At 40.5% G+C, this 72,089-nt stretch overlaps 1 protein-coding gene and 2 long non-coding RNA genes across 3 annotated transcripts; all 3 read right to left on the bottom strand.

Moving 5' to 3' along the window:
• Window positions 1-35,476: 35,476 nt before the first annotated feature.
• On the bottom strand, window positions 35,477-36,204 carry LOC147950172 (uncharacterized). The gene is made up of 2 exons (XR_015596257.1): window positions 36,060-36,204; window positions 35,477-35,763 (listed from the first exon to the last, which is right to left on the bottom strand). It is a non-coding gene; the product is annotated as an uncharacterized LOC147950172 (long non-coding RNA).
• LOC147950171 (uncharacterized) lies at window positions 36,205-51,576 on the bottom strand (the record flags this gene model as incomplete). Its single annotated transcript, XM_087512362.1, has 3 exons — window positions 51,541-51,576; window positions 50,792-51,385; window positions 36,205-37,149 (listed from the first exon to the last, which is right to left on the bottom strand). Coding segments are annotated over exons 1-3 (1,575 nt in total), but the record flags the coding sequence as incomplete, so codon positions are not given.
• A 461-nt stretch (window positions 51,577-52,037) lies between these two features.
• On the bottom strand, window positions 52,038-52,765 carry LOC147950170 (uncharacterized). The gene is made up of 2 exons (XR_015596256.1): window positions 52,621-52,765; window positions 52,038-52,324 (listed from the first exon to the last, which is right to left on the bottom strand). It is a non-coding gene; the product is annotated as an uncharacterized LOC147950170 (long non-coding RNA).
• Window positions 52,766-72,089: the final 19,324 nt, after the last annotated feature.

Below are 72,089 nucleotides of genomic sequence, written 5' to 3'. Positions count from 1 at the left end.
TGTTGTGATACTAGAAGAGGATAAGTCTCAAACTAGTGCTTCTCCTTGATAGGATCCGCTTACTCTCTAGTATTTGGGTTCTATCTAGCTGTTCTATGGGGAGTTCATCACAAGTTGATGTTCTCTCCTCCCCCTTGAGAATGAGTTAGTTTGTTGTGGGTAAAGGGGGATTCATTCACCAAGTGTTTGTCTACCCTCTCTTGTGAGCTTTGTCTCATAAATCCCAACACTTTCTAGGGTCAAAATATGTAACAATCCAATGCATTTGACTAATTATAAGAGTTCGGGTTGAATTTGGAGTGTTTAGACAACACTTAAACCCATTTTATCCCAAACAGGCTAAAACCATGAAAATAGGCTAAAACCGAGAGAAAACATAGATTCAAAGCATTAAAAAGCTATGTCACTCTTTCTAGGGTCACAATATGTAACAATACAATGCATTTTACTAATTATAAGAGTTTGGGTTGAATTTGGAGTGTTTAGACAACACTTAAACCCGTTTTGATCCAAAACAGGCTAAAACCGAGAAAACAGGCTAAAACCGAGAGAAAACATAGTTTCGAAGCAGTAAACAGCTAGGTCACTCTCTCTAGGGTCAAAATATGTAACAATACAATGCATTTTACTAATTACAAGAGTTTGGGTTGAATTTGGAGTGTTTAGACACCACTTTTACCCTTTTTTCCCAAAAGAGGCTAAAACCGAGAAAACATTGATTCGAAGCAGTAAATTGATTGGTTACTGTTTCTAGGGTCAGAATGTGTGACAGCCCAATGCAATTGACTAATTGTAAGAGTTCGGGATGAATTTGGAGTGTTTAGACAACACTTAAACCCCTTTTATCCCAAAATAGGCTTAACCCGAGAATACAGGCTAAGACGGAGAGAAACATTGATTTAATGCAGTAAACAGCTATGTTACTCTTTCTATGGTCAAAATATGAAAACAATCCAATGCATTTGACTAATTATAAGAGTTCGGGTTAAATTTGGAGTGTTTAGACAACACTTAAACCCGTTCTATCCCAAAACAGGCTAAAACCGATAAAACATGCTAAAACCAAGAGAAAACATAGTTTCGAAGCAGTAAACAGCTAGTTCACTCTTTTTAGGGTCAAAATATGTAACAATACGATGCATTTTACTAATTACAAGAGTTTGGGTTGAATTTGGAGTGTTTAGACACGACTTTTACCCTTTTTCCTAAAAAAGGCTAAAACCGAGAAAACATTGATTCGAAGCAGTAAATTGATTTGTTACTGTTTCTAGGGTCAGAATGTGTGACAGCCCAATGCAGTTGACTAATTGTAAGAGTTCAGGATGAATTTGGAGTGTTTAGACAACACTTAAACCCGTGTTATCCCAAAATAGGCTTAAAACGAGAAAACAGGCTAAAACCAAGAGAAACATTGATTTGAAGCAATAAACATCTATGTTACTCTTTCTAGGGTCAAAATATGTAACAATCCAATGCATTTGACTAATTATAAGAGTTCGGGTTAAATTTGGAGTGTTTAGACAACACTTAAACCCGTTTTATCCCAAAACAGGCTAAAACCGAGAAAACATGCTAAAACCAAGAGAAAACATAGTTTCGAAGCAGTAAATAGCTAGTTCACTCTTTCTAGGGTCAAAATATGTAACAATACAATGCATTTTACTAATGACAAGAGTTTGGGTTGAATTTGGAGTGTTTACACACGACTTTTACCCTTTTTCCTAAAAAAGGCTAAAACCGAGAAAACATTGATTCGAAGCAGTAAATTGATTTGTTACTGTTTCTAGGGTCAGAATGTGTGACAGCCCAATGCAGTTGACTAATTGTAAGAGTTCAGGATGAATTTGGAGTGTTTAGACAACACTTAAACCCCTTTTATCCCAAAATAGGCTTAAACCAAGAAAACTGGCTAAAACGGAGAGAAACATTGATTTAAAGCAGTAAACAGCTATGTTACTCTTTCTAGGGTAAAAATATGTAACAACCCAATGCATTTGACTAATTATAAGAGTTTGGGTTGAATTTGGAGAGTTTAGACACCACTTTGATCCTTTTTTCCCAAAACAGGCTAAAACCAAGAAAACATTGGTTTGAAGCAGTAAATTGCTTTGTTACTGTTTCTAAGGTCAGAATGTGTGACAACCAAATGCATTTGACTAATTGTAAGAGTTCGGGATGAATTGGGAGTGTTTAGACAACACTTAAACCTGTTTTATCCCAAAATAGGCTTAAACCAAGAAAACAGGCTAAAACCGAGAGAAACATTGATTTGAAGCAATAAACAGCTATGTTACTCTTTCTAGGGTCAAAATATGTAACAATCGAATGCATTTGACTAATATAAGAGTTCGGGTTAAATTTGGAGTGTTTAGACAACACTTAAACCCGTTTTATCCCAAAACATGCTAAATCGAGAAAACAGGCTAAAACCGAGAGAAAACATAGATTCGAAGCAGTAAATTGCTTTGTTACTCTTTCTAGGGTCAAAATATGTAACAATACAATGTATTTTACTAATTATAAGAGTTTGGGTTGAGTTTGGAGTGTTTAGACAATACTTAAACCCGTTTTAATCCAAAACAGGCTAAAACCGAGAAAACAGGCTAAAACCGAGAGAAAACATAGATTTGAAGCAGTAAACAGCTATGTTACTCTTTCTAGGGTCAAAATATGTAACAATCGAATGCATTTGACTAATTATAACAGTTTGGGTTGAATTTGGAGTGTTTAGACACACCACTTTTACCCATTTTTTGCCCAAAAAAGGCTAAAACCGAGAAAACATTGATTTAAAGCTGTAAATTGATTTGTTACTGTTTCTAGGGTCAGAATGTGTGACAACCCAATGTATTTTACTAATTGTAAAATTTCGGGATGAATTTGGTGTTAGACTTTGTAGAATAAAGAAGAGAATCAAGAGAGTGATGAGAGATGTCGGTAGACAAAGAGAATGAGGAAGAAGAGAAGATTAGGTTATTGTTCCATAAGAATATCCGTTACAATGTAGGCTAATGCCTATTTATATCATGAGAAACTCTAGGGCTACACCCTTTACAAACCGCACAGCTAAGTGATAGGGACAGGAAGAGAGAAGAGACTAATCCCAAGGTTGATAGCGACCCGTCTTAGTCTCCTTAAACCAAACATCACCCGTGACTCTTCTTGCTCCACTTGCGCTTTCCCTCCAACGGCTATCTTGGGAATTCTAGAGTCTTCTAATGGGCTTAGGATGAGCAGGCCTCCTCTCCATTCCTTATCACTAGAAGACTCGGCCATTTCACCACACTTGTACGGACAGCCCATATTCAATACTCGTACGGACGGCCATGGCTGCCTTAGGCTTATTCTTTTGATCAATACTCCCCCTCAAGCTTAGCCTAATGAAATGGCTAAGCTTGGAACCCGTGAAGCAGCACCTCATTAAAAACCTTGACTTAGAAAACCTCATGGGACAAAACCAAGTCGAGGGAAAAAGAGTGTGCTGTCCACGGATTAGAGAAGCTTGATCATGGCCGTGTAATGTCTACAAGTCCAAGTTTGCTATAGATGTGATCACAAACCTTGGAGCTTGCAGACTTGGTGAAGATGTCAGCTAGCTGATCTTGACTCCTTGTGTGGCATGGTAACACCACTCCTTCTTCAATCTTCTCTCTCACCTTGTGGCAATCGCTTTCTATGTGCTTGGTCCTCTCATGAAAGACTGAGTTTGTGGCAATGTGGATGGCCGCTTCATTGTCGCAGTGCATGGTCATGGGCTGCTTTGTCTCGATGCCTAAATCCTTGAGTAGGCCCTTCAGCCATGTCATCTCGTTAGTGAGCTTCCTCATAGCTCTATACTCGGCCTCGGCGCTAGAGCATGAAACCACCTTTTGTTTCTTAGACCTCCATGTAACCAAGTTGCCTCCAACAAACGTGCAGTACCCAGTGGTGGATCTCCTATCCAGCGTGTCGCCATTGTAATCCGCATCACAATAGCCAACGATTTCGGTGTTGTCATTCTTGCCCATCCAAATACCTTGACCCGGACTGCCCTTGAGATAGCTTAGGATCCTCTCGACTTGACTCCATTGGTACTTGCTTGGTGCCTTCATATGTTGGCTAACCTGATTCACAGCATAAGATATGTCAGGTCGTGTGATAGTAAGGTATATCAGCTTACCTACAAGCCGGCGATAGCGTGTGACGTCTAAGAATGGCTCGTCCATTGGTTCCTTAGGTCGGCCTTCCATTGCCCGTAAGCTCTCCCCCTTTCGCTTGAGCTGGTAATCTTCATCAAGGGGCGTAGCAACCGGAGACACACCAAGCTTGCCAGTCTCCTCTAACAAGTCAAGAGTATACTTGCGTTGTGAGAGGAAGAGTCCTTCCGGTGAGCGACAAATCTCAATACCAAGAAAGTATTTGAGTTCCCCAAGGTCCTTGATGTCAAATACCGACTTGAGAGAGTCCTTGGTGTCCTGAATGGCCGCCTTATCATCACCAGTCACGATGATGTCGTCGACGTATATGAGCACCACCACCCAACCAATAGAGGTGCGACGCGTGAAGAGAGTATGATCAGCCTCCGATCGCGTAAAACCATCAGTCTTGAGAGTGGCGCTTAGTTTGTGGTACCACGCTCGTGGGGACTGCTTAAGGCCATAGATGGCCTTACGTAGCCTCAAGACTTTTCCGGGTGTAACCATGTCTTCAAGGCCGGGAGGAGGCGTCATGTACACTTCTTCATCAAGTTCACCTTGAAGGAAGGCGTTCTTCACATCCATCTGCCATAAGTCCCATGAGAGGTTGACAGCAAGTGACAGCACAACCCGAACCGTATGGAGCTTGGCCACGGGTGCAAAGGTGTCCGTGTAGTCCGCGCCATAGGTTTGGGTGAAGCCACGGGCCACTAACCTGGCTTTATGCCGTTCAATGTCACCATTGCTCAAATATTTTATGGTAAACACCCATTTGGAGCTAACTGCCCGCTTGCCTTGAGGAAGATCCGATTCGTCCCACGTATGATTCCGGATCATGGCGCCAGTTTCATCCTTGACCGCATCTAACCAAACTTGATGTGCCTTGGCTTCATCATATGTCTGCGGGATCCAATTGGCGTCCACTTGGCCGAAGAAAGCTTGGTGATCCGCAGGTAACAGCTCAAGGGAACAAACGGACTGAATGGGATGAGCGACAGCTTGGCTATTGTAATAGACACGCTTGTTCTTCCAAGTGGAGGGATCCGACCGAGGTCTGGTGCTCCGACGCAGGACTGGTGCCGGAAGTGGATCCACGCTAGGCAACACGGTGGACGTACCGTCCGTAGGAGCCGTCTCCGTGTTTTCCTCGGTAGAGGCCGCCGCCGGAGCATGCGTGTCCGTTGTAGGGCCAGGGACGGGAACGCCGGTTATGGGTAGGCCAGACTCGAGAGATTCACCATCTTGGGCTGAACCATTGTCATTTGCATCTCCTTGGTCAGACCCACCATCGATAGAAATTTGACTTAGTGTTGGCCGCACGGCACCCGTTGGTGGAGATGGGTTGCCAAGGTGATCAAGAAGGAACCGTAGACTCGAAGCTCGGTCATTAGGTGAGTGAGCGAGATCTTTAAGGCTGTTCCAATCCCTCTTGTCATGGTAGCCCACATGTTCTAGAAACCGGACATCTCGAGAGACATATAGTCGACTTGTGGCCGGATCATAACATTTGTACCCCTTTTGTGTGGTGGAGTAGCCAATGAACATACACTTTGTACTTTTGGCATCCAGCTTACTCCTTTGTTCTCCTGGTACTAACACAAAACAAACACAGCCGAAAACTCGTAAGTGATCAAGAGATGGTTTAAATTTGTTTAGTACTTCAAATGGAGATAAGTCATGAAGAACTCTAGTTGGTGTTCGGTTGATTAGGTAGCATGCAGTCATCACGGCATCACCCCAATATCGTTTAGGAACACTCGAATGGAACATGATTGCCCGCGCCACTTCCATGAGGTGCCGGTTCTTCCTCTCGGCCACACCATTTTGTTGTGGCGTGTAGGGACAACTAGTTTGATGGAGAATGCCATGCTTGGAGAGATGTTCTTTGAACTTGCAACTTGTGTATTCCCCCCCATTATCAGACCTAAGTACCTTAAGTTTAGCATTGAAGTGATTAGTCACATAGTTTTGAAAATTGATAAAGGCATCAAATACTCTATCTTTAGATGGCAACAAGGTAATCCAAGTGTATTTTGATTTTTCATCAATAAAGGTCACAAAATACTTGTTATTATCTCTAGATAGGCATGGTGATGTCCAAACATCTGAGTGAACTAAATCAAAACAATCCTCATAAATAGTAGTTGACTTAGGAAAGATAGACTTGCAATGTTTTCCAAGAATACAAGGTTCACAAGTAGAATTATCAAAAGAAATATTAGGAAACATCAACCCTAAAGCACGTGAATGTGGGTGGCCTAGCCTAGCATGCCACACCATATTCGAATCAACAACAAAACAAGACTTAGTAGAGGATAAATTTGGATCGGTTTTCTCTAGGACATAGAGATCTCCACTCCCTTGCCCTTCTCCAAGAACCTTTCCAGTCTCAATATCCTGAAAATAAACATTGTTAGGACCAAAGATTGCATAACAGTTCAAATCATTTGTGGCCCTCTTAACCGATAGTAAATTGGAGGTAAAGGTAGGCATAAAGAAAGCTTTTGAGGTTTTATCAAATAGTTTCAAGTCCCCTATTCCCTTTACTGGTATTTGTTCTCCATTTGCAATAACAACATTTCCTAAGGCCGGTTTTATGTTGTCAATTAAACTAGGGTTACTAATCATATGATGTGAGGCTCCCGAGTCAATAACAAGCGATTTGCTAGGCCTAGAAGTAAAGAAAGAGATACCAGACTCCTTGAGTGAAGCAATGGAGCGGATGAGAGCCTCAAGGTCTGACTTCCTCACCACATCTCCGTAGGCTGCGGTCATGGCCACCTCATCTCCCTGCTTTGATGATCCGGCTCCTTTATCGCTAACCGCTTCCTTTGAGAGGTTGGCTTTGAACTTGGCCGGCTTGAGGTGAGGATGGAGAACCCAGCACTTGTCTTTCAGATGACCCCGCTTCTTGCAGTGGTCGCACACCAACCACTTCCTCTCCTCTTGCTTGTACGTTCCTTTGTTGGCCGAAGCAAGCTCCCCCTTACCGCTAAACAAATCAAGGGATCCTTGCTCTTTCTGAATTTGGGAGCAAATATCTTCAAAGGAGGGGAGCTTCTCGGCCCTTAGGATGTGCTTCAAGAGATCGTTGAAGGACGGGTTCAAGGTAAGTAGGAGTCCGAAGACTTTGTCTTGCTCCTTTCGTTCGTTTAGCACACTTGCCTCAAGTGTACTTGGCCGCAACATGTCAAGCTCGGACCATAGTGCACGGAACTTACCAAGATGCTTAGTGAACTCCACATCATCTTGGTTAAGATCATTTATGGCCTTCTTGACCTCAAAGACTCTAGTCATGTTAGAGACATTACCATACACGCCTTTAAGTGTTTCCCACAGTTCCTTGGCCGTCTCGCAATATGAGTAGGCCTCAAGGATAGGCGTGTCCAGAGAGTTTTGGAGAACAGATAGGACAACTTGGTCTTCTTGGAACCATTTGGCCTTCCTCTCGCTCTCTTCCTCCGCTTCCGCCTCGGAAGCGTCCTCTCCTTTGGGGTTTTTCTTTGGGACATAGTCGGACTCGACATGACTCCAAAGGCCACGACCTCCAAGGGCGGTTCTTGTGGTTCTTGTCCACAGCAAGTAGTTTGTCCCCTTTAGGACAACCGGTGAAACAATGGGCTTGGTGTTTTCCATGGTCGGATTTCTATGGACCGATGGGTAAAGCTTTTACCCGGAGAATAAAAGAGATGCGAGTGAGAAGAAACGAAGATAAGGAGACTAGAGTGTAGAACTGAGTAGGAGAATGAGATTAGACTGTAGAGAATCGAAGAACTTGCTCTGATACCATGTTAGACTTTGTAGAATAAAGAAGAGAATCAAGAGAGTGATGAGAGATGTCGGTAGACAAAGAGAATGAGGAAGAAGAGAAGATTAGGTTATTGTTCCATAAGAATATCCGTTACAATGTAGGCTAATGCCTATTTATATCATGAGAAACTCTAGGGCTACACCCTTTACAAACCGCACAGCTAAGTGATAGGGACAGGAAGAGAGAAGAGACTAATCCCAAGGTTGATAGCGACCCGTCTTAGTCTCCTTAAACCAAACATCACCCGTGACTCTTCTTGCTCCACTTGCGCTTTCCCTCCAACGGCTATCTTGGGAATTCTAGAGTCTTCTAATGGGCTTAGGATGAGCAGGCCTCCTCTCCATTCCTTATCACTAGAAGACTCGGCCATTTCACCACACTTGTACGGACAGCCCATATTCAATACTCGTACGGACGGCCATGGCTGCCTTAGGCTTATTCTTTTGATCAATATTTGGTGTGTTTAAACAACACTTAAACCCGTTTTATCCCGAAATAGACTTAAACCGAGAAAACAGGCTAAAACCGAGAGAAACATTGATTTGAAGCAGTAAACAACAATGTTACTCTTTCTAGGGTCAAAATATGTAACAATCCAATGCATTTGACTAATTATAAGAGTTCGGGTTGAATTTGGAGTGTTTAGACAACACTTAAACCCATTTTATCCCAAACAGGCTAAAACCATGAAAATAGGCTAAAACCGAGAGAAAACATAGATTCAAAGCATTAAAAAGCTATGTCACTCTTTCTAGGGTCACAATATGTAACAATACAATGCATTTTACTAATTATAAGAGTTTGGGTTGAATTTGGAGTGTTTAGACAACACTTAAACCCGTTTTGATCCAAAACAGGCTAAAACCGAGAAAACAGGCTAAAACCGAGAGAAAACATAGTTTCGAAGCAGTAAACAGCTAGGTCACTCTCTCTGGGGTCAAAATATGTAAGAATACAATGCATTTTACTAATTACAAGAGTTTGGGTTGAATTTGGAGTGTTTAGACACCACTTTTACCCTTTTTTCCCAAAAGAGGCTAAAACCGAGAAAACATTGATTCGAAGCAGTAAAATTATTGGTTACTGTTTCTAGGGTCAGAATGTGTGACAGCCCAATGCAATTGACTAATTGTAAGAGTTCGGGATGAATTTGGAGTGTTTAGACAACACTTAAACCCCTTTTATCCCAAAATAGGCTTAACCCGAGAATACAGGCTAAGACGGAGAGAAACATTGATTTAATGCAGTAAACAGCTATGTTACTCTTTCTATGGTCAAAATATGAAAACAATCCAATGCATTTGACTAATTATAAGAGTTCGGGTTAAATTTGGAGTGTTTAGACAACACTTAAACCCGTTTTATCCCAAAACAGGCTAAAACCGAGAAAACAGGCTAAAACCGAGAGAAAACATAGTTTCGAAGCAGTAAACAGCTAGTTCACTCTTTTTAGGGTCAAAATATGTAACAATACGATGCATTTTACTAATTACAAGAGTTCGGGTTGAATTTGGAGTGTTTAGACACCACTTTTACCCTTTTTCCTAAAAAAGGCTAAAACCGAGAAAACATTGATTCGAAGCAGTAAATTGATTTGTTACTGTTTCTAGGGTCAGAATGTGTGACAGCCCAATGCAATTTACTAATTGTAAGAGTTCGGGATGAATTTGGAGTGTTTAGACAACACTTAAACCCGTGTTATCCCAAAATAGGCTTAAAACGAGAAAACAGGCTAAAACCGAGAGAAACATTGATTTGAAGCAATAAACATCTATGTTACTCTTTCTAGGGTCAAAATATGTAACAATCCAATGCATTTGACTAATTATAAGAGTTTGGGTTAAATTTGGAGTGTTTAGACAACACTTAATCCCGTTTTATCCCAAAACAGGCTAAAACCGAGAAAACATGCTAAAACCAAGAGAAAACATAGTTTCGAAGCAGTAAACAGCTAGTTCACTCTTTCTAGGGTCAAAATATGTAACAATACAATGCATTTTACTAATTACAAGAGTTTGGGTTGAATTTGGAGTGTTTACATACGACTTTTACCCTTTTCCCCAAAAAAGGCTAAAACCGAGAAAACATTGATTCGAAGCAGTAAATTGATTTGTTACTGTTTCTAGGGTCAGAATGTGTGACAGCCCAATGCAGTTGACTAATTGTAAGAGTTCAGGATGAATTTGGAGTGTTTAGACAACACTTAAACCCGTTTTATCCCAAAATAGGCTTAAAACGAGAAAACAGGCTAAAACCGAGAGAAACATTGATTTGAAGCAATAAACATCTATGTTACTCTTTCTAGGGTCAAATATGTAACAATCCAATGCATTTGACTAATTATAAGAGTTTGGCTTAAATTTGGAGTGTTTAGACAACACTTAAACCCGTTTTATCCCAAAACAGGCTAAAACCGAGAAAACATGCTAAAACCAAGAGAAAACATAGTTTCGAAGCAGTAAACAGCTAGTTCACTCTTTCTAGGGTCAAAATATGTAACAATACAATGCATTTTACTAATTACAAGAGTTTGGGTTGAATTTGGAGTGTTTACATACGACTTTTACCCTTTTCCCCAAAAAAGGCTAAAACCGAGAAAACATTGATTCGAAGCAGTAAATTGATTTGTTACTGTTTCTAGGGTCAGAATGTGTGACAGCCCAATGCAGTTGACTAATTGTAAGAGTTCAGGATGAATTTGGAGTGTTTAGACAACACTTAAACCCCTTTTATCCCAAAATAGGCTTAAACCAAGAAAACTGGCTAAAACGGAGAGAAACATTGATTTAAAGCAGTAAACAGCTATGTTACTCTTTCTAGGGTAAAAATATGTAACAACCCAATGCATTTGACTAATTATAAGAGTTTGGGTTGAATTTGGAGTGTTTAGACACCACTTTGATCCTTTTTTCCCAAAACAGGCTAAAACCGAGATAAACATTGATTTGAAGCAGTAAACAGCTATGTTACTCTTTCTAGGGTAAAAATGTGTAACAATAAAATGCATTTGACTAATTATAAGAGTTCGTGTTAAATTTGGAGTGTTTAGACAACACTTAAACCCGTTTTATCCCAAAACAGGCTAAAACCGAGAAAACATGCTAAAACCAAGAGAAAACATAGTTTCGAAGCAGTAAATAGCTAGTTCACTCTTTCTAGGGTCAAAATATGTAACAATACAATGCATTTTACTAATTACAAGAGTTTGGGTTGAATTTGGAGTGTTTACACACGACTTTTACCCTTTTTCCCAAAAAAGGCTAAAACCGAGAAAACATTGATTTGAAGCAGTAAATTGATTTGTTACTCTTTCTAGGGTCAGAATGTGTGACAGCCCAATGCAATTGACTAATTGTAAGAGTTTGGGATGAATTTGGAGTGTTTAGACAACACTTAAACCCCTTTTATCCCATAATAGGCTTAACCCGAGAATACAGGCTAAGACGGAGAGAAACATTGATTTAATGCAGTAAACAGCTATGTTACTCTTTCTATGGTCAAAATATGAAAACAATCCAATGCATTTGACTAATTATAAGAGTTCGGGTTAAATTTGGAGTGTTTAGACAACACTTAAACCCGTTCTATCCCAAAACAGGCTAAAACCGATAAAACATGTTAAAACCAAGAGAAAACATAGTTTCGAAGCAGTAAACAGCTAGTTCACTCTTTTTAGGGTCAAAATATGTAACAATACGATGCATTTTACTAATTACAAGAGTTTGGGTTGAATTTGGAGTGTTTAGACACGACTTTTACCCTTTTTCCTAAAAAAGGCTAAAACCGAGAAAACATTGATTCGAAGCAGTAAATTGATTTGTTACTGTTTCTAGGGTCAGAATGTGTGACAGCCCAATGCAGTTGACTAATTGTAAGAGTTCAGGATGAATTTGGAGTGTTTAGACAACACTTAAACCCGTGTTATCCCAAAATAGGCTTAAAACGAGAAAACAGGCTAAAACCAAGAGAAACATTGATTTGAAGCAATAAACATATATGTTACTCTTTCTAGGGTCAAAATATGTAACAATCCAATGCATTTGACTAATTATAAGAGTTCGGGTTAAATTTGGAGTGTTTAGACAACACTTAAACCCGTTTTATCCCAAAACAGGCTAAAACCGAGAAAACATGCTAAAACCAAGAGAAAACATAGTTTCGAAGCAGTAAATAGCTAGTTCACTCTTTCTAGGGTCAAAATATGTAACAATACAATGCATTTTACTAATTACAAGAGTTTGGGTTGAATTTGGAGTGTTTACACCCGACTTTTACCCTTTTTCCCAAAAAAGGCTAAAACCGAGAAAACATTGATTTGAAGCAGTAAATTGATTTGTTACTGTTTCTAGGGTCAGAATGTGTGACAGCCCAATGCAGTTGACTAATTGTAAGAGTTCAGGATGAATTTGGAGTGTTTAGACAACACTTAAACCCCTTTTATCCCAAAATAGACTTAAACCGAGAAAACAGGCTAAAACGGAGAGAAACATTGATTTAAAGCAGTAAACAGCTATGTTACTCTTTCTAGGGTAAAAATATGTAACAACCCAATGCATTTGACTAATTATAAGAGTTTGGGTTGAATTTGGAGTGTTTAGACACCACTTTGATCCTTTTTTCCCAAAACAGGCTAAAACCGAGAGAAACATTGATTTGAAGCAGTAAACAGCTATGTTACTCTTTCTAGGGTAAAAATGTGTAACAATAAAATGCATTTGACTAATTATAAGAGTTCGTGTTAAATTTGGAGTGTTTAGACAACACTTAAACCCGTTTTATCCCAAAACAGGCTAAAACCGAGAAAACAGGCTAAAACCGAAAGAAAACATAGTTTCGAAGCAGTAAACAGCTAGGTCACTCTTTCTAGGGTCAAAATATGTAACAATCGAATGCATTTGACTAATTACAAGAGTTCGGGTTGAATTTGGAGTGTTTAGACACCACTTTTACCCTTTTTTCCCAAAAGTGGCTAAAACCGAGAAAACATTGATTCGAAGCAGTAAATTGATTTGTTACTGTTTCTAGGGTCAGAATGTGTGACAGCCCAATGCAATTTACTAATTGTAAGAGTTCGGGATGAATTTGGAGTGTTTAGACAACACTTAAACCCCTTTTATCCCAAAATAGGCTTAAAACGAGAAAACAGGCTAAAACCGAGAGAAACATTGATTTGAAGCAATAAACATCTATGTTACTCTTTCTAGGGTCAAAATATGTAACAATCCAATGCATTTGACTAATTATAAGAGTTTGGGTTAAATTTGGAGTGTTTAGACAACACTTAATCCCGTTTTATCCCAAAACAGGCTAAAACCGAGAAAACATGCTAAAACCAAGAGAAAACATAGTTTCGAAGCAGTAAACAGCTAGTTCACTCTTTCTAGGGTCAAAATATGTAACAATACAATGCATTTTACTAATTACAAGAGTTTGGGTTGAATTTGGAGTGTTTACATACGACTTTTACCCTTTTCCCCAAAAAAGGCTAAAACCGAGAAAACATTGATTCGAAGCAGTAAATTGATTTGTTACTGTTTCTAGGGTCAGAATGTGTGACAGCCCAATGCAGTTGACTAATTGTAAGAGTTCAGGATGAATTTGGAGTGTTTAGACAACACTTAAACCCGTGTTATCCCAAAATAGGCTTAAAACGAGAAAACAGGCTAAAACCAAGAGAAACATTGATTTGAAGCAATAAACATCTATGTTACTCTTTCTAGGGTCAAAATATGTAACAATCCAATGCATTTGACTAATTATAAGAGTTCGGGTTAAATTTGGAGTGTTTAGACAACACTTAAACCCGTTTTATCCCAAAACAGGCTAAAACCGAGAAAACATGCTAAAACCAAGAGAAAACATAGTTTCGAAGCAGTAAATAGCTAGTTCACTCTTTCTAGGGTCAAAATATGTAACAATACAATGCATTTTACTAATTACAAGAGTTTGGGTTGAATTTGGAGTGTTTACACACGACTTTTACCCTTTTTCCCAAAAAAGGCTAAAACCGAGAAAACATTGATTTGAAGCAGTAAATTGATTTGTTATTGTTTCTAGGGTCAGAATGTGTGACAGCCCAATGCAGTTGACTAATTGTAAGAGTTCAGGATGAATTTGGAGTGTTTAGACAACACTTAAACCCCTTTTATCCCAAAATAGACTTAAACCGAGAAAACAGGCTAAAACGGAGAGAAACATTGATTTAAAGCAGTAAACAGCTATGTTACTCTTTCTAGGGTAAAAATATGTAACAACCCAATGCATTTGACTAATTATAAGAGTTTGGGTTGAATTTGGAGTGTTTAGACACCACTTTGATCCTTTTTTCCCAAAACAGGCTAAAACCGAGAGAAACATTAATTTGAAGCAGTAAACAGCTATGTTACTCTTTCTAGGGTAAAAATGTGTAACAATAAAATGCATTTGACTAATTATAAGAGTTCGTGTTAAATTTGGAGTGTTTAGACAACACTTAAACCCGTTTTATCCCAAAACAGGCTAAAACCGAGAAAACAGGCTAAAACCGAGAGAAAACATAGTTTCGAAGCAGTAAACAGCTAGGTCACTCTTTCTAGGGTCAAAATATGTAACAATCGAATGCATTTGACTAATTACAAGAGTTCGGGTTGAATTTGGAGTGTTTAGACACCACTTTTACCCTTTTTCCCAAAAGAGGCTAAAACCGAGAAAACATTGATTCGAAGCATTAAATTGATTTGTTACTGTTTCTAGGGTCAGAATAAGTGACAGCCCAATGCAATTTACTAATTGTAAGAGTTCGGGATGAATTTGGAGTGTTTAGACAACACTTAAACCCCTTTTATCCCAAAATAGGCTTAAAACGAGAAAACAGGCTAAAACCGAGAGAAACATTGATTTGAAGCAATAAACATCTATGTTACTCTTTCTAGGGTCAAAATATGTAACAATCCAATGCATTTGACTAATTATAAGAGTTTGGGTTAAATTTGGAGTGTTTAGACAACACTTAATCCCGTTTTATCCCAAAACAGGCTAAAACCGAGAAAACATGCTAAAACCAAGAGAAAACATAGTTTCGAAGCAGTAAACAGCTAGTTCACTCTTTCTAGGGTCAAAATATGTAACAATACAATGCATTTTACTAATTACAAGAGTTTGGGTTGAATTTGGAGTGTTTACATACGACTTTTACCCTTTTCCCCAAAAAAGGCTAAAACCGAGAAAACATTGATTCGAAGCAGTAAATTGATTTGTTACTGTTTCTAGGGTCAGAATGTGTGACAGCCCAATGCAGTTGACTAATTGTAAGAGTTCAGGATGAATTTGGAGTGTTTAGACAACACTTAAACCCGTTTTATCCCAAAATAGGCTTAAAACGAGAAAACAGGCTAAAACCGAGAGAAACATTGATTTGAAGCAATAAACATCTATGTTACTCTTTCTAGGGTCAAATATGTAACAATCCAATGCATCTGACTAATTATAAGAGTTTGGCTTAAATTTGGAGTGTTTAGACAACACTTAAACCCGTTTTATCCCAAAACAGGCTAAAACCGAGAAAACATGCTAAAACCAAGAGAAAACATAGTTTCGAAGCAGTAAACAGCTAGTTCACTCTTTCTAGGGTCAAAATATGTAACAATACAATGCATTTTACTAATTACAAGAGTTTGGGTTGAATTTGGAGTGTTTACATACGACTTTTACCCTTTTCCCCAAAAAAGGCTAAAACCAAGAAAACATTGATTCGAAGCAGTAAATTGATTTGTTACTGTTTCTAGGGTCAGAATGTGTGACAGCCCAATGCAGTTGACTAATTGTAAGAGTTCAGGATGAATTTGGAGTGTTTAGACAACACTTAAACCCCTTTTATCCCAAAATAGACTTAAACCGAGAAAACAGGCTAAAACGGAGAGAAACATTGATTTAAAGCAGTAAACAGCTATGTTACTCTTTCTAGGGTAAAAATATGTAACAACCCAATGCATTTGACTAATTATAAGAGTTTGGGTTGAATTTGGAGTGTTTAGACACCACTTTGATCCTTTTTTCCCAAAACAGGCTAAAACCGAGAGAAACATTGATTTGAAGCAGTAAACAGCTATGTTACTCTTTCTAGGGTAAAAATGTGTAACAATAAAATGCATTTGACTAATTATAAGAGTTCGTGTTAAATTTGGAGTGTTTAGACAACACTTAAACCTGTTTTATCCCAAAACAGGCTAAAACCGAGAAAACAGGCTAAAACCGAGAGAAAACATAGTTTCGAAGCAGTAAACAGCTAGGTCACTCTTTCTAGGGTCAAAATATGTAACAATCGAATGCATTTGACTAATTACAAGAGTTTGTAAGTTTGAGAGTAGAGTAATCAAGAGATTATGGAAGAGAGTGAAATCGTGTAAAGAGTGAGGAGAGTGAACGATTGAGAGAGAGAGTGTTGGAGAAAGAGAATAAACTCTTTTCTTACTTCTATTAGTATGATACTTACAAACTATTTAAAGACATATACAAATAGGATATTCTCTTAGGATCCTATGCACACTAATATGAGGAGAAAGCGACATCTCCTTATTCTAACATGTGATCTCCTCTTCTCTCTTACAACTTGCTCCAACGGCTACAAAGGAAGGATCGAGATGAATGGCGACCGTTGGAGGATCTCTTTGGTGGATTGGGCTCATGAAGACTTCTATTTGAGGATGGCCCGTTGGTTGGTCGTACGGACGTCCGTACGGTCGTACGGACAAGTGTGTGTGCCGGTTCATACTCCCCCTCAAGCTTGACTTGGGGAACTAGTCAAGCTTGACAACATAGGCACCCACGTCATTAAAAACCTTAGTATAGAAAAACCTCTTGGGAAAACTATACTTAAGGGAAAAAGAGTGTAGGCGCCAAAACAAAGCAAGTCATGGCCGAGTGAGGTTTAGGAGGCCAAGCTTAGGATGGATGTATTCACACACTTGGGGGCTCGCAGCTTTAGTCAGGACGTCTGCAAGTTGTTCTTTGCTTTCGGTATGGCAAGGTAAGACAACTCCAAGCTTGATTTGTTCTCGGACCTTATGGCAATCCACTTCAATGTGCTTGGTCCGCTCATGGAACACTGAATTGGTTGCTATATGAATGGCTGCTTCGTTATCACAGTGCATGGTGATCGGCTTTGTTGATTCTATTCCAAGATCCTTGAGTAACATCTTCAGCCACATTAGCTCCGTCGTTAGCTTCCTCATAGCTCTATACTCGGATTCGGCACTTGAGAGTGAGACGACCTTTTGCTTCTTGCTCTTCCATGTGACCAGGTTCCCTCCAAGGAACGTGCAATAGCCTGTGGTTGAGCGTCGGTCCCCACGATCTCCGGCATAGTCAGCGTCGCAGTAGCCTACCAACTCAGTGCTCTTGTTGCGTCCCATCCATATGCCTTGGCCGGGTGAGCCCTTGATGTACTTGAGGATCCGTGTCAGCATGTTCCAATGGTGCACGGTGGGGTTCTTCATATGCTGGCTTACCTGGTTCACGGCAAAGCAAATGTCAGGCCGTGTGATAGTCAAATAAATGAGCTTACCGACTAGCCGCCGGTAGAGGCTAACGTCCTCGAATGGAGCGGTGTCAAGCTCCCCCTGTCCTCCATCCTTGTAATTCTCTTCTAGGGGCGTTGTTACTGCCTTAGCTCCTAGTTTTCCTGTTTCACTCAATAAGTCTAGTGCATACTTTCTTTGAGACAACAATAACCCTTCATTTGATCTATAAACTTCTATTCCAAGAAAGTATTTCAACTCTCCAAGATCTTTAATATCAAAAACTGATTTCAAGAATGTTTTAGAGTCTTGAATACCTACCGAGTCACTTCCAGTGATGATGATATCATCAACATACACTAGAATGACTACTATACCTTTGGCGCTTGGTAAGGTGAACAAGGTGTGGTCAGCTTCGGATTTGCGAAAGCCTTTGTCAAGGAGTGTGGTGCTAAGCTTGTGATACCAAGCCCTTGGTGACTGCTTCAAGCCATAGATAGCTTTGTTGAGTTTCAAGACCTTTCCCGGACCAATAGTATCCTCCAAACCCGGTGGTGGTCGCATATACACTTCATCCTCCAGTTCTCCTTGCAAGAAGGCGTTCTTCACGTCCATTTGCCAAAGTTCCCAGTCGAGGTTGGTGGCGAGAGAGAGTACAACTCGAACCGTGTGAAGCTTAGCCACCGGAGCAAACGTATCAAGATAGTCCTCCCCATACGTTTGCGTGAACCCTCGTGCGACTAGGCGGGCTTTGTGGCGTTCAATCTCCCCATTGCTCTTATATTTGATTGTGAAGATATACCGAGAGGTGACAGCCTTCTTGCCCTTGGGTAAGTCAGCCTCGTCCCATGTATGATTTTGCACCATGGCCGTATTCTCGGCATCCACTGCATCTCTCCATACTTTGTGCTGCTTAGCCTCATCATAGGTCTTGGGGATCCAATCCTCATCAATATGGCCAAGAAACACTTGATGCTCTATCGGAAAATGAGCCAAGGTGCACACGGCCTGAATCGGATGAGCAACGGCCATGTTGTTGTAGTACACACGGGTGTTCTTCCAATGAGCCAACGGATACCTAATACGTTGGCTGCGCCGAAGAGGAACTATAGCCCCAGCTTCGGAGTTGGCTCGTCCTGGAGTAATGATCTCCTCAAGCTGTTCAGCCGTCTCCTCGGTTGTTTCGGCCGTGTTGTCCGCGAGTGACTCGGGTGCTTCCTCATGCTGCTCAGTATGGTCATCGGCATGTGTAGCAGGCTCAGGCTCAGTAAATGGCTCAGGTTGCTCTGGTGATGCTGGTCTGGCTGACTCGGTAGTGATCCGATCGTTTTCAAGACCTAGTCGCTCAAGGATTACTCGGAGGTTGCGCGTCCGATCAGATGGTGAATCAGAGAGGTTACGGAGCTCATCCCAATTCTTCTCATCGTAAAAACCTTGTGTCTCCATGAACTTGACATCACGAGATACTAGAACCCTCCTTGTTGTAGGTTCATAGCACTTATACCCCTTTTGTGTGGTAGAGTAGCCAAGAAACATAGCCTTTGTACTCTTTGCATCAAGCTTGTCTCTTAGCTCACCTGGTCGCAACACATAGCACACACAACCAAACACTCGTAAGTGATCAAATGTAGGTTTGTCATTCGTTAATACCTCAAATGGAGACACATCCTTTAGGATCTTTGTTGGTGTGCGGTTAATAAGATAACAAGCGGCTAGCACAGCATCTCCCCAAAACCTCTTTGGAACCCTTGTGTGAAACATCATAGACCTTGCTACTTCCATGAGATGCCTATTCTTTCTCTCAGCCACTCCATTTTGTTGTGGTGTGTAAGGACAGCTAGTTTGATGAAGAATTCCATGTTTGGCTAGATATTGCTTAAAGGCATGGCTTGTGTACTCTCCACCATTATCTGATCTCAAAATTTTAATCTTGGCATGAAAGTGGTTAGTGACATAATTTTGAAAATTAGTAAAGGCCTCAAGGACTCTATCCTTAGAGGGAAGTAAAGTTATCCAAGTATATTTTGATTTTTCATCAATAAAAGTCACAAAATACTTTTGATTATCTCTAGATAAGCAAGGAGATGTCCAAACATCAGAATGAATTAAATCAAAACATTTTTCATAAATAGTAATAGATTTAGGAAAAACAGCCTTGCAATGTTTACCAAGAATACAAGCCTCACACTCATCATTTTGAAAAGAAACATTAGGAAATATTAAAGATAAAGCTCTTGTGTGAGGGTGTCCTAGCCTAGCATGTAAAATAGAATCACTAGGTTTCATAATAACCGAATTAAAACAAGATGCATTAGAAGATAAGTTCAAGTCCTCAAGCACATAGAGGTCATCCTTGGATCCTCCTTGACCAAGAACCTTACTTGTCTCAATATCCTGAAAATGAACATTGTTAGGACCAAATATAGCATAACAATTTAAATCAGTAGTGGCTCTCTTAACTGATAGCAAGTTAGAAGTAAAGTTTGGCATATAAAATGCCTTAGTCTCCTTATCAAATAGTTTCAAGTTTCCAATGCCTTTAACTGGTACTTTCTCACCATTTGCTATTATCACATTACCATTAGCAGGTTTAATATCACTAATTAGCCTAGAATCACTAATCATGTGATGGGATGCACCAGAATCAACTATGAGGGGTTTAATTTTGTTTGAGGCAAGAAACGCCTTACCGGTGGCCTCTTTGATGGCTTTGATGAGCGCATCAAGGTCGGACCGCCTTACCAGCTCGGACGATGCTGCAGCAAGAGCAGTTCTATTAGTATATAAGAAGGAGAAGAGGGAGTGAGGCCGGTGAGGCCGAGCCGTGGAAGAAGAGAAGAAAGGCCGGAAAGGCCATGTAAAGGCCGGTAAGGCCATGTCCGTGTCCGTGAGTGACCATGTACCGTGTCCGTGAACGGACCCATGTCCGGTGAGCGGCCAGTTAGGCCGGGAGCACATTGAAGAGAAGGCCCGTCCGTACAGGCCCGTCCGTACAGGCCCTGAGACTATGAGAGCCTCAAAGGAATTCTAAAGGAACAAGGATGGAGATCATAAGGAATGTGCTAAAGGCAAGGAGGGCTAAGGAAGTGTAGCGGTTCAAAGGCTTAAAGAGAAGAGAGCTGGTTCTTGACAAACCAAGATCATTGCGACATCAAGGAACGTGGAGACTACACTCTTTTTACTTAACAAAGTTTTCTCCCAAGTGGTTTTCTTTGTTAAGGTTTTTAATGAGGTAGTCCTCACGTGTCCACGCTTGATCTTTGGTCCTCATGGTGTCCCGCCGATCAAGCGTGCGGGGGAGTATTAGTATATAAGAAGGAGAAGAGGGAGTGAGGCCGGTGAGGCCGAGCCGTGGAAGAAGAGAAGAAAGGCCGGAAAGGCCATGTAAAGGCCGGTAAGGCCATGTCCGTGTCCGTGAGTGACCATGTACCGTGTCCGTGAACGGACCCATGTCCGGTGAGCGGCCAGTTAGGCCGGGAGCACATTGAAGAGAAGGCCCGTCCGTACAGGCCCGTCCGTACAGGCCCGTCCGTACGATGAAGAGAAGGCCCGTCCGTACGGTCTCGGCCCTTAGGCCTGTGCTCTTGGTCCATGAGATAGAAAGGCCGAGTTTGAGAGGCTTGGGAGAAAGGAAAACGAGGCCTTACAAGGGAGAGAGGCCCATAAAGAAGAAGAAAGGAAAACCCACAAGGAAAAGGAAGGAAGGGAGAAGATTCACGTGAGCGTTTGGTGAAGGAAGGAAGTCGCTTTCACCAAGTTGAATTGAGAACGTCCCTATCACCTTCTTCTTCTCTCTTTGTGTCTAACGGTCATATGACCTCCTTCTCCTATATTAATGTATAATCTCTCATATGTAAAATATCACAACACATTATTCAATAGAAGAGAAACCGATTTCCTCTCTATACTTGTGTTCTTGTTTCATATTAACAATGTAGAGAGTTTAGGATTAGCGGTTAGGGGCTGCCCTTAAGGCAGCCTATTCTCTTCTCAAATCCACCTAAACTCTTCTTATTTACTGCTTTACTTAGCCTAGATTACTGATTCTTAATCCTCCTTCTCCTAAGTACACAAACTCTAAGTGTTGTGATACTAGAAGAGGATAAGTCTCAAACTAGTGCTTCTCCTAGTTAGGATCCGCTTACTCTCTAGTATTTGGGTTCTATCTAGCTTGTTTATGGGGAGTTCATCACAAGTTGATGTTCTCTCCTCCCCCTTGAGAATGAGTTAGTTTGTTGTGGGTAAAGGGGGATTCATTCACCAAGTGTTTGTCTACCCTCTCTTGTGAGCTTTGTCTCATAAATCCCAACATGGTAGCAGAGCCAGGTTCTGTTCTTGGTGTTTTAAACTCATTCTCAAAGTCGTTTTCTTAGGAGTTAGCTTAGTTAAAGTTTTAGACTTTGCTTAGGTGTTAAATCGCTTAGCTTAGTTTCTTTAAAGCTTTAATTTTGCTTTTGTTGATTAAATCGATTCTCTAGCAGCTCATTGTTGAGTAAGCTTGGTCTCTTGTCTTGTTAGAATCTGTAGACCAAGTGTGTGGAAAGAAATCGATTTTACAAGCCCCATCCTTAAGCTTTACCGATTTGGTAATAGCTTTGTTTATTTTGGGATGTGTGGGAAGTGATGAACCATTGAGCAAATTGTGTTGTTCATGGTGAGGATTCACGGTTCTTGTGTGCTTGTATGAGCCACGAAATTCTTAGGATTTAGTTCTCTTAGGATTTAGTTAATTTTCCTCTAAAGGTTTAATTTTGCTTTTGTTAAATTTCCTTTAAAGGCTTAATTACTAAATCGCTTCTTCTTCTTCTCAAGGTTGAGAAAGCTTTGTTTCTGGCCATATGGTGTGTCCAGATTCGAGTTTGAGGAAGAGAGAGACTTTATTTTAGCATGTATAGCCCGCTTGGTCAAATAGATTCAAGTTGGTCCAAGATGCATTCTTTTAACCGATGGACAAAAGGTTGTTCCAAAGGCTTTTGTTTCTTCTTTGCTTGGGACCACGAAAAACATCTTCTATATGTTATCTTCGTGGATCTAAAGCCTGAATCTCTTGGAGAACACTCTGTTTTAGGTGATTCTACCATGAGTTTTGTTGTTAAACCGTGGGAAAATCAAAATCCCATGGTCCTTAGAAGTTGCAGCCGCTAAACTCCCATGTTCTTGAGTAAACAAACACCATAGTGTGATACTCCCTAAAGTTCTGGGTTGTTCAAGGCTGTTTTCAAAGCTTGTTTCAACTCAAGAAAACAGAGTATAACTCTGTCCATAGGAACTCTTGAGCTCTATTCTACCCACCATTCTCTTATACTTCCGCCATTATTCTCTTTAATTCTCTAATTCTTGGTTACTTATTCTCTAAATTCTATTTTATTTTCAGTAATATTCTATATTCTCTATTCTCTAATCTCTAACAATCTCTTGTTTAGAATCTGTTCCATTGAATTTGGTTTCAGCTTCAGCCTTGAAGATTGTGTGGAGCTCGCCTACTATCTCAAGAAGAAGAAGTGGCGAGGTTGAAGGCTACAAGATAGCCATGAGGAGAGCGCAGCACAATGCCTGGAGTTAGAACCAAGGGCCACCAAGTCTTTGTTAAGCTGGTGGAATGTGATGAATCAGTCCAAGAGCATGTGTGTTAGTGCCAAGTTGTTGATCGGATGTGCACAATGGTCTTTAAGAAAGGTGATGCACAAGGTTTCAACTGTTGATCGGATGTGCACAAGAACGGTGATGCACAAGGTTTCAACTGAGGTGATGAGGTTTCAGCCCATCATCAAGTAAAGGTTACGGGGGAGATCAACTATCAAGTGACTTCAGACCGTACCTCACAGATTCTGCTCGGCCACAAGCAAAAGTTTTTACTTAAAGCTCAGCCGAAGCGTCTCAAAGATCGACTCGGACGAAACCCTTCCACTGCGATTCAGCTTCCACGTTCTTCAACAAAGTTCGAGACCATGGAGTCATCTTGCCAGTGGAAGTGGAATCATACCAATCCGAGCAGCCGTTCAAAAGTTATGTCCGATTCAGTGGGCATATGTCAGTCTGACGATAAAACTGGCCGGGTTTAAAAACCATGGTTAGAGAAGCGGTCTCAAGGAGGAATTCCAAACCGCATCAGTGATCAACTCTCTCCTTCCTATCCATCAAAACACCATAAAGGCTGTGCTCTAAACCCTTCTCTATTTTAATTCATAAATTCATTACCTTAGCTTCATTACTAGTCTTTAGTCTTTAATATGATTCTTCTTAAATTGTCACACTTTTAGAATTTTTCTTTGATATTCCTCATAGCAAACACTTATTCTTTTCTTCTTAATCACTTGTTTAAGGGTAAAGGAGACTATGAGAGCCTCAAAGGAATTCTAAAGGAACAAGGATGGAGATCATAAGGAATGTGCTAAAGGCAAGGAGGGCTAAGGAAGTGTAGCGGTTCAAAGGCTTAAAGAGAAGAGAGCTGGTTCTTGACAAACCAAGATCATTGCGACATCAAGGAACGTGGAGACTACACTCTTTTTACTTAACAAAGTTTTCTCCCAAGTGGTTTTCTTTGTTAAGGTTTTTAATGAGGTAGTCCTCACGTGTCCACGCTTGATCTTTGGTCCTCATGGTGTCCCGCCGATCAAGCGTGCGGGGGAGTATTAGTATATAAGAAGGAGAAGAGGGAGTGAGGCCGGTGAGGCCGAGCCGTGGAAGAAGAGAAGAAAGGCCGGTAAGGCCATGTCCGTGTCCGTGAGTGACCATGTACCGTGTCCGTGAACGGACCCATGTCCGGTGAGCGGCCAGTTAGGCCGGGAGCACATTGAAGAGAAGGCCCGTCCGTACAGGCCCGTCCGTACAGGCCCGTCCGTACAGGCCCGTCCGTACGATGAAGAGAAGGCCCGTCCGTACGGTCTCGGCCCTTAGGCCTGTGCTCTTGGTCCATGAGATAGAAAGGCCGAGTTTGAGAGGCTTGGGAGAAAGGAAAACGAGGCCTTACAAGGGAGAGAGGCCCATAAAGAAGAAGAAAGGAAAACCCACAAGGAAAAGGAAGGAAGGGAGAAGATTCACGTGAGCGTTTGGTGAAGGAAGGAAGTCGCTTTCACCAAGTTGAATTGAGAACGTCCCTATCACCTTCTTCTTCTCTCTTTGTGTCTAACGGTCATATGACCTCCTTCTCCTATATTAATGTATAATCTCTCATATGTAAAATATCACAACACATTATTCAATAGAAGAGAAACCGATTTCCTCTCTATACTTGTGTTCTTGTTTCATATTAACAATGTAGAGAGTTTAGGATTAGCGGTTAGGGGCTGCCCTTAAGGCAGCCTATTCTCTTCTCAAATCCACCTAAACTCTTCTTATTTACTGCTTTACTTAGCCTAGATTACTGATTCTTAATCCTCCTTCTCCTAAGTACACAAACTCTAAGTGTTGTGATACTAGAAGAGGATAAGTCTCAAACTAGTGCTTCTCCTAGTTAGGATCCGCTTACTCTCTAGTATTTGGGTTCTATCTAGCTTGTTTATGGGGAGTTCATCACAAGTTGATGTTCTCTCCTCCCCCTTGAGAATGAGTTAGTTTGTTGTGGGTAAAGGGGGATTCATTCACCAAGTGTTTGTCTACCCTCTCTTGTGAGCTTTGTCTCATAAATCCCAACAAGTTCCACTGGTCACTTGTTGAGGTTGCTCAGAGATTGATGACTCCCCCATGGCTACTGCTTGATGAGCTCTCGGTGGTCCTCCGCGGTTTGGTCGTCCACCTCGGATGGTACCCGGCGGTGGTGCTAGATGAGGGTGTAGAATCCAGCAGCGGCTCTTGAAGTGACCAAGCTTCTTACAATGCTCACAAAATGGCGGGTTGTTCTTGTCCTCCGGCTTGTAGTAGCCCTTGTTTGCTGATGCCGTCTCAGCTTTGTTAGCGGTCACAAGTTCTCCCTTGCCGCCAAACAATCCCATGGAGCCATGCTCCTTTTGAATTTGGTTACAGACATCATCAAGGCTAGGGAGCTTGTCCGACCGTAGAATATGCTTGATAAGGTCATTGTAGGAGGGGTTCAAGGTCAAGAGAAGGCCGAACACCTTATCTTGTTCACGCCTCTCATTCAGAATGGCCGGATCTATAGTCACCGGCCGGAGCATCTCTAGTTCAGCCCAAAGGGACCTAAACTTCCCAAAGTGCTTGGTGAACTCCATGTCTTCTTGGTTGAGGTTGTTGATGGCCCTCTTAATCTCAAAAATTCGGTTTACATTTGTAACATTCCCAAAAACATTCTTGAGAGTGTCCCACAAGTCTTTTGCTGTCTCGCAATAAGAGTAAGCTTCAAGTATAGGTGCATCTAGGGAGTTTTGAATGATAGCTAGGACTCCCTGATCTTCTTGAAACCACTTGTTCTTCTCATCGACAAGATCCTTGCCGTCTTTGGTGGTCTCGCCACTAGGAGCTTCGCTCGTCTCAACATGGGACCAAAGTCCTCGGCCGCATAGGGCTGTCTTTGTGGTTCTAGCCCACAGTAAGTAATTCTCTCCCTTGAGAGTAACTGGAACAATGAGAGTTTTGGTAGTTTCCATGGAAAAAGATGAAGAGACCGTTGGTTAAAGCTATTGTCCAACGGTTAAAGAAAGAAGATTCAAGAACAAGAAATTTCAAGAACAAGAAAGAGAATGCGGAAGGGAGTGATGGAGATTTGAGGCAAGAACAGAATCAAATCTGCTCTGATACCATGTAAGTTTGAGAGTAGAGTAATCAAGAGATTATGGAAGAGAGTGAAATCGTGTAAAGAGTGAGGAGAGTGAACGATTGAGAGAGAGAGTGTTGGAGAAAGAGAATAAACTCTTTTCTTACTTCTATTAGTATGATACTTACAAACTATTTAAAGACATATACAAATAGGATATTCTCTTAGGATCCTATGCACACTAATATGAGGAGAAAGCGACATCTCCTTATTCTAACATGTGATCTCCTCTTCTCTCTTACAACTTGCTCCAACGGCTACAAAGGAAGGATCGAGATGAATGGCGACCGTTGGAGGATCTCTTTGGTGGATTGGGCTCATGAAGACTTCTATTTGAGGATGGCCCGTTGGTTGGTCGTACGGACGTCCGTACGGTCGTACGGACAAGTGTGTGTGCCGGTTCATAGAGTTCAGGTTGAATTTGGAGTGTTTAGACACCACTTTTACCCTTTTTTCCCAAAAGAGGCTAAAACCGAGAAAACATTGATTCGAAGCAGTAAATTGATTTGTTACTGTTTCTAGGGTCAGAATGTGTGACAGCCCAATGCAATTTACTAATTGTAAGAGTTCGGGATGAATTTGGAGTGTTTAGACAACACTTAAACCCCTTTTATCCCAAAATAGGCTTAAAACGAGAAAACAGGCTAAAACCGAGAGAAACATTGATTTGAAGCAATAACCATCTATGTTACTCTTTCTAGGGTCAAAATATGTAACAATCCAATGCATTTGACTAATTATAAGAGTTTGGGTTAAATTTGGAGTGTTTAGACAACACTTAATCCCGTTTTATCCCAAAACAGGCTAAAACCGAGAAAACATGCTAAAACCAAGAGAAAACATAGTTTCGAAGCAGTAAACAGCTAGTTCACTCTTTCTAGGGTCAAAATATGTAACAATACAATGCATTTTACTAATTACAAGAGTTTGGGTTGAATTTGGAGTGTTTACATACGACTTTTACCCTTTTCCCCAAAAAAGGCTAAAACCGAGAAAACATTGATTCGAAGCAGTAAATTGATTTGTTACTGTTTCTAGGGTCAGAATGTGTGACAGCCCAATGCAGTTGACTAATTGAAAGAGTTCAGGATGAATTTGGAGTGTTTAGACAACACTTAAACCCGTTTTATCCCACAATAGGCTTAAAACGAGAAAACAGGCTAAAACCGAGAGAAACATTGATTTGAAGCAATAAACATCTATGTTACTCTTTCTAGGGTCAAATATGTAACAATCCAATGCATTTGACTAATTATAAGAGTTTGGCTTAAATTTGGAGTGTTTAGACAACACTTAAACCCGTTTTATCCCAAAACAGGCTAAAACCGAGAAAACATGCTAAAACCAAGAGAAAACATAGTTTCGAAGCAGTAAACAGCTAGTTCACTCTTTCTAGGGTCAAAATATGTAACAATACAATGCATTTTACTAATTACAAGAGTTTGGGTTGAATTTGGAGTGTTTACATACGACTTTTACCCTTTTCCCCAAAAAAGGCTAAAACCGAGAAAACATTGATTCGAAGCAGTAAATTGATTTGTTACTGTTTCTAGGGTCAGAATGTGTGACAGCCCAATGCAGTTGACTAATTGTAAGAGTTCAGGATGAATTTGGAGTGTTTAGACAACACTTAAACCCCTTTTATCCCAAAATAGGCTTAAACCAAGAAAACTGGCTAAAACGGAGAGAAACATTGATTTAAAGCAGTAAACAGCTATGTTACTCTTTCTAGGGTAAAAATATGTAACAACCCAATGCATTTGACTAATTATAAGAGTTTGGGTTGAATTTGGAGTGTTTAGACACCACTTTGATCCTTTTTTCCCAAAACAGGCTAAAACCGAGAGAAACATTGATTTGAAGCAGTAAACAGCTATGTTACTCTTTCTAGGGCAAAAATGTGTAACAATAAAATGCATTTGACTAATTATAAGAGTTCGTGTTAAATTTGGAGTATTTAGACAACACTTAAACCCGTTTTATCCCAAAACAGGCTAAAACCGAGAAAACATGCTAAAACCAAGAGAAAACATAGTTTCGAAGCAGTAAATAGCTAGTTCACTCTTTCTAGAGTCAAAATATGTAACAATACAATGCATTTTACTAATTACAAGAGTCTGGGTTGAATTTGGAGTGTTTACACACGACTTTTACCCTTTTTCCCAAAAAAGGCTAAAACCGAGAAAACATTGATTTGAAGCAGTAAATTGATTTGTTACTCTTTCTAGGGTCAGAATGTGTGACAGCCCAATGCAATTGACTAATTGTAAGAGTTTGGGATGAATTTGGAGTGTTTAGACAACACTTAAACCCCTTTTATCCCAAAATAGGCTTAACCCGAGAATACAGGCTAAGACGGAGAGAAACATTGATTTAATGCAGTAAACAGCTATGTTACTCTTTCTATGGTCAAAATATGAAAACAATCCAATGCATTTGACTAATTATAAGAGTTCGGGTTAAATTTGGAGTGTTTAGACAACACTTAAACCCGTTCTATCCCAAAATAGGCTAAAACCGATAAAACATGCTAAAACCAAGAGAAAACATAGTTTCGAAGCAGTAAACAGCTAGTTCACTCTTTTTAGGGTCAAAATATGTAACAATACGATGCATTTTACTAATTACAAGAGTTTGGGTTGAATTTGGAGTGTTTAGACACGACTTTTACCCTTTTTCCTAAAAAAGGCTAAAACCGAGAAAACATTGATTCGAAGCAGTAAATTGATTTGTTACTGTTTCTAGGGTCAGAATGTGTGACAGCCCAATGCAGTTGACTAATTGTAAGAGTTCAGGATGAATTTGGAGTGTTTAGACAACACTTAAACCCGTGTTATCCCAAAATAGGCTTAAAACGAGAAAACAGGCTAAAACCAAGAGAAACATTGATTTGAAGCAATAAACATCTATGTTACTCTTTCTAGGGTCAAAATATGTAACAATCCAATGCATTTGACTAATTATAAGATTTCGGGTTAAATTTGGAGTGTTTATACAACACTTAAACCCGTTTTATCCCAAAACAGGCTAAAACCGAGAAAACATGCTAAAACCAAGAGAAAACATAGTTTCGAAGCAGTAAATAGCTAGTTCACTCTTTCTAGGGTCAAAATATGTAACAATACAATGCATTTTACTAATTACAAGAGTTTGGGTTGAATTTGGAGTGTTTACACACGACTTTTACCCTTTTTCCCAAAAAAGGCTAAAACCGAGAAAACATTGATTTGAAGCAGTAAATTGATTTGTTACTGTTTCTAGGGTCAGAATGTGTGACAGCCCAATGCAGTTGACTAATTGTAAGAGTTCAGGATGAATTTGGAGTGTTTAGACAACACTTAAACCCCTTTTATCCCAAAATAGACTTAAACCGAGAAAACAGGCTAAAACGGAGAGAAACATTGATTTAAAGCAGTAAACAGCTATGTTACTCTTTCTAGGGTAAAAATATGTAACAACCCAATGCATTTGACTAATTATAAGAGTTTGGGTTGAATTTGGAGTGTTTAGACACCACTTTGATCCTTTTTTCCCAAAACAGGCTAAAACCGAGAGAAACATTGATTTGAAGCAGTAAACAGCTATGTTACTCTTTCTAGGGTAAAAATGTGTAACAATAAAATGCATTTGACTAATTATAAGAGTTCGTGTTAAATTTGGAGTGTTTAGACAACACTTAAACCCGTTTTATCCCAAAACAGGCTAAAACCGAGAAAACAGGCTAAAACCGAGAGAAAACATAGTTTCGAAGCAGTAAACAGCTAGGTCACTCTTTCTAGGGTCAAAATATGTACCAATCGAATGCATTTGACTAATTACAAGAGTTCGGGTTGAATTTGGAGTGTTTAGACACCACTTTTACCCTTTTTTCCCAAAAGAGGCTAAAACCGAGAAAACATTGATTCGAAGCAGTAAATTGATTTGTTACTGTTTCTAGGGTCAGAATGTGTGACAGCCCAATGCAATTTACTAATTGTAAGAGTTCGGGATGAATTTGGAGTGTTTAGACAACACTTAAACCCCTTTTATCCCAAAATAGGCTTAAAACGAGAAAACAGGCTAAAACCGAGAGAAACATTGATTTGAAGCAATAAACATCTATGTTACTCTTTCTAGGGTCAAAATATGTAACAATCCAATGCATTTGACTAATTATAAGAGTTTGGGTTAAATTTGGAGTGTTTAGACAACACTTAATCCCGTTTTATCCCAAAACAGGCTAAAACCGAGAAAACATGCTAAAACCGAGAGAAAACATAGTTTCGAAGCAGTAAACAGCTAGGTCACTCTTTCTAGGGTCAAAATATGTACCAATCGAATGCATTTGACTAATTACAAGAGTTCGGGTTGAATTTGGAGTGTTTAGACACCACTTTTACCCTTTTTTCCCAAAAGAGGCTAAAACCGAGAAAACATTGATTCGAAGCAGTAAATTGATTTGTTACTGTTTCTAGGGTCAGAATGTGTGACAGCCCAATGCAATTTACTAATTGTAAGAGTTCGGGATGAATTTGGAGTGTTTAGACAACACTTAAACCCCTTTTATCCCAAAATAGGCTTAAAACGAGAAAACAGGCTAAAACCGAGAGAAACATTGATTTGAAGCAGTAAACAGCTATGTTACTCTTTCTAGGGTAAAAATGTGTAACAATAAAATGCATTTGACTAATTATAAGAGTTCATGTTAAATTTGGAGTGTTTAGACAACACTTAAACCCGTTTTATCCCAAAACAGGCTAAAACCGAGAAAACATGCTAAAACCAAGAGAAAACATAGTTTCGAAGCAGTAAATAGCTAGTTCACTCTTTCTAGGGTCAAAATATGTAACAATACAATGCATTTTACTAATTACAAGAGTTTGGGTTGAATTTGGAGTGTTTACACACGACTTTTACCCTTTTTCCCAAAAAAGGCTAAAACCGAGAAAACATTGATTTGAAGCAGTAAATTGATTTGTTACTCTTTCTAGGGTCAGAATGTGTGACAGCCCAATGCAATTGACTAATTGTAAGAGTTTGGGATGAATTTGGAGTGTTTAGACAACACTTAAACCCCTTTTATCCCAAAATATGCTTAACCCGAGAATACAGGCTAAAACGGAGAGAAACATTGATTTAATGCAGTAAACAGCTATGTTACTCTTTCTAGGGTCAAAATATGAAAACAATCCAATGTATTTGACTAATTATAAGAGTTCGGGTTAAATTTGGAGTGTTTAGACAACACTTAAACCCGTTTTATCCCAAAACAGGCTAAAACCGATAAAACATGCTAAAACCAAGAGAAAACATAGTTTCGAAGCAGTAAACAGCTAGTTCACTCTTTCTAGGGTTAAAATATGTAATAATACAATGCATTTTAGTAATTACAAGAGTTTGGGTTGATTTTGGAGTGTTTAGACACGACTTTTACCCTCTTTCCTAAAAAAGGCTAAAACTGAGAAAACATTGATTCGAAGCAGTAAATTGATTTGTTACTGTTTCTAGGGTCAGAATGTGTGACAACCCAATGCAGTTGACTAATTGTAAGAGTTCAGGATGAATTTGGAGTGTTTAGACAACACTTAAACCCCTTTTATCCCAAAATAGGCTTAACCCGAGAAAACAGGCTAAAACGGAGAGAAACATTGATTTAAAGCAGTAAACAATTATGTTACTCTTTCCAGGGTAAAAATATGTAACAAACCAATGCATTTGACTAATTATAAGAGTTTGGGTTGAATTTGGAGTGTTTAGACACCACTTTTGCCCTTTTTTCCCAAAAGAGGCTAAAACCGAGAAAACATTGATTCGAAGCAGTAAATTTATTTGCTACTGTTTCTAGGGTCAGAATGTGTGACAACCCAATGCAATTGACTAATTGTAAGAGTTCGGGATGAATTTGGAGTGTTTAGACAACACTTAAACATCTTTTATCCCAAAATAGGCTTAACCCGAGAATACAGGCTAAGACGGAGAGAAACATTGATTTAATGCAGTAAACAGCTATGTTACTCTTGTAAGTTTAGAAACGAGAGAGTGTAGAGATCAAGTGAGTTTGAGAGTGTTCGCACGAGAGAGTAGAAGAGAGTATGGAAGTGTAAGAGAGAGAGTATAGAAGAAGAATCAAACTTCTTACTTGAAAAAGAACCTAGATACATCCTAATTATAGACAAAGTAAACAGCATATTCCTATGGGATCCTATACACGCTTTACATGACTGAAAGTGACATCCTTCCTTCTTAACATAACATGTGACTTGTGAGTTGAAATATCTTCCCACTTGCACACAAACTCCAACGGTCGGTAGGAGAAGGATCTAGAGACTTGGTTGTCTCATACAAGCCTTAGAAGACTTCAAGTGGGCTTCTACACGAGATGGTATGGTTGGCCCGATGAGAGAGAACGGTCGTTGACTTGTACGGACGTTGACTTGTACGGACATGGTGATCAAGATCCCAAATTATACTCCCCCTCAAGCTTTAGTCATTGGACCCTATGACATAAGCTTGAACCATTGATCACCTACCTCATTAAAAACCTTAGTATATAAAACCACTTGGGAAAAATTATACTTAAGGGAAAAAGAGCGTAGGATCTCAAGGTTTGGTGAGGTCCATGAGTCCTAGCCGAGGGTGAATGTATTCGCACACTTGTGGGCTGGCCGCCTTTGTGAAAATGTCGGCTAGTTGCTCTTTGCTGTCTGTATGACATGGGAGTGTGACGCCTAGCTGAATCTGCTCTCGCACCTTGTGGCAATCGACCTCTATGTGTTTTGTTCTCTCGTGAAACACGGAATTGGTGGCTATGTGGATGGCTGCTTCGTTATCACAATGCATAGTGATAGGCTTTGATGATTCAACTCCAAGATCCTTCAATAGTGCCTTAAGCCACATGAGCTCGGTTGTTAACTTCCTCATGGCTCTATACTCGGACTCCGCACTAGATAACGAGACAACCTTTTGTTTCTTGCTCTTCCATGTGACTAAGTTTCCTCCCAAGAACGTGCAGTATCCGGTGGTTGAGCGACGATCCCCATGGTCTCCGGCGTAATCAGCGTCACAATATCCTATCAACTCGGTGCTCTTGTTCCTTCCCATCCATATGCCTTGTCCCGGAGCTCCCTTGATGTACTTAAGGATTCGGTTCACCATGTTCCAGTGGTGTCTAGTTGGGTTTTGCATGTGTTGGCTTACCTGGTTCACAGCAAAACAAAGATCAGGCCTAGTGATAGTTAAATATATGAGCTTACCCACTAGACGCCTATATCGCGTGACATCTTCGAATGGAGGCTCCCCCTTTCCGGCTGTCTTGTAGTTTTCTTCAAGAGGTGTGGTCACTGCTTTTGATCCAAGTTTTCCTGCTTCACTTAAGAGGTCAAGAGCATACTTTCTTTGTGATAAAAACAATCCTTCATCAGACCTATACACTTCTATACCAAGAAAATACTTAAGTTCTCCAAGGTCTTTAATATCAAAAACTGACTTAAGAAACTCTTTAGCTTCTTGAATACCTACCTTGTCACTTCCAGATATGATGATATCATCAACATATACTAGAATGACCACTATACCTTTGTCACTTGGTAGTGTGAAGAGAGTATGATCCGATTCTGATTTGCGAAAACCTTTCCCAAGTAAGGTTGTGCTCAACTTGTGGTACCATGCTCTAGGCGATTGTTTAAGGCCATATATTGCCTTGTTGAGCTTCAGCACCTTTCCCGGGCCTATGGTGTCCTCTAGACCAGGCGGTGGCCGCATGTAGACCTCATCTTCAAGTTCTCCTTGCAAGAACGCATTCTTCACATCCATTTGCCATAGATCCCAATCCAAGTTTGTGGCCAAGGAGAGAACAACTCGAACTGTGTGTAATTTGGCCACCGGAGCAAACGTATCTTTGTAATCCTCCCCATACGTTTGCGTAAAACCACGAGCTACAAGTCTGGCCTTGTAGCGTTCAATCTCCCCATTGCTCTTATACTTGATAGTGAAGATATACCGAGACGTCACAGCCTTCTTGCCCTTGGGTAAGTCTGATTCGTCCCATGTGTGATTTTGCACCATGGCCGTGTTCTCGGCATCAACTGCGTCTCGCCACACCTTGTGGTCCTTGGCCTCATCATATGTCTTGGGAACCCAATGCTGGTCAATTTGGCCAAGGAACACTTGATGTTCCATCGGAAAGTGTGCCAGCGTGCATACAGCTTGAATTGGGTGTGCGACGACCATGTTGTTGTAGTACACTCTAGTGTTCTTCCAGTTAGATGGGGGAAACTTGAGACGTTGGCTACGTCGAAGAGGAACTATAGTTCCCGCCTCTGAGCTAGCTCTGCCTAGTGTAATAATTTCTTCAAGCTGCTCAGCCGGTTCCTCGGATGGCACATCATTGTTGTCTCCGGGTAGTTCGGTCGAATCCGTGGGCAACTCAGTTTCGTCGTTGGTATGAGAAGTGGGTGGATCAAGGTCGGGCTCAGGGAATGGCTCAGGTTGTTCTGGTGATGCTTGACTGGCCGGCGCGTTGGTGATCCGATCATTCTCAATACCTAGCCTCTCAAGGATCACCCGGAGGTTGCGTGTCCGATCGGAAGAAGAGGTCGAGAGATTGCGAAGTTCATCCCAGTTCTTCTCATCATAAAATCCTTGTGACTCCACAAACTTGACATCACGAGACACAAGAACTCTTCTTGTCTCCGAGTCATAGCACTTATATCCTTTTTGAGTTGTAGAATAGCCGATAAACATTGCCTTAGTACTCTTAGCATCAAGCTTGTCTCTTAGTTCACCTGGTCGCAACACATAGCAAACACAACCAAATACTCGTAAATGATCAAAGTTAGGCTTTTCATTGTTCAATACCTCAAATGGAGACAAGTCGTTGAGTATTTTTGTTGGTGTGCGGTTGATAAGATAACAAGCTGTGAGCACGGCATCTCCCCAAAAGCGTTTTGGAACTCTTGTATGGAACATCATGGACCTTGCTACCTCCATGAGATGCCTATTCTTCCTTTCAGCCACCCCATTTTGTTGTGGTGTGTATGGACAGCTAGTTTGATGAAGAATTCCATGTTCGGCTAGATATTGCTTAAAGGCATGGCTTGTGTATTCTCCACCATTATCTGATCTCAAAATTTTAATCTTGGCATGATAGTGGTTAGTGACATAATTTTGAAAGCTAGTAAAAGCTTCAAGAACTCTATCCTTAGAAGGAAGCAAAGTTATCCAAGTATATTTTGATTTTTCATCAATAAAAGTCACAAAATACTTTTGATTTTCTCTAGATAAGCAAGGGGATGTCCAAACATCAGAATGAACCAAATCAAAACATTTTTCATAAATAGTAATAGATTTAGGAAAAACAGCCTTGCAATGTTTACCAAGAATACAAGCCTCACACCCATCATTTTGAAAAGAAATATTAGGGAACATTAAAGCTAAAGCTCTAGTGTGAGGATGTCCTAGCCTAGCATGTAAAATAGAATCACTAGGTTTAACAACAACCGAATTAAAACAAGAAGCAGATAAATTCAAGTCCTCAAGCATATAGAGATCACCCTTGGAACCTCCTTGACCAAGGACCTTACTTGTCTCAATATCCTGAAAATGAACCTTGTTAGGACCAAATATTGCATAACAATTCAAATCAGTAGTGGCTCTCTTAACTGATAGCAAGTTGGAAGTAAAATTTGGCATATAGAACGCTTTAGTATCTTTATCAAATAATTTCAAGTTTCCAATGCCTTTAACTGGCACTTTCTCACCATTTGCTATCACAACATTACCACTAGCCGGTTTAATATCACTCATTAACCTAGAATCACTAATCATGTGGTGAGAAGCACCGGAATCAACTATGAGCGGTTTAGTTTGATTCAAGGCAAGATAAGAGTTACCGGAATTTTCTTTGAGTGCCTTAATGAGCGCATCAAGATCAGACTTCCTCACGAGGTCCGACGAGGCAGCCAGGGCAGTTCCATTCATATCCGGAGCTCGAGGGTTCAGTTCAGCAACCAATGGCTCCACACTCGCTCGATGAGCTCTTGGTGCTCCACGGTGGTTCATTGGTCGGTTTACTCGGAGGTGTGGGTGGAGAATCCAACACTCATTCTTGAAATGGCCCGGCTTCTTGCAGTGGTGACACACTGGTTCTTTCTTGTTATCTCCTCGATAGTAGCCCTTGTTTGCGGTCGCTACATCAGCTTGGTTGGCGGTTACAAGCTCCCCCTTGTTACCAAACAACCCCATGGAACCATGCTCCTTTTGAATCTGACTACACACTTCCTCCAGGCTGGGAAGCTTGTCCGACCTCAAGATATGCTTGATAAGATCGTTGTAAGATGGATTCAGCGTAAGGAGGAGGCCGAACACCTTGTCTTGTTCACGCCTCTCATTCAAGATTGCCGGATCAAGAGTCGCTGGCCTAAGCATCTCAAGCTCAGCCCAAAGGGACCTAAACTTCCCAAAGTGTTTGGTGAACTCCATGTCTTCTTGGCTTAGGTTGTTGATGGCTCTCTTGATCTCAAAGACTCGGCTTAAATTGGTAGTGTTACCAAAGACGTTTTGCAAGGTATCCCATAGATCCTTGGCCGTTTCACAATACGAGTAGGCCTCGAGTATTGGAGCATCGAGAGAGTTTTGTATGATGGCGAGAACACTTTGGTCTTCTTGAAACCACTTTTCTTCACCACTTGTGGCCACAACTTTGCCGTCTTCAGTCGGCTCGCCCTTCGGAGCTTCACTTGTTGTCACATGGGTCCAAAGCCCTCGGCCACATAGCGCCGTCTTTGTGGTCCTTGCCCACAACAAATAGTTCTCTCCTTTGAGAGTAACTGGAACAACCAAGGTTTTGGTGCTTTCCATGGAGTTTTGTCCAATGGTCAATAAGTTTACCCAACGGTTAAAGAAAAACTCAAGAGATTGAATGAACGAGTTGCGGAAGAAAGTAGAGTGAATGAAGAGTTTAACGAGAGGAACCACAAGGCTCTGATACCATGTAAGTTTAGAAACGAGAGAGTGTAGAGATCAAGTGAGTTTGAGAGTGTTCGCACGAGAGAGTAGAAGAGAGTATGGAAGTGTAAGAGAGAGAGTATAGAAGAAGAATCAAACTTCTTACTTGAAAAAGAACCTAGATACATCCTAATTATAGACAAAGTAAACAGCATATTCCTATGGGATCCTATACACGCTTTACATGACTGAAAGTGACATCCTTCCTTCTTAACATAACATGTGACTTGTGAGTTGAAATATCTTCCCACTTGCACACAAACTCCAACGGTCGGTAGGAGAAGGATCTAGAGACTTGGTTGTCTCATACAAGCCTTAGAAGACTTCAAGTGGGCTTCTACACGAGATGGTATGGTTGGCCCGATGAGAGAGAACGGTCGTTGACTTGTACGGACGTTGACTTGTACGGACATGGTGATCAAGATCCCAAATTATAACTCTTTCTAGGGTCAAAATATGAAAACAATCCAATGCATTTGACTAATTATAAGAGTTCGGGTTAAATTTGGAGTGTTTAGACAACACTTAAACCCGTTCTATCCCAAAACAGGCTAAAACCGATAAAACATGCTAAAACCAAGAGAAAACATAGTTTCGAAGCAGTAAACAGCTAGTTCACTCTTTCTAGGGTCAAAATATGTATCAATACAATGCATTTTACTAATTACAAGAGTTTGGGTTGAATTTGGAGTGTTTAGACACGACTTTTACCCTTTTTCCTAAAAAAGGCTAAAACCGAGAAAACATTGATTGGAAGCAGTAAATTGATTTGTTACTGTTTCTAGGGTCAGAATGTGTGACAGCCCAATGCAGTTGACTAATTGTAAGAGTTCAGGATGAATTTGGAGTGTTTAGACAACACTTAAACCCGTTTTATCCCAAAATAGGCTTAAAACGAGAAAACAGGCTAAAACCGAGAGAAACATTGATTTGAAGCAATAAACATCTATGTTACTCTTTCTAGGGTCAAAATATGTAACAATCCAATGCATTTGACTAATTATAAGAGTTTGGGTTAAATTTGGAGTGTTTAGACAACACTTAATCCCGTTTTATCCCAAAACAGGCTAAAACCGAGAAAACATGCTAAAACCAAGAGAAAACATAGTTTCGAAGCAGTAAACAGCTAGTTCACTCTTTCTAGGGTCAAAATATGTAACAATACAATGCATTTTACTAATTACAAGAGTTTGGGTTGAATTTGGAGTGTTTACATACGACTTTTTATTAGAATGTACCAAGGAGGAGAGAGGAGAGGCCGGTAAGGCCGAACCTTGGAAGAAGAGAAGAAAGGCCGGAAAGGCCATGTAAAGGCCGGTAAGGCCATGTCCGTGTCCGTGAGCGACCATGTACCGTGTCCGGTACCATGTACCGTGTCCGTGAACGGACCCATGTCCGGAGAGCGGCCAGTTAGGCCGTGAACACATTGAAGAGCAGGCCCGTCCGTACAGGCCCGTCCGTACAGGCCCGTCCGTACAGGCCCGTCCGTACTATTAGTATATATGAAGGAGAAGAGAGAGTGAGGCCGGTGAGGCCGAGCTGCACAAGGAAGAAGAGAGTGGACGGTAAGGCTGCTAGTACAAGAAGTGTGGCCGGTAAGGCCATGAGTGGTGTGGGAGCGGCCAGTAAGGCCGTGAGCACAATAAGAGTGGCCAATAAGGCCATGTGGGCCGTGAGAGCAAGGAGAGTGGTCAGCAAGGCCATAAGTGCAATATAAGAAGAACAAAGGCCTTATAAGAAGAAGAAGCCCAAGAAGAAGGAAATATCTCACAAGGAAGGGAAGAAGGATCCAATGGCCATAAGGGAAGGAGATCTAACGGTCACAAGGCATGGAAGGGAAGGAAATCACGTGTGGCTTTGGTTGGGAAGCATAGCGAGTCAACCAAAGACAAGGAGCTGTCCCTTTCATCTCTCCTTTGAATCCCTTGTGTGCCTAACGGCTCTATGCCTTTGTTTTCTCTATATTAAGCTGTAATTCTCTCATATGTAATATATCACAACATTATCTAATACTAAGAGAATCCGTTTCCCATCTTCTCCTCTCTACACAAGTGTTTATGTTCTTATTAGCAATGTAGAGAGCCTAGGGGTAAACGGTTAGAGGCTGCCCTTAAGGCAGCCTATTCTCTTCCCAAATCTCACCTAAAGTCTTCTTATTTACTCTTTACTAAGCCTTGTTTATGGGGAGTTCATCACAAGTTGATGTTCTCTCCTCCCCCTTGAGAATGAGTTAGTTTGTTGTGGGTAAAGGGGGATTCATTCACCAAGTGTTTGTCTACCCTCTCTTGTGAGCTTTGTCTCATAAATCACAACATGGTATCAGAGCAGGTTCTGTTCTTGGTGATTTAAACTCATTCTCAAAGTCGTTTTCTTAGGAGTTAGCTTAGTTAAAGTTTTAGACTTTGCTTAGGTGTTAAATCGCTTAGCTTAGTTTCTTTAAAGCTTTAATTTTGCTTTTGTTGATTAAATCGATTCTCTAGCAGCTCATTGTTGAGTAAGCTTGGTCTCTTGTCTTGTTAGAATTTGTAGACCAAGTGTGTGGAAAGAAATCGATTTTACAAGCCCCATCCTTAAGCTTTACCGATTTGGTAATAGCTTTGTTTATTTTGGGATGTGTGGGAAGTGATGAACCATTGAGCAAATTGTGTTGTTCATGGTGAGGATTCACGGTTCTTGTGTGCTTGTATGAGCCACGAAATTCTTAGGATTTAGCTCTCTTAGGATTTAGTTAATTTTCCTCTAAAGGTTTAATTTTGCTTTTGTTAAATTTCCTTTAAAGGCTTAATTACTAAATCGCTACTTCTTCTTCTCAATGTTGAGAAAGCTTTGTTTCTGGCCCTATGGTGTGTCCAGATCCAAGCTTGAAGAAGAGAGAGATCTTAATTTTCGCATCTCATGTCCGCTTGGTCAACTAGACTAAAGCTGTTCAAAGATGCATTCTTTTAACCGTTGGACAATAGGTTGTTCCAAAGGCTTTTGTTGTTTCTTCTTTGCTTGGGACCACGAAAAACATCTTCTATATGTTATTTTCGTGGATCTAAAGCCTTAAGATCTTGGAGAACACTTTGTTTAAGTGATTCTACCATGAGTTAGGTCCAAACCGTTGGAGAAATTAATTTTCCAAACGGTCCATGTGTTTCAGCCATTAAAGCACCAAAGTCTTGTTGAATGTTGGATGCTCTTGGCTGTCAAAGCTTCTGCAAACTCAAGAAAACAGAGTATAACTCTGTCCATAAGAACTCTTGAGCAAATTCTCTATTCTACTCTCCACTCATCTTATACTACCCCCCATTCTCTTATATATATACTCTATTATACTCTCTTTGGTTACTTATTCTCCATTTACACTCTATACTCTACTCTACACTCTATACTCTAACCCCTAACAATCTCTTGTTTAGAATCTGTCCCATTAAATTTTGGTTTCAGTTTCAAACTTGAAGATTGTGTGGAGCTCACTTGCTATCTCAAGAAGAAGTGGCGAGGTTGAAGGCTACAAAGAAGCCATGAGAAGGCGCAGCACAATGCTTGGAGTTAGAACCAATGGCCATCAAGCTTCTTAGACCACACGTTTCACCACCATAGTAATAAACTCCGGCGGTCAGGTTTACCCGAGGAGAGCAGAAGACTCTTTTGAGCGAGGTAACCTATTAAGCTGACCGAGAGAGATAAAGCTTTGGGTATTAAACTCCGGCGGTTAGACTCATCCGAGGAGAGCAGAAGACTCTTTTGAGCGAGGTGGTCTATTTAAGGCTGACCGAGAGAGATAAAGCTATGGAGGAAGTTCTAGTGGAGAGAGCTGGTGGAAGGTGATGAATCAGCCCAAGGACATGTGTATTAGTGCCAAGTTGTTGATCGGATGTGCACAATGGTCTTTAGGAAAGGTGATGCACAAGGTTTCAACTGTTGATTGGATGTGCACAAGAACGGTGATGCACAAGGCTTCAACTGAGGTGATGAGGTTTCAGCCCATCATCAAGTAAAGGTTACGGGGGAGATCAAGTGACTTCAGACCGTACCTCACAGATTCTGCTCGGCCACAAGCAAAAGTCTTTACTTAAAGCTCAGCCGAAGCGTCTCAAAGATCGACTCGGACGAAACCCTTCCACTGCGATTCGGCTTCCGCGTTCTTCATTAAAGTTCGAGACCACAGAGTCATCTTGCCAGTGGAAGTGGAATCATACCAATCCGAGCAGCCGTTCGAAAGTTATGTCCGATTCAGTGGGCATGTGTCAGTCTGACAAATAAAACTGACCAGGTTTAAAAACCATGGTTAGAGTAGGAGCGGTCTCAAGGAGGAATTCCAAACCGCAACAGTGATCAACTCTCTCCCTCCTATCCATCAAAACACCATAAAGGCTGTGCTCTAAACTCTTCTCTATTTTAATTCATAAATTCATTACCTTAGTTTCATTACTAGTCTTTAGTCTTTAATATGTTCTCTTAAATGGTCACACTTTTAGAAATTTTCTTTGATATTCCTCATAGCAAACACTTATTCTTTTCTTCTTTATCACTTGTTTAAGGGGTAAAGGAGACTATGAGAGCCTCAAAGAAATTCTAAAGGCGCAAGGATGGAGATCATAAGGAATGTGCTAAAGGCAAGGTGGGCTAAGGAGTAGGAGCGGTTCAAATCATGAAGAGAAGGGAGCTAGTTCTTTGCAAACCAAGGTCAAGGGACATCATGGATAGTGGAGTCTATACTCTTTTTCCCTTAACAAAGTTTTATCCCAAGAGGTTTTCTTTGTTGAGGTTTTTAATGAGGTAGATGACACTAGTCCACCCTTGATCTTTGGTCCCCATGGTGTCCCACCGATCAAGCGTGCGGGGGAGTATTAGAATGTACCAAGGAGGAGAGAGGAGAGGCCGGTAAGGCCGAACCTTGGAAGAAGAGAAGAAAGGCCGGAAAGGCCATGTAAAGGCCGGTAAGGCCATGTCCGTGTCCGTGAGCGACCATGTACCGTGTCCGGTACCATGTACCGTGTCCGTGAACGGACCCATGTCCGGAGAGCGGCCAGTTAGGCCGTGAACACATTGAAGAGCAGGCCCGTCCGTACAGGCCCGTCCGTACAGGCCCGTCCGTACAGGCCCGTCCGTACTATTAGTATATATGAAGGAGAAGAGAGAGTGAGGCCGGTGAGGCCGAGCTGCACAAGGAAGAAGAGAGTGGACGGTAAGGCTGCTAGTACAAGAAGTGTGGCCGGTAAGGCCATGAGTGGTGTGGGAGCGGCCAGTAAGGCCGTGAGCACAATAAGAGTGGCCAATAAGGCCATGTGGGCCGTGAGAGCAAGGAGAGTGGTCAGCAAGGCCATAAGTGCAATATAAGAAGAACAAAGGCCTTATAAGAAGAAGAAGCCCAAGAAGAAGGAAATATCTCACAAGGAAGGGAAGAAGGATCCAATGGCCATAAGGGAAGGAGATCTAACGGTCACAAGGCATGGAAGGGAAGGAAATCACGTGTGGCTTTGGTTGGGAAGCATAGCGAGTCAACCAAAGACAAGGAGCTGTCCCTTTCATCTCTCCTTTGAATCCCTTGTGTGCCTAACGGCTCTATGCCTTTGTTTTCTCTATATTAAGCTGTAATTCTCTCATATGTAATATATCACAACATTATCTAATACTAAGAGAATCCGTTTCCCATCTTCTCCTCTCTACACAAGTGTTTATGTTCTTATTAGCAATGTAGAGAGCCTAGGGGTAAACGGTTAGAGGCTGCCCTTAAGGCAGCCTATTCTCTTCCCAAATCTCACCTAAAGTCTTCTTATTTACTCTTTACTAAGCCTTGTTTATGGGGAGTTCATCACAAGTTGATGTTCTCTCCTCCCCCTTGAGAATGAGTTAGTTTGTTGTGGGTAAAGGGGGATTCATTCACCAAGTGTTTGTCTACCCTCTCTTGTGAGCTTTGTCTCATAAATCACAACACTTTTACCCTTTTCCCCAAAAAAGGCTAAAACCGAGAAAACATTGATTCGAAGCAGTAAATTGATTTGTTACTGTTTCTAGGGTCAGAATGTGTGACAGCCCAATGCAGTTGACTAATTGTAAGAGTTCAGGATGAATTTGGAGTGTTTAGACAACACTTAAACCCCTTTTATCCCAAAATAGGCTTAAACCAAGAAAACTGGCTAAAACGGAGAGAAACATTGATTTAAAGCAGTAAACAGCTATGTTACTCTTTCTAGGGTAAAAATATGTAACAACCCAATGCATTTGACTAATTATAAGAGTTTGGGTTGAATTTGGAGTGTTTAGACACCACTTTGATCCTTTTTTCCCAAAACAGGCTAAAACCAAGAAAACATTGGTTTGAAGCAGTAAATTGCTTTGTTACTGTTTCTAAGGTCAGAATGTGTGACAACCAAATGCATTTGACTAATTGTAAGAGTTCGGAATGAATTGGGAGTGTTTAGACAACACTTAAACCTGTTTTATCCCAAAATAGGCTTAAACCAAGAAAACAGGCTAAAACCGAGAGAAACATTGATTTGAAGCAATAAACAGCTATGTTACTCTTTCTAGGGTCAAAATATGTAACAATCGAATGCATTTGACTAATTATAAGAGTTCGGGTTAAATTTGGAGTGTTTAGACAACACTTAAACCCGTTTTATCCCAAAACATGCTAAATCGAGAAAACAGGCTAAAACCGAGAGAAAACATAGATTCGAAGCAGTAAATTGCTTTGTTACTCTTTCTAGGGTCAAAATATGTAACAATACAATGTATTTTACTAATTATAAGAGTTTGGGTTGAGTTTGGAGTGTTTAGACAATACTTAAACCCGTTTTAATCCAAAACAGGCTAAAACCGAGAAAACAGGCTAAAACCGAGAGAAAACATAGATTTGAAGCAGTAAACAGCTATGTTACTCTTTCTAGGGTCAAAATATGTAACAATACTATGCACTTTACTAATTATAACAGTTTGGGTTGAATTTGGAGTGTTTAGACACACCACTTTTACCCATTTTTTGCCCAAAAAAGGCTAAAACCGAGAAAACATTGATTTAAAGCTGTAAATTGATTTGTTACTGTTTCTAGGGTCAGAATGTGTGACAACCCAATGTATTTTACTAATTGTAAAATTTCGGGATGAATTTGGTGTGTTTAAACAACACTTAAACCCGTTTTATCCCGAAATAGACTTAAACCGAGAAAACAGGCTAAAACCGAGAGAAACATTGATTTGAAGCAGTAAACAACTATGTTACTCTTTCTAGGGTCAAAATATGTAACAATCCAATGCATTTGACTAATTATAAGAGTTCGGGTTGAGTTTGGAGTGTTTAGACAACACTTAAACCCATTTTATCCCAAACAGGCTAAAACCATGAAAATAGGCTAAAACCGAGAGAAAACATAGATTCAAAGCATTAAAAAGCTATGTCACTCTTTCTAGGGTCACAATATGTAACAATACAATGCATTTTACTAATTATAAGAGTTTGGGTTGAATTTGGAGTGTTTAGACAACACTTAAACCCGTTTTGATCCAAAACAGGCTAAAACCGAGAAAACAGGCTAAAACCGAGAGAAAACATAGTTTCGAAGCAGTAAACAGCTAGGTCACTCTCTCTAGGGTCAAAATATGTAACAATACAATGCATTTTACTAATTACAAGAGTTTGGGTTGAATTTGGAGTGTTTAGACACCACTTTTACCCTTTTTTCCCAAAAGAGGCTAAAACCGAGAAAACATTGATTCGAAGCAGTAAATTGATTGGTTACTGTTTCTAGGGTCAGAATGTGTGACAGCCCAATGCAATTGACTAATTGTAAGAGTTCGGGATGAATTTGGAGTGTTTAGACAACACTTAAACCCTTTTTATCCCAAAATAGGCTTAACCCGAGAATACAGGCTAAGACGGAGAGAAACATTGATTTAATGCAGTAAACAACTATGTTACTCTTTCTATGGTCAAAATATGAAAACAATCCAATGCATTTGACTAATTATAAGAGTTCGGGTTAAATTTGGAGTGTTTAGACAACACTTAAACCCGTTCTATTCCAAAACAGGCTAAAACCGATAAAACATGCTAAAACCAAGAGAAAACATAGTTTCGAAGCAGTAAACAGCTAGTTCACTCTTTTTAGGGTCAAACTATGTAACAATACGATGCATTTTACTAATTACAAGAGTTTGGGTTGAATTTGGAGTGTTTAGACACGACTTTTACCCTTTTTCCTAAAAAAGGCTAAAACCGAGAAAACATTGATTCGAAGCAGTAAATTGATTTGTTACTGTTTCTAGGGTCAGAATGTGTGACAGCCCAATGCAGTTGACTAATTGTAAGAGTTCAGGATGAATTTGGAGTGTTTAGACAACACTTAAACCCGTGTTATCCCAAAATAGGGTTAAAACGAGAAAACAGGCTAAAACCAAGAGAAACATTGATTTGAAGCAATAAACATCTATGTTACTCTTTCTAGGGTCAAAATATGTAACAATCCAATGCATTTGACTAATTATAAGAGTTCGGGTTAAATTTGGAGTGTTTAGACAACACTTAATCCCGTTTTATCCCAAAACAGGCTAAAACCGAGAAAACATGCTAAAACCAAGAGAAAACATAGTTTCGAAGCAGTAAATAGCTAGTTCACTCTTTCTAGGGTCAAAATATGTAACAATACAATGCATTTTACTAATTACAAGAGTTTGGGTTGAATTTGGAGTGTTTACACACGACTTTTACCCTTTTTCCCAAAAAAGGCTAAAACCGAGAAAACATTGATTTGAAGCAGTAAATTGATTTGTTACTGTTTCTAGGGTCAGAATGTGTGACAGCCCAATGCAGTTGACTAATTGTAAGAGTTCAGGATGAATTTGGAGTGTTTAGACAACACTTAAACCCCTTTTATCCCAAAATAGACTTAAACCGAGAAAACAGGCTAAAACGGAGAGAAACATTGATTTAAAGCAGTAAACAGCTATGTTACTCTTTCTAGGGTAAAAATATGTAACAACCCAATGCATTTGACTAATTATAAGAGTTTGGGTTGAATTTGGAGTGTTTAGACACCACTTTGATCCTTTTTTCCCAAAACAGGCTAAAACCGAGAGAAACATTGATTTGAAGCAGTAAACAGCTATGTTACTCTTTCTAGGGTAAAAATGTGTAACAATAAAATGCATTTGACTAATTATAAGAGTTCGTGTTAAATTTGGAGTGTTTAGACAACACTTAAACCCGTTTTATCCCAAAACAGGCTAAAACCGAGAAAACAGGCTAAAACCGAGAGAAAACATAGTTTCGAAGCAGTAAACAGCTAGGTCACTCTTTCTAGGGTCAAAATATGTAACAGTCGAATGCATTTGACTAATTATAAGAGTTCGGGTTGAATTTGGAGTGTTTAGACACCACTTTTACCCTTTTTTCCCAAAAGAGGCTAAAACCGAGAAAACATTGATTCGAAGCAGTAAATTGATTTGTTACTGTTTCTAGGGTCAGAATGTGTGACAGCCCAATGCAATTTACTAATTGTAAGAGTTCGGGATGAATTTGGAGTGTTTAGACAACACTTAAACCCCTTTTATCCCAAAATAGGCTTAACCCGAGAATACAGGGTAAGACGAAGAGAAACATTGATTTAATGCAGTAAACAGCTATGTTACTCTTTCTAGGGTCAAAATATGAAAACAATCCAATGCATTTGACTAATTATAAGAGTTCGGGTTAAATTTGGAGTGTTTAGACAACACTTAAACCCATTCTATCCCAAAACAGGCTAAATCCGATAAAACATGCTAAAACCAAGAGAAAACATAGTTTCGAAGCAGTAAATAGCTAGTTCACTCTTTTTAGGGTCAAAATATGTAACAATACGATGCATTTTACTAATTACAAGAGTTTGGGTTGAATTTGGAGTGTTTAGACACGACTTTTACCCTTTTTCCTAAAAAAGGCTAAAACCGAGAAAACATTGATTCGAAGCAGTAAATTGATTTGTTACTGTTTCTAGGGTCAGAATGTGTGACAGCCCAATGCAGTTGACTAATTGTAAGAGTTCAGGATGAATTTGGAGTGTTTAGACAACACTTAAACCCGTTTTATCCCAAAATAGGCTTAAAACGAGAAAACAGGCTAAAACCGAGAGAAACATTGATTTGAAGCAATAAACATCTATGTTACTCTTTCTAGGGTCAAATATGTAACAATCCAATGCATTTGACTAATTATAAGAGTTTGGCTTAAATTTGGAGTGTTTAGACAACACTTAAACCCGTTTTATCCCAAAACAGGCTAAAACCGAGAAAACATGCTAAAACCAAGAGAAAACATAGTTTCGAAGCAGTAAAGAGCTAGTTCACTCTTTCTAGGGTCAAAATATGTAACAATACAATGCATTTTACTAATTACAAGAGTTTGGGTTGAATTTGGAGTGTTTACATACGACATTTACCCTTTTCCCCAAAAAAGGCTAAAACCGAGAAAACATTGATTCGAAGCAGTAAATTGATTTGTTACTGTTTCTAGGGTCAGAATGTGTGACAGCCCAATGCAGTTGACTAATTGTAAGAGTTCAGAATGAATTTGGAGTGTTTAGACAACACTTAAACCCCTTTTATCCCAAAATAGGCTTAAACCAAGAAAACTGGCTAAAACGGAGAGAAACATTGATTTAAAGCAGTAAACAGCTATGTTACTCTTTATAGGGTAAAAATATGTAACAACCCAATGCATTTGACTAATTATAAGAGTTTGGGTTGAATTTGGAGTGTTTAGACACCACTTTGATCCTTTTTTCCCAAAACAGGCTAAAACCAAGAAAACATTGGTTTGAAGCAGTAAATTGCTTTGTTACTGTTTCTAAGGTCAGAATGTGTGACAACCAAATGCATTTGACTAATTGTAAGAGTTCGGAATGAATTGGGAGTGTTTAGACAACACTTAAACCTGTTTTATCCCAAAATAGGCTTAAACCAAGAAAACAGGCTAAAACCGAGAGAAACATTGATTTGAAGCAATAAACAGCTATGTTACTCTTTCTAGGGTCAAAATATGTAACAATCGAATGCATTTGACTAATTATAAGAGTTCGGGTTAAATTTGGAGTGTTTAGACAACACTTAAACCCGTTTTATCCCAAAACATGCTAAATCGAGAAAACAGGCTAAAACCGAGAGAAAACATAGATTCGAAGCAGTAAATTGCTTTGTTACTCTTTCTAGGGTCAAAATATGTAACAATACAATGTATTTTACTAATTATAAGAGTTTGGGTTGAGTTTGGAGTGTTTAGACAATACTTAAACCCGTTTTAATCCAAAACAGGCTAAAACCGAGAAAACAGGCTAAAACCGAGAGAAAACATAGATTTGAAGCAGTAAACAGCTATGTTACTCTTTCTAGGGTCAAAATATGTAACAATACTATGCACTTTACTAATTATAACAGTTTGGGTTGAATTTGGAGTGTTTAGACACACCACTTTTACCCATTTTTTGCCCAAAAAAGGCTAAAACCGAGAAAACATTGATTTAAAGCTGTAAATTGATTTGTTACTGTTTCTAGGGTCAGAATGTGTGACAACCCAATGTATTTTACTAATTGTAAAATTTCGGGATGAATTTGGTGTAAGTTTAGAAACGAGAGAGTGTAGAGATCAAGTGAGTTTGAGAGTGTTCGCACGAGAGAGTAGAAGAGAGTATGGAAGTGTAAGAGAGAGAGTATAGAAGAAGAATCAAACTTCTTACTTGAAAAAGAACCTAGATACATCCTAATTATAGACAAAGTAAACAGCATATTCCTATGGGATCCTATACACGCTTTACATGACTGAAAGTGACATCCTTCCTTCTTAACATAACATGTGACTTGTGAGTTGAAATATCTTCCCACTTGCACACAAACTCCAACGGTCGGTAGGAGAAGGATCTAGAGACTTGGTTGTCTCATACAAGCCTTAGAAGACTTCAAGTGGGCTTCTACACGAGATGGTATGGTTGGCCCGATGAGAGAGAACGGTCGTTGACTTGTACGGACGTTGACTTGTACGGACATGGTGATCAAGATCCCAAATTATACTCCCCCTCAAGCTTTAGTCATTGGACCCTATGACATAAGCTTGAACCATTGATCACCTACCTCATTAAAAACCTTAGTATATAAAACCACTTGGGAAAAATTATACTTAAGGGAAAAAGAGCGTAGGATCTCAAGGTTTGGTGAGGTCCATGAGTCCTAGCCGAGGGTGAATGTATTCGCACACTTGTGGGCTGGCCGCCTTTGTGAAAATGTCGGCTAGTTGCTCTTTGCTGTCTGTATGACATGGGAGTGTGACGCCTAGCTGAATCTGCTCTCGCACCTTGTGGCAATCGACCTCTATGTGTTTTGTTCTCTCGTGAAACACGGAATTGGTGGCTATGTGGATGGCTGCTTCGTTATCACAATGCATAGTGATAGGCTTTGATGATTCAACTCCAAGATCCTTCAATAGTGCCTTAAGCCACATGAGCTCGGTTGTTAACTTCCTCATGGCTCTATACTCGGACTCCGCACTAGATAACGAGACAACCTTTTGTTTCTTGCTCTTCCATGTGACTAAGTTTCCTCCCAAGAACGTGCAGTATCCGGTGGTTGAGCGACGATCCCCATGGTCTCCGGCGTAATCAGCGTCACAATATCCTATCAACTCGGTGCTCTTGTTCCTTCCCATCCATATGCCTTGTCCCGGAGCTCCCTTGATGTACTTAAGGATTCGGTTCACCATGTTCCAGTGGTGTCTAGTTGGGTTTTGCATGTGTTGGCTTACCTGGTTCACAGCAAAACAAAGATCAGGCCTAGTGATAGTTAAATATATGAGCTTACCCACTAGACGCCTATATCGCGTGACATCTTCGAATGGAGGCTCCCCCTTTCCGGCTGTCTTGTAGTTTTCTTCAAGAGGTGTGGTCACTGCTTTTGATCCAAGTTTTCCTGCTTCACTTAAGAGGTCAAGAGCATACTTTCTTTGTGATAAAAACAATCCTTCATCAGACCTATACACTTCTATACCAAGAAAATACTTAAGTTCTCCAAGGTCTTTAATATCAAAAACTGACTTAAGAAACTCTTTAGCTTCTTGAATACCTACCTTGTCACTTCCAGATATGATGATATCATCAACATATACTAGAATGACCACTATACCTTTGTCACTTGGTAGTGTGAAGAGAGTATGATCCGATTCTGATTTGCGAAAACCTTTCCCAAGTAAGGTTGTGCTCAACTTGTGGTACCATGCTCTAGGCGATTGTTTAAGGCCATATATTGCCTTGTTGAGCTTCAGCACCTTTCCCGGGCCTATGGTGTCCTCTAGACCAGGCGGTGGCCGCATGTAGACCTCATCTTCAAGTTCTCCTTGCAAGAACGCATTCTTCACATCCATTTGCCATAGATCCCAATCCAAGTTTGTGGCCAAGGAGAGAACAACTCGAACTGTGTGTAATTTGGCCACCGGAGCAAACGTATCTTTGTAATCCTCCCCATACGTTTGCGTAAAACCACGAGCTACAAGTCTGGCCTTGTAGCGTTCAATCTCCCCATTGCTCTTATACTTGATAGTGAAGATATACCGAGACGTCACAGCCTTCTTGCCCTTGGGTAAGTCTGATTCGTCCCATGTGTGATTTTGCACCATGGCCGTGTTCTCGGCATCAACTGCGTCTCGCCACACCTTGTGGTCCTTGGCCTCATCATATGTCTTGGGAACCCAATGCTGGTCAATTTGGCCAAGGAACACTTGATGTTCCATCGGAAAGTGTGCCAGCGTGCATACAGCTTGAATTGGGTGTGCGACGACCATGTTGTTGTAGTACACTCTAGTGTTCTTCCAGTTAGATGGGGGAAACTTGAGACGTTGGCTACGTCGAAGAGGAACTATAGTTCCCGCCTCTGAGCTAGCTCTGCCTAGTGTAATAATTTCTTCAAGCTGCTCAGCCGGTTCCTCGGATGGCACATCATTGTTGTCTCCGGGTAGTTCGGTCGAATCCGTGGGCAACTCAGTTTCGTCGTTGGTATGAGAAGTGGGTGGATCAAGGTCGGGCTCAGGGAATGGCTCAGGTTGTTCTGGTGATGCTTGACTGGCCGGCGCGTTGGTGATCCGATCATTCTCAATACCTAGCCTCTCAAGGATCACCCGGAGGTTGCGTGTCCGATCGGAAGAAGAGGTCGAGAGATTGCGAAGTTCATCCCAGTTCTTCTCATCATAAAATCCTTGTGACTCCACAAACTTGACATCACGAGACACAAGAACTCTTCTTGTCTCCGAGTCATAGCACTTATATCCTTTTTGAGTTGTAGAATAGCCGATAAACATTGCCTTAGTACTCTTAGCATCAAGCTTGTCTCTTAGTTCACCTGGTCGCAACACATAGCAAACACAACCAAATACTCGTAAATGATCAAAGTTAGGCTTTTCATTGTTCAATACCTCAAATGGAGACAAGTCGTTGAGTATTTTTGTTGGTGTGCGGTTGATAAGATAACAAGCTGTGAGCACGGCATCTCCCCAAAAGCGTTTTGGAACTCTTGTATGGAACATCATGGACCTTGCTACCTCCATGAGATGCCTATTCTTCCTTTCAGCCACCCCATTTTGTTGTGGTGTGTATGGACAGCTAGTTTGATGAAGAATTCCATGTTCGGCTAGATATTGCTTAAAGGCATGGCTTGTGTATTCTCCACCATTATCTGATCTCAAAATTTTAATCTTGGCATGATAGTGGTTAGTGACATAATTTTGAAAGCTAGTAAAAGCTTCAAGAACTCTATCCTTAGAAGGAAGCAAAGTTATCCAAGTATATTTTGATTTTTCATCAATAAAAGTCACAAAATACTTTTGATTTTCTCTAGATAAGCAAGGGGATGTCCAAACATCAGAATGAACCAAATCAAAACATTTTTCATAAATAGTAATAGATTTAGGAAAAACAGCCTTGCAATGTTTACCAAGAATACAAGCCTCACACCCATCATTTTGAAAAGAAATATTAGGGAACATTAAAGCTAAAGCTCTAGTGTGAGGATGTCCTAGCCTAGCATGTAAAATAGAATCACTAGGTTTAACAACAACCGAATTAAAACAAGAAGCAGATAAATTCAAGTCCTCAAGCATATAGAGATCACCCTTGGAACCTCCTTGACCAAGGACCTTACTTGTCTCAATATCCTGAAAATGAACCTTGTTAGGACCAAATATTGCATAACAATTCAAATCAGTAGTGGCTCTCTTAACTGATAGCAAGTTGGAAGTAAAATTTGGCATATAGAACGCTTTAGTATCTTTATCAAATAATTTCAAGTTTCCAATGCCTTTAACTGGCACTTTCTCACCATTTGCTATCACAACATTACCACTAGCCGGTTTAATATCACTCATTAACCTAGAATCACTAATCATGTGGTGAGAAGCACCGGAATCAACTATGAGCGGTTTAGTTTGATTCAAGGCAAGATAAGAGTTACCGGAATTTTCTTTGAGTGCCTTAATGAGCGCATCAAGATCAGACTTCCTCACGAGGTCCGACGAGGCAGCCAGGGCAGTTCCATTCATATCCGGAGCTCGAGGGTTCAGTTCAGCAACCAATGGCTCCACACTCGCTCGATGAGCTCTTGGTGCTCCACGGTGGTTCATTGGTCGGTTTACTCGGAGGTGTGGGTGGAGAATCCAACACTCATTCTTGAAATGGCCCGGCTTCTTGCAGTGGTGACACACTGGTTCTTTCTTGTTATCTCCTCGATAGTAGCCCTTGTTTGCGGTCGCTACATCAGCTTGGTTGGCGGTTACAAGCTCCCCCTTGTTACCAAACAACCCCATGGAACCATGCTCCTTTTGAATCTGACTACACACTTCCTCCAGGCTGGGAAGCTTGTCCGACCTCAAGATATGCTTGATAAGATCGTTGTAAGATGGATTCAGCGTAAGGAGGAGGCCGAACACCTTGTCTTGTTCACGCCTCTCATTCAAGATTGTCGGATCAAGAGTCGCTGGCCTAAGCATCTCAAGCTCAGCCCAAAGGGACCTAAACTTCCCAAAGTGTTTGGTGAACTCCATGTCTTCTTGGCTTAGGTTGTTGATGGCTCTCTTGATCTCAAAGACTCGGCTTAAATTGGTAGTGTTACCAAAGACGTTTTGCAAGGTATCCCATAGATCCTTGGCCGTTTCACAATACGAGTAGGCCTCGAGTATTGGAGCATCGAGAGAGTTTTGTATGATGGCGAGAACACTTTGGTCTTCTTGAAACCACTTTTCTTCACCACTTGTGGCCACAACTTTGCCGTCTTTAGTCGGCTCGCCCTTCGGAGCTTCACTTGTTGTCACATGGGTCCAAAGCCCTCGGCCACATAGCGCCGTCTTTGTGGTCCTTGCCCACAACAAATAGTTCTCTCCTTTGAGAGTAACTGGAACAACCAAGGTTTTGGTGCTTTCCATGGAGTTTTGTCCAATGGTCAATAAGTTTACCCAACGGTTAAAGAAAAACTCAAGAGATTGAATGAACGAGTTGCGGAAGAAAGTAGAGTGAATGAAGAGTTTAACGAGAGGAACCACAATGCTCTGATACCATGTAAGTTTAGAAACGAGAGAGTGTAGAGATCAAGTGAGTTTGAGAGTGTTCGCACGAGAGAGTAGAAGAGAGTATGGAAGTGTAAGAGAGAGAGTATAGAAGAAGAATCAAACTTCTTACTTGAAAAAGAACCTAGATACATCCTAATTATAGACAAAGTAAACAGCATATTCCTATGGGATCCTATACACGCTTTACATGACTGAAAGTGACATCCTTCCTTCTTAACATAACATGTGACTTGTGAGTTGAAATATCTTCCCACTTGCACACAAACTCCAACGGTCGGTAGGAGAAGGATCTAGAGACTTGGTTGTCTCATACAAGCCTTAGAAGACTTCAAGTGGGCTTCTACACGAGATGGTATGGTTGGCCCGATGAGAGAGAACGGTCGTTGACTTGTACGGACGTTGACTTGTACGGACATGGTGATCAAGATCCCAAATTATATTTGGTGTGTTTAAACAACACTTAAACCCGTTTTATCCCGAAATAGACTTAAACCGAGAAAACAGGCTAAAACCGAGAGAAACATTGATTTGAAGCAGTAAACAACTATGTTACTCTTTCTAGGGTCAAAATATGTAACAATCCAATGCATTTGACTAATTATAAGAGTTCGGGTTGAGTTTGGAGTGTTTAGACAACACTTAAACCCATTTTATCCCAAACAGGCTAAAACCATGAAAATAGGCTAAAACCGAGAGAAAACATAGATTCAAAGCATTAAAAAGCTATGTCACTCTTTCTAGGGTCACAATATGTAACAATACAATGCATTTTACTAATTATAAGAGTTTGGGTTGAATTTGGAGTGTTTAGACAACACTTAAACCCGTTTTGATCCAAAACAGGCTAAAACCGAGAAAACAGGCTAAAACCGAGAGAAAACATAGTTTCGAAGCAGTAAACAGCTAGGTCACTCTCTCTAGGGTCAAAATATGTAACAATACAATGCATTTTACTAATTACAAGAGTTTGGGTTGAATTTGGAGTGTTTAGACACCACTTTTACCCTTTTTTTCCCAAAAGAGGCTAAAACCGAGAAAACATTGATTCGAAGCAGTAAATTGATTGGTTACTGTTTCTAGGGTCAGAATGTGTGACAGCCCAATGCAATTGACTAATTGTAAGAGTTCGGGATGAATTTGGAGTGTTTAGACAACACTTAAACCCTTTTTATCCCAAAATAGGCTTAACCCGAGAATACAGGCTAAGACGGAGAGAAACATTGATTTAATGCAGTAAACAACTATGTTACTCTTTCTATGGTCAAAATATGAAAACAATCCAATGCATTTGACTAATTATAAGAGTTCGGGTTAAATTTGGAGTGTTTAGACAACACTTAAACCCGTTCTATTCCAAAACAGGCTAAAACCGATAAAACATGCTAAAACCAAGAGAAAACATAGTTTCGAAGCAGTAAACAGCTAGTTCACTCTTTTTAGGGTCAAACTATGTAACAATACGATGCATTTTACTAATTACAAGAGTTTGGGTTGAATTTGGAGTGTTTAGACACGACTTTTACCCTTTTTCCTAAAAAAGGCTAAAACCGAGAAAACATTGATTCGAAGCAGTAAATTGATTTGTTACTGTTTCTAGGGTCAGAATGTGTGACAGCCCAATGCAGTTGACTAATTGTAAGAGTTCAGGATGAATTTGGAGTGTTTAGACAACACTTAAACCCGTGTTATCCCAAAATAGGGTTAAAACGAGAAAACAGGCTAAAACCAAGAGAAACATTGATTTGAAGCAATAAACATCTATGTTACTCTTTCTAGGGTCAAAATATGTAACAATCCAATGCATTTGACTAATTATAAGAGTTCGGGTTAAATTTGGAGTGTTTAGACAACACTTAATCCCGTTTTATCCCAAAACAGGCTAAAACCGAGAAAACATGCTAAAACCAAGAGAAAACATAGTTTCGAAGCAGTAAATAGCTAGTTCACTCTTTCTAGGGTCAAAATATGTAACAATACAATGCATTTTACTAATTACAAGAGTTTGGGTTGAATTTGGAGTGTTTACACACGACTTTTACCCTTTTTCCCAAAAAAGGCTAAAACCGAGAAAACATTGATTTGAAGCAGTAAATTGATTTGTTACTGTTTCTAGGGTCAGAATGTGTGACAGCCCAATGCAGTTGACTAATTGTAAGAGTTCAGGATGAATTTGGAGTGTTTAGACAACACTTAAACCCCTTTTATCCCAAAATAGACTTAAACCGAGAAAACAGGCTAAAACGGAGAGAAACATTGATTTAAAGCAGTAAACAGCTATGTTACTCTTTCTAGGGTAAAAATATGTAACAACCCAATGCATTTGACTAATTATAAGAGTTTGGGTTGAATTTGGAGTGTTTAGACACCACTTTGATCCTTTTTTCCCAAAACAGGCTAAAACCGAGAGAAACATTGATTTGAAGCAGTAAACAGCTATGTTACTCTTTCTAGGGTAAAAATGTGTAACAATAAAATGCATTTGACTAATTATAAGAGTTCGTGTTAAATTTGGAGTGTTTAGACAACACTTAATATGAACCGGCACACACACTTGTCCGTACGACCGTACGGACGTCCGTACGACCAACCAACGGGCCATCCTCAAATAGAAGTCTTCATGAGCCCAATCCACCAAAGAGATCCTCCAACGGTCGCCATTCATCTCGATCCTTCCTTTGTAGCCGTTGGAGCAAGTTGTAAGAGAGAAGAGGAGATCACATGTTAGAATAAGGAGATGTCGCTTTCTCCTCATATTAGTGTGCATAGGATCCTAAGAGAATATCCTATTTGTATATGTCTTTAAATAGTTTGTAAGTATCATACTAATAGAAGTAAGAAAAGAGTTTATTCTCTTTCTCCAACACTCTCTCTCTCAATCGTTCACTCTCCTCACTCTTTACACGATTTCACTCTCTTCCATAATCTCTTGATTACTCTACTCTCAAACTTACATGGTATCAGAGCAGATTTGATTCTGTTCTTGCCTCAAATCTCCATCACTCCCTTCCGCATTCTCTTTCTTGTTCTTGAAATTTCTTGTTCTTGAATCTTCTTTCTTTAACCGTTGGACAATAGCTTTAACCAACGGTCTCTTCATCTTTTTCCATGGAAACTACCAAAACTCTCATTGTTCCAGTTACTCTCAAGGGAGAGAATTACTTACTGTGGGCTAGAACCACAAAGACAGCCCTATGCGGCCGAGGACTTTGGTCCCATGTTGAGACGAGCGAAGCTCCTAGTGGCGAGACCACCAAAGACGGCAAGGATCTTGTCGATGAGAAGAACAAGTGGTTTCAAGAAGATCAGGGAGTCCTAGCTATCATTCAAAACTCCCTAGATGCACCTATACTTGAAGCTTACTCTTATTGCGAGACAGCAAAAGACTTGTGGGACACTCTCAAGAATGTTTTTGGGAATGTTACAAATGTAAACCGAATTTTTGAGATTAAGAGGGCCATCAACAACCTCAACCAAGAAGACATGGAGTTCACCAAGCACTTTGGGAAGTTTAGGTCCCTTTGGGCTGAACTAGAGATGCTCCGGCCGGTGACTATAGATCCGGCCATTCTGAATGAGAGGCGTGAACAAGATAAGGTGTTCGGCCTTCTCTTGACCTTGAACCCCTCCTACAATGACCTTATCAAGCATATTCTACGGTCGGACAAGCTCCCTAGCCTTGATGATGTCTGTAACCAAATTCAAAAGGAGCATGGCTCCATGGGATTGTTTGGCGGCAAGGGAGAACTTGTGACCGCTAACAAAGCTGAGACGGCATCAGCAAACAAGGGCTACTACAAGCCGGAGGACAAGAACAACCCGCCATTTTGTGAGCATTGTAAGAAGCTTGGTCACTTCAAGAGCCGCTGCTGGATTCTACACCCTCATCTAGCACCACCGCCGGGTACCATCCGAGGTGGACGACCAAACCGCGGAGGACCACCGAGAGCTCATCAAGCAGTAGCCATGGGGGAGTCATCAATCTCTGAGCAACCTCAACAAGTGACCAGTGGAACTGCTCTTGCTGCAGCATCGTCCGAGCTGGTAAGGCGGTCCGACCTTGATGCGCTCATCAAAGCCATCAAAGAGGCCACCGGTAAGGCGTTTCTTGCCTCAAACAAAATTAAACCCCTCATAGTTGATTCTGGTGCATCCCATCACATGATTAGTGATTCTAGGCTAATTAGTGATATTAAACCTGCTAATGGTAATGTGATAATAGCAAATGGTGAGAAAGTACCAGTTAAAGGCATTGGAAACTTGAAACTATTTGATAAGGAGACTAAGGCATTTTATATGCCAAACTTTACTTCTAACTTGCTATCAGTTAAGAGAGCCACTACTGATTTAAATTGTTATGCTATATTTGGTCCTAACAATGTTCATTTTCAGGATATTGAGACAAGTAAGGTTCTTGGTCAAGGAGGATCCAAGGATGACCTCTATGTGCTTGAGGACTTGAACTTATCTTCTAATGCATCTTGTTTTAATTCGGTTATTATGAAACCTAGTGATTCTATTTTACATGCTAGGCTAGGACACCCTCACACAAGAGCTTTATCTTTAATATTTCCTAATGTTTCTTTTCAAAATGATGAGTGTGAGGCTTGTATTCTTGGTAAACATTGCAAGGCTGTTTTTCCTAAATCTATTACTATTTATGAAAAATGTTTTGATTTAATTCATTCTGATGTTTGGACATCTCCTTGCTTATCTAGAGATAATCAAAAGTATTTTGTGACTTTTATTGATGAAAAATCAAAATATACTTGGATAACTTTACTTCCCTCTAAGGATAGAGTCCTTGAGGCCTTTACTAATTTTCAAAATTATGTCACTAACCACTTTCATGCCAAGATTAAAATTTTGAGATCAGATAATGGTGGAGAGTACACAAGCCATGCCTTTAAGCAATATCTAGCCAAACATGGAATTCTTCATCAAACTAGCTGTCCTTACACACCACAACAAAATGGAGTGGCTGAGAGAAAGAATAGGCATCTCATGGAAGTAGCAAGGTCTATGATGTTTCACACAAGGGTTCCAAAGAGGTTTTGGGGAGATGCTGTGCTAGCCGCTTGTTATCTTATTAACCGCACACCAACAAAGATCCTAAAGGATGTGTCTCCATTTGAGGTATTAACGAATGACAAACCTACATTTGATCACTTACGAGTGTTTGGTTGTGTGTGCTATGTGTTGCGACCAGGTGAGCTAAGAGACAAGCTTGATGCAAAGAGTACAAAGGCTATGTTTCTTGGCTACTCTACCACACAAAAGGGGTATAAGTGCTATGAACCTACAACAAGGAGGGTTCTAGTATCTCGTGATGTCAAGTTCATGGAGACACAAGGTTTTTACGATGAGAAGAATTGGGATGAGCTCCGTAACCTCTCTGATTCACCATCTGATCGGACGCGCAACCTCCGAGTAATCCTTGAGCGACTAGGTCTTGAAAACGATCGGATCACTACCGAGTCAGCCAGACCAGCATCACCAGAGCAACCTGAGCCATTTACTGAGCCTGAGCCTGCTACACATGCCGATGACCATACTGAGCAGCATGAGGAAGCACCCGAGTCACTCGCGGACAACACGGCCGAAACAACCGAGGAGACGGCTGAACAGCTTGAGGAGATCATTACTCCAGGACGAGCCAACTCCGAAGCTGGGGCTATAGTTCCTCTTCGGCGCAGCCAACGTATTAGGTATCCGTTGGCTCATTGGAAGAACACCCGTGTGTACTACAACAACATGGCCGTTGCTCATCCGATTCAGGCCGTGTGCACCTTGGCTCATTTTCCGATAGAGCATCAAGTGTTTCTTGGCCATATTGATGAGGATTGGATCCCCAAGACCTATGATGAGGCTAAGCAGCACAAAGTATGGAGAGATGCAGTGGATGCCGAGAATACGGCCATGGTGCAAAATCATACATGGGACGAGGCTGACTTACCCAAGGGCAAGAAGGCTGTCACCTCTCGGTATATCTTCACAATCAAATATAAGAGCAATGGGGAGATTGAACGCCACAAAGCCCGCCTAGTCGCACGAGGGTTCACGCAAACGTATGGGGAGGACTATCTTGATACGTTTGCTCCGGTGGCTAAGCTTCACACGGTTCGAGTTGTACTCTCTCTCGCCACCAACCTCGACTGGGAACTTTGGCAAATGGACGTGAAGAACGCCTTCTTGCAAGGAGAACTGGAGGATGAAGTGTATATGCGACCACCACCGGGTTTGGAGGATACTATTGGTCCGGGAAAGGTCTTGAAACTCAACAAAGCTATCTATGGCTTGAAGCAGTCACCAAGGGCTTGGTATCACAAGCTTAGCACCACACTCCTTGACAAAGGCTTTCGCAAATCCGAAGCTGACCACACCTTGTTCACCTTACCAAGCGCCAAAGGTATAGTAGTCATTCTAGTGTATGTTGATGATATCATCATCACTGGAAGTGACTCGGTAGGTATTCAAGACTCTAAAACATTCTTGAAATCAGTTTTTGATATTAAAGATCTTGGAGAGTTGAAATACTTTCTTGGAATAGAAGTTTATAGATCAAATGAAGGGTTATTGTTGTCTCAAAGAAAGTATGCACTAGACTTATTGAGTGAAACAGGAAAACTAGGAGCTAAGGCAGTAACAACGCCCCTAGAAGAGAATTACAAGGATGGAGGACAGGGGGAGCTTGACACCGCTCCATTCGAGGACGTTAGCCTCTACCGGCGGCTAGTCGGTAAGCTCATTTATTTGACTATCACACGGCCTGACATTTGCTTTGCCGTGAACCAGGTAAGCCAGCATATGAAGAACCCCACCGTGCACCATTGGAACATGCTGACACGGATCCTCAAGTACATCAAGGGCTCACCCGGCCAAGGCATATGGATGGGACGCAACAAGAGCACTGAGTTGGTAGGCTACTGCGACGCTGACTATGCCGGAGATCGTGGGGACCGACGCTCAACCACAGGCTATTGCACGTTCCTTGGAGGGAACCTGGTCACATGGAAGAGCAAGAAGCAAAAGGTCGTCTCACTCTCAAGTGCCGAATCCGAGTATAGAGCTATGAGGAAGCTAACGACGGAGCTAATGTGGCTGAAGATGTTACTCAAGGATCTTGGAATAGAATCAACAAAGCCGATCACCATGCACTGTGATAACGAAGCAGCCATTCATATAGCAACCAATTCAGTGTTCCATGAGCGGACCAAGCACATTGAAGTGGATTGCCATAAGGTCCGAGAACAAATCAAGCTTGGAGTTGTCTTACCTTGCCATACCGAAAGCAAAGAACAACTTGCAGACGTCCTGACTAAAGCTGCGAGCCCCCAAGTGTGTGAATACATCCATCCTAAGCTTGGCCTCCTAAACCTCACTCGGCCATGACTTGCTTTGTTTTGGCGCCTACACTCTTTTTCCCTTAAGTATAGTTTTCCCAAGAGGTTTTTCTATACTAAGGTTTTTAATGAGGTGGGTGCCTATGTTGTCAAGCTTGACTAGTTCCCCAAGTCAAGCTTGAGGGGGAGTATGAACCGGCACACACACTTGTCCGTACGACCGTACGGACGTCCGTACGACCAACCAACGGGCCATCCTCAAATAGAAGTCTTCATGAGCCCAATCCACCAAAGAGATCCTCCAACGGTCGCCATTCATCTCGATCCTTCCTTTGTAGCCGTTGGAGCAAGTTGTAAGAGAGAAGAGGAGATCACATGTTAGAATAAGGAGATGTCGCTTTCTCCTCATATTAGTGTGCATAGGATCCTAAGAGAATATCCTATTTGTATATGTCTTTAAATAGTTTGTAAGTATCATACTAATAGAAGTAAGAAAAGAGTTTATTCTCTTTCTCCAACACTCTCTCTCTCAATCGTTCACTCTCCTCACTCTTTACACGATTTCACTCTCTTCCATAATCTCTTGATTACTCTACTCTCAAACTTACACTTAAACCCGTTTTATCCCAAAACAGGCTAAAACCGAGAAAACAGGCTAAAACCGAGAGAAAACATAGTTTCGAAGCAGTAAACAGCTAGGTCACTCTTTCTAGGGTCAAAATATGTAACAGTCGAATGCATTTGACTAATTATAAGAGTTCGGGTTGAATTTGGAGTGTTTAGACACCACTTTTACCCTTTTTTCCCAAAAGAGGCTAAAACCGAGAAAACATTGATTCGAAGCAGTAAATTGATTTGTTACTGTTTCTAGGGTCAGAATGTGTGACAGCCCAATGCAATTTACTAATTGTAAGAGTTCGGGATGAATTTGGAGTGTTTAGACAACACTTAAACCCCTTTTATCCCAAAATAGGCTTAACCCGAGAATACAGGGTAAGACGAAGAGAAACATTGATTTAATGCAGTAAACAGCTATGTTACTCTTTCTAGGGTCAAAATATGAAAACAATCCAATGCATTTGACTAATTATAAGAGTTCGGGTTAAATTTGGAGTGTTTAGACAACACTTAAACCCGTTCTATCCCAAAACAGGCTAAATCCGATAAAACATGCTAAAACCAAGAGAAAACATAGTTTCGAAGCAGTAAATAGCTAGTTCACTCTTTTTAGGGTCAAAATATGTAACAATACGATGCATTTTACTAATTACAAGAGTTTGGGTTGAATTTGGAGTGTTTAGACACGACTTTTACCCTTTTTCCTAAAAAAGGCTAAAACCGAGAAAACATTGATTCGAAGCAGTAAATTGATTTGTTACTGTTTCTAGGGTCAGAATGTGTGACAGCCCAATGCAGTTGACTAATTGTAAGAGTTCAGGATGAATTTGGAGTGTTTAGACAACACTTAAACCCGTTTTATCCCAAAATAGGCTTAAAACGAGAAAACAGGCTAAAACCGAGAGAAACATTGATTATGAGTTTGGCACACCACCTTGGCCACCACCGTCCGTACAACCGTACGGACGTCCGTACGATCGACAACCTATGGGCTGACCAAGCCATCTCGTATCTCATAAGCCCAATCCACTAAGGAGAGCTTCCAACGATCTCCCTTCATCGAGATCCTTCTATTATAGCCGTTAGGCAACTTGCAAGTGGGAAGTCAAAGGTTTAGTCACATGTAGGAATAAGGAGATGTCGCTATCTCTCATTAATGTGCACATAGAACCCTAGGAAAGAATATCCTCTTTGTATAGCTCTATATATGGTTTGTAAGTATGTTCTAATTGAAGTAAGAAAAGAGTTTATTCTCTTTCTCCAACACTCTCTCTCTCAATCGTTCACTCTCCTCACTCTTTACACGATTTCACTCTCTTCCATAATCTCTTGATTACTCTACTCTCAAACTTACATGGTATCAGAGCAGATTTGATTCTGTTCTTGCCTCAAATCTCCATCACTCCCTTCCGCATTCTCTTTCTTGTTCTTGAAATTTCTTGTTCTTGAATCTTCTTTCTTTAACCGTTGGACAATAGCTCTAACCAACGGTCTCTTCATCTTTTTTTTCATGGAAACTACCAAAACTCTCATTGTTCCAGTTACTCTCAAGGGAGAGAATTACTTACTGTGGGCTAGAACCACAAAGACAGCCCTATGCGGCCGAGGACTTTGGTCCCATGTTGAGACGAGCGAAGCTCCTAGTGGCGAGACCACCAAAGACGGCAAGGATCTTGTCGATGAGAAGAACAAGTGGTTTCAAGAAGATCAGGGAGTCCTAGCTATCATTCAAAACTCCCTAGATGCACCTATACTTGAAGCTTACTCTTATTGCGAGACAGCAAAAGACTTGTGGGACACTCTCAAGAATGTTTTTGGGAATGTTACAAATGTAAACCGAATTTTTGAGATTAAGAGGGCCATCAACAACCTCAACCAAGAAGACATGGAGTTCACCAAGCACTTTGGGAAGTTTAGGTCCCTTTGGGCTGAACTAGAGATGCTCCGGCCGGCGACTATAGATCCGGCCATTCTGAATGAGAGGCGTGAACAAGATAAGGTGTTCGGCCTTCTCTTGACCTTGAACCCCTCCTACAATGACCTTATCAAGCATATTCTACGGTCGGACAAGCTCCCTAGCCTTGATGATGTCTGTAACCAAATTCAAAAGGAGCATGGCTCCATGGGATTGTTTGGCGGCAAGGGAGAACTTGTGACCGCTAACAAAGCTGAGACGGCATCAGCAAACAAGGGCTACTACAAGCCGGAGGACAAGAACAACCCGCCATTTTGTGAGCATTGTAAGAAGCTTGGTCACTTCAAGAGCCGCTGCTGGATTCTACACCCTCATCTAGCACCACCGCCGGGTACCATCCGAGGTGGACGACCAAACCGCGGAGGACCACCGAGAGCTCATCAAGCAGTAGCCATGGGGGAGTCATCAATCTCTGAGCAACCTCAACAAGTGACCAGTGGAACTGCTCTTGCTGCAGCATCGTCCGAGCTGGTAAGGCGGTCCGACCTTGATGCGCTCATCAAAGCCATCAAAGAGGCCACCGGTAAGGCGTTTCTTGCCTCAAACAAAATTAAACCCCTCATAGTTGATTCTGGTGCATCCCATCACATGATTAGTGATTCTAGGCTAATTAGTGATATTAAACCTGCTAATGGTAATGTGATAATAGCAAATGGTGAGAAAGTACCAGTTAAAGGCATTGGAAACTTGAAACTATTTGATAAGGAGACTAAGGCATTTTATATGCCAAACTTTACTTCTAACTTGCTATCAGTTAAGAGAGCCACTACTGATTTAAATTGTTATGCTATATTTGGTCCTAACAATGTTCATTTTCAGGATATTGAGACAAGTAAGGTTCTTGGTCAAGGAGGATCCAAGGATGACCTCTATGTGCTTGAGGACTTGAACTTATCTTCTAATGTATCTTGTTTTAATTCGGTTATTATGAAACCTAGTGATTCTATTTTACATGCTAGGCTAGGACACCCTCACACAAGAGCTTTATCTTTAATATTTCCTAATGTTTCTTTTCAAAATGATGAGTGTGAGGCTTGTATTCTTGGTAAACATTGCAAGGCTGTTTTTCCTAAATCTATTACTATTTATGAAAAATGTTTTGATTTAATTCATTCTGATGTTTGGACATCTCCTTGCTTATCTAGAGATAATCAAAAATATTTTGTGACTTTTATTGATGAAAAATCAAAATATACTTGGATAACTTTGCTTCCCTCTAAGGATAGAGTTCTTGAGGCCTTTACTAATTTTCAAAATTATGTCACTAACCACTTTCATGCCAAGATTAAAATTTTGAGATCAGATAATGGTGGAGAGTACACAAGCCATGCCTTTAAGCAATATCTAGCCAAACATGGAATTCTTCACCAAACTAGTTGTCCTTACACACCACAACAAAATGGAGTGGCTGAGAGGAAGAATAGGCATCTGATGGAGGTAGCAAGGTCTATGATGTTTCACACAAGGGTTCCAAAGAGGTTTTGGGGAGATGCTGTGCTAGCCGCTTGTTATCTTATTAACCGCACACCAACAAAAATTCTAAAGGATGTGTCTCCATTTGAGGTATTAACTAATGACAAACCTACATTTGATCACTTACGAGTGTTTGGTTGTGTGTGCTATGTTTTGCGACCAGGTGAGCTAAGAGACAAGCTTGATGCAAAGAGTACAAAGGCTATGTTTCTTGGCTATTCTACTACACAAAAGGGGTATAAGTGCTATGAACCTACAACAAGGAGAATTCTAGTATCTCGTGATGTCAAGTTCATGGAGACACACGGTTTTTATGACGAGAAGAATTGGGATGAGCTCCGTAATCTCTCCGACTCTCCATCTGATCGGACGCGCAACCTCCGAGTAATTCTTGAGCGGCTAGGTCTTGAAAATGATAGGATCTCTACCGAGTCAGCCAGACCAACATCACCAGAACAATCTGAGCCATTCACTGAGCCTGATCCTGATATACATGCCGATGACCATACTGAGCAACATGAGGAGTCACCCGCGGACATCACGGCCGAAACAACCGAGGAGTCGGCCGAACAGCTTGAGGAAATCATAACTCCGGGACGGGCCAACTCCGAAGCTGGGGCTGTAGTTCCTCTTAGGCGCAGCCAACGTATCAAGTATCCTCCTAGTCATTGGAAGAACACCCGTGTGTACTACAACAACATGGCCGTTGCTCATCCGATTCAGGCCGTGTGCACCTTAGCTCATTTTCCGATAGAGCATCAAGTGTTTCTTGGCCATATTGATGAGCATTGGATCCCCAAGACCTATGATGAGGCTAAGCAGCACAAGGTATGGAGAGATGCGGTGGCCGCCGAGAATACGGCCATGGTGCAAAATCACACATGGGACGAGGCTGACTTACCCAAGGGCAAGAAGGCTGTCACATCTCGGTATATCTTCACAATCAAATATAAGAGCAATGGGGAGATAGAACGGTATAAGGCACGCCTTGTAGCCCGGGGATTCACGCAAACGTATGGGGAGGACTATCTTGATACGTTTGCTCCGGTGGCCAAACTTCACACTGTTCGAGTGGTTCTCTCTCTTGCCACAAATCTTGATTGGGAGCTATGGCAAATGGATGTGAAGAACGCCTTCCTACAAGGCGAGCTCGAAGATGAAGTGTATATGCGGCCACCACCGGGCCTAGAAGACACCATTGGTCCGGGGAAGGTTCTCAAGCTCAACAAAGCCATCTATGGACTAAAGCAGTCGCCAAGGGCGTGGTACCACAAGCTGAGCACAATCCTCCTTGACAAAGGCTTTCGCAAATCCGAGGCTGATCACACACTATTTACCTCACCAAGCACCAAAGGTATAGTAGTCATCCTAGTGTATGTTGATGATATCATCATCACTGGGAGTGACTCGGTAGGTATTCAAAACACTAAAACCTTCTTGAAATCAGTCTTTGATATTAAGGACCTTGGAGAGTTGAAATATTTTCTTGGGATAGAAATATGTAGATCAAAGGAAGGTTTATTTCTATCACAAAGAAAATATGCTCTTGACTTGTTAAATGAGACAGGAAAATTAGGTTCAAAGGCAGTGGCATCACCTCTTGAAGAGAACTACAAGGCCGGAGGACAGGGGGAGCTTGAGCAGGCACCATACAAGGACGTTGGTCGCTACCGGCGCCTAGTAGGTAAGTTAATCTATTTAACTATAATACGGCCTGATATTTGCTTTGCTGTGAACCAGGTGAGCCAGCACATGAACAATCCAACTGTCCATCATTGGAACATGGTCGACCGAATCCTTAAATACATCAAGGGCTCACCGGGACAAGGCATTTGGATGGGCCGCAACAAGAACACCGAGTTGGTAGGATATTGCGACGCTGACTATGCTGGAGACCGTGGAGACCGTCGCTCCACAACTGGCTATTGCACATTCCTTGGAGGCAACCTGATCACATGGAAGAGCAAGAAACAAAAGGTCGTATCGCTTTCAAGTGCCGAATCCGAGTATAGGGCCATGCGCAAACTCACAACTGAACTAATGTGGCTCAAAGCACTCCTCAAGGATTTAGGAGTGGAAATCACAAGTCCTATCACCATGCATTGTGACAATGAAGCTGCCATTCACATAGCAACCAATTCAGTGTTTCATGAGAGGACCAAACATATTGAGGTGGACTGTCATAAGGTGCGAGAGCAAATCAAGCTTGGAGTTGTCCTACCATGTCACACCGAGAGCAAGGAACAACTCGCTGACATCCTCACCAAAGCTGCAAGTCCCCAAGTGTGCGAATATATTCACTCGAAGCTCGGCCTTATAGACCTCACTCGGCCATGAGTCTTTCACAAGGCACCTACACTCTTTTTCCCTTATGTATAGTTTTTCCCATGAGGTTTTCTATACTAAGGTTTTTAATGAGGTGGGTGCCTAGACTGTCAAGCTTGCCTGATCATCTAAGTCAAGCTTGAGGGGGAGTATGAGTTTGGCACACCACCTTGGCCACCACCGTCCGTACAACCGTACGGACGTCCGTACGATCGACAACCTATGGGCTGACCAAGCCATCTCGTATCTCATAAGCCCAATCCACTAAGGAGAGCTTCCAACGATCTCCCTTCATCGAGATCCTTCTATTATAGCCGTTAGGCAACTTGCAAGTGGGAAGTCAAAGGTTTAGTCACATGTAGGAATAAGGAGATGTCGCTATCTCTCATTAATGTGCACATAGAACCCTAGGAAAGAATATCCTCTTTGTATAGCTCTATATATGGTTTGTAAGTATGTTCTAATTGAAGTAAGAAAAGAGTTTATTCTCTTTCTCCAACACTCTCTCTCTCAATCGTTCACTCTCCTCACTCTTTACACGATTTCACTCTCTTCCATAATCTCTTGATTACTCTACTCTCAAACTTACATTGATTTGAAGCAATAAACATCTATGTTACTCTTTCTAGGGTCAAATATGTAACAATCCAATGCATTTGACTAATTATAAGAGTTTGGCTTAAATTTGGAGTGTTTAGACAACACTTAAACCCGTTTTATCCCAAAACAGGCTAAAACCGAGAAAACATGCTAAAACCAAGAGAAAACATAGTTTCGAAGCAGTAAACAGCTAGTTCACTCTTTCTAGGGTCAAAATATGTAACAATACAATGCATTTTACTAATTACAAGAGTTTGGGTTGAATTTGGAGTGTTTACATACGACATTTACCCTTTTCCCCCAAAAAGGCTAAAACCGAGAAAACATTGATTCGAAGCAGTAAATTGATTTGTTACTGTTTCTAGGGTCAGAATGTGTGACAGCCCAATGCAGTTGACTAATTGTAAGAGTTCAGGATGAATTTGGAGTGTTTAGACAACACTTAAACCCCTTTTATCCCAAAATAGGCTTAAACCAAGAAAACTGGCTAAAACGGAGAGAAACATTGATTTAAAGCAGTAAACAGCTATGTTACTCTTTATAGGGTAAAAATATGTAACAACCCAATGCATTTGACTAATTATAAGAGTTTGGGTTGAATTTGGAGTGTTTAGACACCACTTTGATCCTTTTTTCCCAAAACAGGCTAAAACCAAGAAAACATTGGTTTGAAGCAGTAAATTGCTTTGTTACTGTTTCTAAGGTCAGAATGTGTGACAACCAAATGCATTTGACTAATTGTAAGAGTTCGGGATGAATTGGGAGTGTTTAGACAACACTTAAACCTGTTTTATCCCAAAATAGGCTTAAACCAAGAAAACAGGCTAAAACCGAGAGAAACATTGATTTGAAGCAATAAACAGCTATGTTCCTCTTTCTAGGGTCAAAATATGTAACAATCGAATGCATTTGACTAATTATAAGAGTTCGGGTTAAATTTGGAGTGTTTAGACAACACTTAAACCCGTTTTATCCCAAAACATGCTAAATCGAGAAAACAGGCTAAAACCGAGAGAAAACATAGATTCGAAGCAGTAAATTGCTTTGTTACTCTTTCTAGGGTCAAAATATGTAACAATACAATGTATTTTACTAATTATAAGAGTTTGGGTTGAGTTTGGAGTGTTTAGACAACACTTAAACCCGTTTTAATCCAAAACAGGCTAAAACCGAGAAAACAGGCTAAAACCGAGAGAAAACATTGATTTGAAGCAGTAAACAGCTATGTTACTCTTTCTAGGGTCAAAATATGTAACAATACTATGCACTTTACTAATTATAACAGTTTGGATTGAATTTGGAGTGTTTAGACACACCACTTTTACCCATTTTTTGCCCAAAAAAGGCTAAAACCGAGAAAACATTGATTTAAAGCTGTAAATTGATTTGTTACTGTTTCTAGCGTCAGAATGTGTGACAACCCAATGTATTTTACTAATTGTAAAATTTCGGGATGAATTTGGTGTGTTTAAACAACACTTAAACCCGTTTTATCCCGAAATAGACTTAAACCGAGAAAACAGGCTAAAACCGAGAGAAACATTGATTTGAAGCAGTAAACAACTATGTTACTCTTTCTAGGGTCAAAATATGTAACAATCCAATGCATTTGCCTAATTATAAGAGTTCGGGTTGAATTTGGAGTGTTTAGACAACACTTAAACCCATTTTATCCCAAACAGGCTAAAACCATGAAAATAGGCTAAAACCGAGAGAAAACATAGATTCAAAGCATTAAAAAGCTATGTCACTCTTTCTAGGGTCACAATATGTAACAATACAATGCATTTTACTAATTATAAGAGTTTGGGTTGAATTTGGAGTGTTTAGACAACACTTAAACCCGTTTTGATCCAAAACAGGCTAAAACCGAGAAAACAGGCTAAAACCGAGAGAAAACATAGTTTCGAAGCAGTAAACAGCTAGGTCACTCTTTTTAGGGTCAAAATATGTAACAATACAATGCATTTTACTAATTACAAGAGTTTGGGTTGAATTTGGAGTGTTTAGACACGACTTTTACCCTTTTTCCTAAAAAAGGCTAAAACCGAGAAAACATTGATTCGAAGCAGTAAATTGATTGGTTACTGTTTTTAGGGTCAGAATGTGTGACAGCCCAATGCAGTTGACTAATTGTAAGAGTTCAGGATGAATTTGGAGTGTTTAGACAACACTTAAACCCGTTTTATCCCAAAATAGGCTTAAAACGAGAAAACAGGCTAAAACCGAGAGAAACATTGATTTGAAGCAATAAACATCTATGTTACTCTTTCTAGGGTCAAAATATGTAACAATCCAATGCATTTGACTAATTATAAGAGTTTGGCTTAAATTTGGAGTGTTTAGACAACACTTAAACCCGTTTTATCCCAAAACAGGCTAAAACCGAGAAAACATGCTAAAACCAAGAGAAAACATAGTTTCGAAGCAGTAAACAGCTAGTTCACTCTTTCTAGGGTCAAAATATGTAACAATACAATGCATTTTACTAATTACAAGAGTTTGGGTTGAATTTGGAGTGTTTACATACGACTTTTACCCTTTTCCCCAAAAAAGGCTAAAACCGAGAAAACATTGATTCGAAGCAGTAAATTGATTTGTTACTGTTTCTAGGGTCAGAATGTGTGACAGCCCAATGCAGTTGACTAATTGTAAGAGTTCAGGATGAATTTGGAATGTTTAGACAACACTTAAACCCCTTTTATCCCAAAATAGGCTTAAACCAAGAAAACTGGCTAAAACGGAGAGAAACATTGATTTAAAGCAGTAAACAGCTATGTTACTCTTTCTAGGGTAAAAATATGTAACAACCCAATGCATTTGACTAATTATAAGAGTTTGGGTTGAATTTGGAGTGTTTAGACACCACTTTGATCCTTTTTTCCCAAAACAGGCTAAAACCAAGAAAACATTGGTTTGAAGCAGTAAATTGCTTTGTTACTGTTTCTAAGGTCAGAATGTGTGACAACCAAATGCATTTGACTAATTGTAAGAGTTCGGGATGAATTGGGAGTGTTTAGACAACACTTAAACCTGTTTTATCCCAAAATAGGCTTAAACCAAGAAAACAGGCTAAAACCGAGAGAAACATTGATTTGAAGCAATAAACAGCTATGTTACTCTTTCTAGGGTCAAAATATGTAACAATCGAATGCATTTGACTAATTATAAGAGTTCGGGTTAAATTTGGAGTGTTTAGACAACACTTAAACCCGTTTTATCCCAAAACATGCTAAATCGAGAAAACAGGCTAAAACCGAGAGGAAACATAGATTCGAAGCAGTAAATTGCTTTGTTACTCTTTCTAGGGTCAAAATATGTAACAATACAATGTATTTTACTAATTATAAGAGTTTGGGTTGAGTTTGGAGTGTTTAGACAACACTTAAACCCGTTTTAATCCAAAACAGGCTAAAACCGAGAAAACAGGCTAAAACCGAGAGAAAACATTGATTTGAAGCAGTAAACAGCTATGTTACTCTTTCTAGGGTCAAAATATGTAACAATACTATGCACTTTACTAATTATAACAGTTTGGGTTGAATTTGGAGTGTTTAGACACACCACTTTTACCCATTTTTTGCCCAAAAAAGGCTAAAACCGAGAAAACATTGATTTAAAGCTGTAAATTGATTTGTTACTGTTTCTAGGGTCAGAATGTGTGACAACCCAATGTATTTTACTAATTGTAAAATTTCGGGATGAATTTGGTGTGTTTAAACAACACTTAAACCCGTTTTATCCCGAAATAGACTTAAACCGAGAAAACAGGCTAAAACCGAGAGAAACATTGATTTGAAGCAGTAAACAACTATGTTACTCTTTCTAGGGTCAAAATATGTAACAATCCAATGCATTTGCCTAATTATAAGAGTTCGGGTTGAATTTGGAGTGTTTAGACAACACTTAAACCCATTTTATCCCAAACAGGCTAAAACCATGAAAATAGGCTAAAACCGAGAGAAAACATAGATTCAAAGCATTAAAAAGCTATGTCACTCTTTCTAGGGTCACAATATGTAACAAT

Source organism: Camelina sativa, chromosome 1 (genome assembly GCF_030686135.1).
Source record: "Camelina sativa cultivar CO46 ecotype springtype chromosome 1, ASM3068613v1".
Lineage (NCBI taxonomy): Eukaryota > Viridiplantae > Streptophyta > Magnoliopsida > Brassicales > Brassicaceae > Camelina > Camelina sativa.
The sequence above is the reverse complement of the archived record's forward strand: the minus strand, read 5'-3'. Positions and strand labels throughout refer to the sequence as shown.